General features: G+C 42.3%; 3 protein-coding genes and 1 pseudogene across 3 annotated transcripts; 2 read left to right on the top strand and 2 right to left on the bottom strand.

The window, feature by feature from the left end:
* Positions 1–2893: 2893 nt before the first annotated feature.
* LOC133925938 (pectate lyase-like) lies at positions 2894–4783 on the bottom strand. The gene is made up of 3 exons (XM_062371678.1): positions 4468–4783; positions 3372–4148; positions 2894–3256 (listed from the first exon to the last, which is right to left on the bottom strand). Exons 1-3 carry the CDS (start codon positions 4674–4676, stop codon positions 2896–2898), a joined length of 1347 nt encoding a protein of 448 aa, XP_062227662.1. The 5' UTR covers positions 4677–4783; the 3' UTR covers positions 2894–2895.
* A 2153-nt stretch (positions 4784–6936) lies between these two features.
* Positions 6937–8826, bottom strand: LOC133927713 (uncharacterized; annotated as a pseudogene).
* Positions 8827–23936: 15110 nt separating this feature from the next.
* Positions 23937–30334, top strand: LOC133926934 (histone deacetylase 1). Its single transcript, XM_062373113.1, has 7 exons — positions 23937–24602; positions 24688–25128; positions 26742–26972; positions 28463–28554; positions 28668–28731; positions 29492–29572; positions 29760–30334. Exons 1-7 carry the CDS (start codon positions 24063–24065, stop codon positions 29865–29867), a joined length of 1557 nt encoding a protein of 518 aa, XP_062229097.1. The 5' UTR covers positions 23937–24062; the 3' UTR covers positions 29868–30334.
* A 5051-nt stretch (positions 30335–35385) lies between these two features.
* LOC133927712 (glycine-rich cell wall structural protein 1.8-like) lies at positions 35386–35910 on the top strand. Its single transcript, XM_062374134.1, has one exon. The coding sequence runs from the start codon at positions 35386–35388 to the stop codon at positions 35908–35910; it is 525 nt and encodes a 174-aa protein (XP_062230118.1).
* Positions 35911–61323: the final 25413 nt, after the last annotated feature.

Raw genomic sequence — 61323 nt, 5'->3', positions numbered from 1 at the left:
CAGCCCCCTCCGGGGCACGAGGCTCCGAGGTGGTCCCGGAGGCTGTGCCTCGGAAACCTAGAGCCTTCTGAGCCTTCAAAAAGATCAACTAGGAGGGGGCTCACAGGTCGCCCCCCACGTGTAGTGAGGTGACTAGCATTTAATACTAGTGTAGTGGTGGCCGCCTAACAACATGGCGCAAGTGATGGTTGCCTGACCCCATGGCGCAAGTGGTGGCTGCCTGACACGCTGGTACAATGCGGCACCGAAATAGATGACCTGTCACTAGGACAACAGCCTTACCGGCCATATGAATAATTATTGGGCTAGTCCGCTCTCTGGTTGTATAGTATATACCTCTACCTACCTCATAGGGGCACATTTGTATATTCACATGCTATATATCAGTATAAATATAGACCATTGGCCATCAAGACAAAGGGGAAAAAAGATTGTCCAGGCAACTTTGGTGTCTCCTTATTCTCCGTCTATCCTTCAAGCTTGAGCATTTAGTTTGACTTAGCTCTCGTCGCACTTTGTTTGTGGAAGATAGTTTCTTTCACCAATAGTGGTGCCGTCCGTGGGGAGATAATAAGTGTAGAAACACTTGGAGATGTAGGATGCCACCAAAGAAGAAGGCTGCTGGGGTGATAGCCTTGGCGGCCGATTCCTTGGCCACACCCATGTAGAGGTCCACACGACCACCGCACCAAAACTCATGCTTCACCGACGCCAGCTCCTCCACTGGCCAAAATGAGAACCCCAGTGCCAGTGGCGGTTCAAATGTGACCCTAGCCATGATTAATACCAGGGACCTCGCTGGTCTAGGGGCCCCACGGTGGCAACAAGGTGCGAACCTCAGGGCATCCCGAGGGGCTACGGTTGAGGCAATGACCGCACAAGCCCTCGCACCTGACTAGCACTCACATGTAGCGACTCTCATGGCCCAACTAGAGGAGCTATAGGAGGCCCAACCACCTATCCGCACGGCCGTTCTAGCACCCATAGCAGCCAACGCTATGCCGGCACAGGCTCCAGGGGCCAACGAAGGCCTTGTTGTCATGATACATCACGGTGTCCACGGTCGATCAGCAGGCAATGGGGCTTTCGTCCATCGGCGTGAGGCCCTGCTCGTCTACTCTGACTCTCCCCTTTAGGCGGACCTACAGGCCATACCCTTCCCAGATGGTTTCCGAACCACCAAGCTGCCTAAATTCAAGGGTGATTTAGACCCGGAGGAGTTCATTCGCGCATACGCCCTCACCATCGAGGCCAATGGAGGTGGGCACACTACCATGGCCAAGTGTTTTCCTCTCGCTCTAGAGGGGGTAGCCCTCCAGTGGTTCTGAGTGCTTGAACCTAGGACCATCTATACCTAGGCCCAACTCAGAGACTTCTGCTACAACAGCTTCCAGGGTACCTTCGTCGAGCCGATGACCTCGGGGAATAACTATTTGCTTAAAAGACATTTGTTGAGGACACCTAGATCTTGAATTCTCAAGCCCCCTGATGAGGCCTAGTCTCCGAAGGGTCTCATCAGGCTATTTCATTGATCAAGAAATAGCCTGATGAGACCCTTCGACAATACTTCCGAAGGTTCGTCCAAACCAAGGCCCAGGAAAAGGGTATTTTAGAATCGTCAGTCATCGATGCCACAACTCAAGGCCTAGTCTCCGAACCTCTCTTCGATCGGCAACGTGGAGGCTTACATCGATGATATAGTCATGAAGAGCAAGCTTGAAACAGACCACATTGCATAGCTTCAAGAAACCTTCAATAGCCTCTGGGCCACCGGCATATGGATCAACCCGAAGAAATGCGTCTTCGGCGACAAAGCTGAAAGGTTACTGGGATACCTCGTTTCCAAGCGCAAAATCAAGGCTAATCCTAGCAAAATCAATACCATTACTAAAATGGCATCCTCACCCATCCGAAGGACGTCCAGTGCCTAGCCGGTCAGTCGCCTAGTAGCCCTCAGTCGTTTCCTCACCAAATTCATAGAGCACAACCTTCCGTTCTTTAAAATGTTTAGGGGTTCCAAGCCATTCATATGGATGACGGAGTGCCAGGAGTCCTTCGAGGCCCTCAAAGCTCACCTCTCTAACCTCTAGATGCTCGCCATACCCCTTGCGGGCGAAGGGCTCCTCTTGTATATATCCACCTCTATCTCCGCTGTGAGTGGCGTACTCGTACGAGAGGAGGAGATAGAAGGCCGCTCTATTCAATCCTCTTAAGTAGTATAGTAGACACACTAGATAAACTTAGAGCACATTTATATACAAATTGATGTAGGTTTATCTTGTGAAAGTTTTGTGAAGTCAATTTTGGTTTAGTTTCTAAGTGTCCTAATTCACCCCCATCTCTGAGAACGTCACCATTTCTCACAATTGGTATCAGAGCCTTGTGCTCTTCATAGGCTTAATATCATAGAGTTATGACGTCCAGGGTTAGGATGGATATGTGAGGAACCGTCCAAATAATATTCTAGTTCGTGCCCCCAACAGGCATGCATGGTGCTCAAGAACACCGTCTCACTACTACAAAACCGGCATTATCTACCAACCGAGCAAGCGTTTGATCCCAGAAAATAAGATTTGAATTATTTGAAATAACTTACATATGGACTTGAGAAAGGAATCACTACAAGACTGACCTGACCTACACACAAACATTTTCTCCATTGGTCTTTCATCGCCTCTTAATTTGCAATGCCTACATTCGTATCCCCTCTTTCTTACATGGCGATTGGCGAATGCATGTACAACCTATAGGGTCCTTAATTTGAATCAACCCACAGATTTCTTAACGATCCTAAGTACATATAATTTACGTGAAGAAATTCAAGCTTACAAAACTACTTGAAAAAATATGGACTCTGGCCGGCCGGCCGGCCATGTCTCAGTGCCGATCTAGGCTCTAGCAGGGCTTGCCGGGCCTGCAGGGGATGGAGCCGGCGAAGCGCGCGAGCCTGGTGACGTAGGACCCGGGCTTGGGCTTGATGAGGTCCTTCTTGTTGAACTGTCTGTTGATGTCGCCGCCGGTAACGGTGAAGTAGGCGCCATCCATGAAGAGGTCGTCCTGCGAGTGCCACACCCAGTTCTTCCACTCCGACTCCGGCGCGTCATGCTGCTTGGTGACCTGCTTCGCCGCGAGGTTCGGCGGGGCGATGTACCGGTTGCCCTGGCTGATGATGGTCGGGCTCTTGCTGCCGCCGATGGCGTACATGAGCCAGTGGGTGTAGTCGTTGTTCACCACGTGGAAGAATCCCCACCGGCATCTGCAGTCACAGAATTGGATCGATCGATCAGTTGCTGCGCATGCATGCATGGAGAATGAAGAGATCGAAATGGACATGCATGCATGCATTAATTGGATGCAAGATGATATACCACCTTGGCATTCTCTGCACGAGTCCTCTGCCGAAGTGGTTGAAGGCGACGGTGATCTGCATGATCTGGTCTTCGGGCCTGCTGTCGCTGGAGCCGAAGAGCATGACGTCGTTGTGGTTGGTCATGTGGCAGTTGGAGATGGTGACGCCGGTGGACTTGGCGATGACGTCGATGAGGCCGTCCTGGCAGTTGGAGAGGGAGATGTGGTCCAGCCACACGTTGGTGGATCCGAAGACGGTGATGCCGTCTCCGTCGGATACTGTGCGCCAACCGAAGTGGTCCGGCGAGTCCCGGATATAGCCACCGTTCTTGTTGGAGGAGACGATGTCATTGATGTGGATGTTGTGGATGATGACGTTGTTGGCGAACTGCACCGTCAGCTGCGCGCCGTTGGCGATGCGCACCTGCGCGCCGCGGCCGTCGATGGTCTTGTCGCTGCCGATGATGAGCTCCTCCTTGAGCGTTATGATCATAGTCTTAGCGAAGGTGATCCACAGCGGCTCCTTCTGGATCACGGCCCACCGGAGCGTGCCGGGGCGCGGGTTCACCACGTCGTCGTCGGTGCCGTCCGTCACCACGTAGAACTTGCCGGCCAGCCCGCCGGTGGTGTTCCGCCCGAACCCCTGCGCGCACCGCGCCAGCCGCTTCCGGTCCGTCGCCCAGTCCTTGCGGCACCGCCAGCACCGGTCGATCGGGTTCGTCGCCTTGCACGCCCCCCTGAACTTCTTCTTCTTCCCCAGCATCTCCCGCCTCGTACTGCTCTCCTCCTTCGCGGTCGATCTGCACCACAGCACAGACGCAAACTTCAACTCCAACTTCAACATGCCTGCAAGCACGTGCAAGGCTGCAACTACAACACATGAGTGACGTGCACCGGTACGGAAGCAAATTTTACAGAAAGATACTTACGAGATCTCATTCATATTATCTATTCTGTGATTTAATAACTGTATCGAAAAGAAAAGAAAATGAGTAAACACATGTTATAAAAAAAAGATCTTTTATAAAATCGAATCCTATAAAATTTAGTTTCTACGAGTACGTGCTCCTCGGCATGCAGTGCAAGTGGCTGACTTAATAAGGAACGGATCGAACGCGCCTGTGGACGGCGCGGTTGATGCGGTTGGTTTCCTCGATCGGGTCGGGCTTGTAGGTGGCCTGCGCGGCGGCGTCTGCCATGAGCTTGCGTTTCTGCCAGTGCTCGTCGAACTCGCCGATGTTGGCCTCCGACACGGCCGCCGCCGACAGGAAGAAGACGGCGAACAGGACGAAGGAGCCCGGCCTGCTCCATTGAAATCCCTCCTCCATGGTTAACTAAATTAACCTTCAAGGTCGTCTCCTCCCCAAATGATCAATACGAGCCACCACTGCGCCTCCTCCTACCTTTATCTTTTCGTGCAGCAACTGCTAGGTATATGAAGGTAGGACGGTGTCGGTGAGCGCCATTGCTCGGTCGTAGCGTCGAGGAACGGAGAGGATTTATAGTGGCTGCGAGGGCTCCTGGGGGATCGATCGAGGTGGTGGTATAGTTAGGGAGCGGTGAAGCGAGGAAGGGGGCGAGCCGCACGTACTTAATTTGGCTCTGTCTGGAGTGATCGAGCGAGGTAAACAGCAGGAGCTTGGCTGCTTGTGTCTCGGTGGTGTTCAGACTTGAGAGTCACTTGCTATTATCGGTCGCCATGCAGAGGCGCAATTGGTGGGTCGACTAGGTAAGAGACGACGACGACGACAACATTTGTCCCAAATAAGTTAAAGTAGATTAGAGATAAAATCCACAAAATCTAACTAAGAGGGTTGACTAGGTAAGAGAGAAAGGAGGAAATGATTTGTGAATCGAGATGAATTTTGAATTGATTTCCAATTTGCCTGTATCTTGAATTGTCTTTTGCAAGATAATTTTAGTTTATTAGATACTAGCTAAGTGTCCATATGTTGCAATGAAAATATAAATATTAGACATAGTAATATCAATCATAAATTCAATGCATGGAGATGTGTATGTGTCATGGAAGCACCACCGAACGAATACGTCAAGAGTGATATCATATTTTGACTTTAGATGGGATCCGAAAAATAGGAAGGAGGTTGTCCGCTAATTTTCTTTCTAATTTCTTTATTTATTTTTATTAGTAAAACGGGTCACATATTCGTAGCTAGTAACGAGATCGGGGAGGCTGAAGACGAGAGTAGATGGAAAAGGTGAGTAAATTATTCAAAATTTAGGGAATTTTATTATATGGGAGAAGAGTAGAAGAAGATGTGATATGAGAATCAACTCATGTTTTATACAGGAAAGATAAGTTGAATTCATATTTTAAGGTTATGTTCGACTTTGGGTGGATCATGGTAATTTTATTTAGTAGGACTGTTTGGCTAACTACTTTTATTTTAATCTAGGTTGCAAATAGATATATTAACATTCAAACTATGTGTAGAAATTTGAATGTTAATCATTTCTGGCTGCAGTACATTAAACTCAAAATTCAATTATGTTAAAGTCAAATTTAATAAATTTGAACTCGAGTTCAAATTTTCGGACTCGAAATCTAGAACTTAGAAAATGCAAGCACTTGAATTCAAAATTCAAAGGATTTTCACCCCCACAATTGAAGCACTCTCTACCCATTGGACCATGATAAAGTTGAACTAAAAACAAACCAGCAAATGAACTTTTACATGGTGTCCTAGGGTTTGGAGATAAGCACTCCAAGATCTTTGATTTATTTCCTGAGGATTATTTATAAGTGGTTGACTGTTTATTGCATTTCTTTAGAATTTTTTCAAATGGCCGAGAGTATTTCTAGTGTAAATTGGACTCTCGAGAAAAGTTAAAGATCTTGTAGTAAAGGGAGGACAGGGCCACGCGGCAAAGCAACAGAGGCATGTGGTTCATCGGGTGGCATCGGTAGGGATGAAAATAGATGGGAACGGTCAGAATAATCTGTCGAGGGTTTTTCCCTGATAATATATCCGTAAGAATAACAAGGTTGTCTTTGTGATACAGGAATCGAATAAGAGACGAGGCACACACGATGTATACAGGTTTAGGCCCCCGATTGTAGTAATACCCTATGTCCTGTGTGATTGATAATGTATATGTACTCACTCAAGTAAAAGCAATACGTCTAGATCTATTATAAGGAGTAGATGGGATCTAAATTAGGCTAATGACGAAGTCATCGAGTATCTCTTATGGCCTTAGTGTTTACATCGAGTTGCAAATAAGTTGTGTTCCTCTAGAAAAAGAGTCTCCCTTCGGGGGGTCTGGCCCCCCGCCTTATATATGGGTCTTGTATCGTCTTATATTTTGCCGTAGTCGATAGAGAGTCCTTCATCTTATCCACCAAGAAAGATCAGATAAATTCAGTTGGGATTCTAGTTCTTCTCGAGTTGGGTAATCAATCGAGACCTTCTTAGTATGCACCTTCTAGATCTCCAAAGTATCAGATACTATAGATTCAATTTCATAATATCCAGAGTTGTTAAGTATGCACACGGTATACTTTATCCCTATATGTTATACTATTTATACAAATATACCTCATAGTTAGATATTCAATAAAATCCCCTAACCCTTTTCAGTTTCACATTTTCTCAACTAAACATAAACAAAAATAGGAAAGACGGAAATGAAAACGAATATAGGATTGCTAGTTATATGAAAACGAACCAATCCAAATAAAAATATGTTAATACCAGATGGAAAACGATAATTAAAATCGGGAAGACCGAACCTTGGAATCACGAGTCCATGACTTAAAATATTGAAATAAAAATAAGGTAGTATGAATCCATACATGAACATGACATTGATATACACATGAGTACAGTTCAACACACTTACACGCTTGGTGGCCGGGTTGATGATGGGGAGACGGCGGCCGAGCGACGGCTCCCGCCACCCGCCGCTGAAGAGGCCTCGGCGTGGGATGGTAATATCCATTGTATCAAACTCCCAACTTCCAAACGCGACAAGTAAATCACGGTGGATTGATTCATAAATGCCTTGCTGCCTTGATTTATTCTGAAAAATGCAGTAGCAAATCAATGTTATGTCAATAAATCTTAAAAAGGCTTAGGTTATTTTTTATAACATTGCTTTAGGTCAACTTTGAATACAAATGATTCTTTTGATATTCTATCTTCCTGGAGTTTTCATGTGAATATATTGATTTATTATTGTCTCTACGGCATGAACACACATAGACAGCAAGTCCTTGTATTACATCACACACATAGACAGCAAGTCCTTGTATTACATCTTTAATTAACCTGCTCTATGAAGTAGTGTTTCATATGTGCAATCTTTCTTCTACATTGTATCTGAGGCTGTGATTTACCTCAATGGTTCTCTACATTGTATCAAGTTTGCTAAATATTTCAGCATGGTGCATGGCTGCTGCAGAAGACGGAAGCCATCTCTGGGTCATCCACAGGTACAGCAAGGAAGGTATATTGTGTGCAATCCAGAGGGTCCTCTGCTGTGGAACAATCAGTTTCTTGAAGGCTTGTCTGGATACTTCAGCCGGTAAAGAAGACTACCAGTAGTTGATAATTGGCACAAAGTGCAGCTCCTGTGAGCCTGCACACACAAGATATGTAGCTTTACATCTCTGAAGAGTTGCATATTTCATCAACATGTATGTGGCTGGAGTTTCTGTTTTTGCCTGTGAGGTATATACTGGAGGCATCCCCAAATTGAGTATCCTCCCATTGAGACCCCTAAGACCTAGAACTTCTGCTCAAGCTCCAGCTGGTCTCGGCAAGCTCTTCAATATCCGGTGCCTCGCTCTTGACATCCCGCCTGGGGTTCGGGTCACTTCCCCATACCCAGCTCTGTCAAAAGCAAGGAGGTAAATTCCCAATTCTTCCACAAGTTCCTGAAGTGTCAAAGAAAGAAACCAGTAAGCGTAATATGAAGAAATAAACCGATATTTCACTTCTAGTTGTGCTGTGTTGTATGCTTTACCTTACAGGCAAGGGGAAGTCCTTGGTGCTATCGAATACATGAACCGTGATGATCTTGTACTTGGCCTTGTCTCTTTGTACTCCGTTCTTCTCTGTATGAAGGTACCTTCCGTCACTGAGCTTGATCCTTGGGGATGTCAGAGGAGGCGCACGTGGCGGGACTGAGATCCTCTACTTTTACAGAGTAAAGTCACCGTGCTATAGTATTTTAAACAGTAAATGTGAGTGGTGATACAGTAATTTGCAGTGAATCACTGTAGCACAGGTGTTGTACGCCTGCAATAAATCCCGATCGTCCGTTCTAGATCCATCAGCTTGCGGAAGGGCTAAAGTCACGGATACTGTAGCGCGGTGACTTTGCTCCGTAAAAATAGAGGATCTCAGTCCCACCTGGTGAGCCACACAGTTTCGGAGGCGGTGGCTGGGGAATTGCCTAGAGTGTCCAGCCGGGGAGCACAATTGCCAGAACAAAGATTAACTTTGGAGCCATTTCTCCAAGATTTGATGCTTTCAGGTGAGAGAAGTTAGATGCGAAGATAGCTGGTGCCCGCATCTTCCGTTTTTCTCCAAGACCACCAGCGGATCTGCCATGGCTTCCACGGGATGAGACGGCGCTGTGGAGCGGACGAGCGTGTAGCATGGTTCACGTTACCGACCGGAGGTCGGTTACCGACCTCTGGCGGTAACCGAAAAACCGCGGTAACCGCGATTACCGGTCAAAAATTCAAAAAAATTCGGAGAAAATTCATTCGGCAAATTTTGAATTTTTGCGAAAAATCGTGTTTTTGCCCTCTCGGTAACCGCTCGGTTTTGGTCGGTTACCGAGCGGTTTGGGTCGGTTACCGAGCGATTTTCTCGCATTTTTGATTTGGTCGGTTACCGAGCGGTTTGGGTCGGTAACCGCTCGGTTTTCTCGATTTATTGAGCGGTTTTATCGAATTTCAGCGCAGTTCAACAAAAAACCTAAAAAAGGGTTCAATCTTGTAAAATCAATAACTAATTCATCTGAGCTTCAAATCAAGTGAAACAAATTTTGTTGGCTTCCTTGTAACATGATCTACATGATAAAAGTATTTATACTAATAAAAAAGTTCAAATTTTCTGTGAGAAATTTTATTTGTTAAACCAAGGTAAATGCATAGTTTACTCTTTGCTAATCCAAAAATCATGAAACTAATTTTGTTAGTCTTCTTACATGATCCTATATCTTTTAAAAAATATATGAACTCATGAATTAGTTATTGTAACATGCATGATTGTGTAAATGTGTTGCGACTAGATTAATTCATAACTGACTCATCACACCTCAAAAATTAGTGAAACCACTTTCATTAGCTTATTTATATTATGATTTACATAGAAAAAATAATAGTAGACATGAAAAAGTTAATTACAGTGCTGTTTCTTAACATATTCACTTTATGCTTGTGAACTTTGCAAAAATCATAGAGAATTTAATAAAACTCTAAATAAAGTGAAATCAATTTTAAAGATTCTCTTAAAATATGTTTTATACAAGAAAAATATGTGTTTGCATGTTACAATTTTCCTTAACGTGAGTTAATAATTGAGCCGCACGCTTCAATTTTTTTTATTTTTTTCAAACTTTCTCCCTATAGAATATGATGCAAACGACATTATTTTTGAATTTTTTTTTCACAGAAGGTCTTAGAATTGTGTCTAGTTTTTTAAATATTTTTTTGATTTTTTTTTGAATTTTTTTATTGTTTCGAATTTTTTAAATTCAAATTTCGGTTACCGTTCGGTTTTTGAAACCGGACCGGACCGGGAAGGTCGGTAACCGCGATTTTTGGGCGGTTACCGACGGTTTTTTTAACCCTAGCGTGTAGTCGCGCGGTGCTGGTGCTGTTGCTGCTGCCACCGCCGCCACTAGGTTGGCCTGGACAATTGCAAGATGCAGGCATGCAGCGTCACCGGCGTGTGTGGGCAGTGGGCTAGGGTTGGCAAGTTGTGGCCTGTACAAGTGCAAAACGGGCTAAAAACTGGATTCTTCAGGATAAAAATGGAATTCGATCTGAGAAAACGGACCAGATCAGGTATCAACCGTTTTCAGTTCTATTTTTAGATGTCATTATCCCATTTCCGTCTCATTCCCATGTAAAAACTGAAAAACTAAAAATGATCAGAAAACGAGAAATGGTCGTGAATCAAGATGAAATATTACGCACGTGCACATGATTAGCTGCAAGGTGACTATCCTCACTGATAGCATGGGCAGTGAGGCGATGCGGCGTGTCAGGAGGGAAGCAGCATAAAGGAGAAAGAGAAAAGCAACAAGAAGAAGAGTGGACAGCAGGCGCTTCATGGTGAGTGTGATGGATGATGGATCGGGTGCCTGTTGGAAAGTGTTCATCGAGCATACTTACATTAAAGTTTGCATAAAAATAAACACAACACAGATATAACAGCCACAGATTGATCCTAACTCATAGAAATTGCGCACTACAAGTAAAAATTGTTGTGTGGAAATTACACACTACTCAGTTCGAAATCGTGGTGTCGAGTAATGCAAATTTTGATACATTTTAATTGAGATTGTGATTGTAATTTTGTTTTTGTTTTTCTAGTTGTGAATTTCACCCATACTTACTTTTATTTTTTCTAGTTATTCATTGTAAAACCAGCTAAGCACCTTGGCTTCGAAGCTCGGTTTCAAAGAAACCCAGTTTCATTAGAGATTACAAAGTTAACTGGGAACTTGAAGCACCCGATTTTAGGCTCATCTTCTGTTGAGCCAGATCTCTGAGCCTAAAAACTAAATACAGATTCCAGAGCTTGGGCAAACACAATCCCTTAATGTTTTGGTTTATACAAAGGTTATAACATATTTATATTATTGTCATATGGAGTCACAAAGTCGAAGCTGAACGAAGATCCAAAGGCTGTATAGCTTTACAACTCATACATAGAACACTTTAGTTTGTTGGAAACTAGACCTTCTTATATAATGTTCAAGATCCAAAGCTGGAAACCTCTAAAATGAAAATCATAAAGATGGATGTATTAGATATTAGGGTAGCATATAGAAAGAATAACGTATCGAACCGGATAGTGAGCCACCAATTTATCATTCAATACCTCAAATGAACTATGCATGTTAATTCTTTTGTTGTTTGGCTAGCTAGAGTTCATCTTGTATCCAACACTTCGGTGGTGGAGGAGAAACATATAGCGGGGCTAATGATCCGAACTGGATAGTGAGCCACCAACGTATTCTTCAATTCACGCATTGAACAATGCATGCTAATTAATTCATTTGATGTTTGCTTCAGTGGAGTTCCATCTTATGTCCAACACTTATTAGTATCGATGAATGTAACGTAGTTATGAATAATTAATAAAAACTCTCTTTACCATTGGCGAAAAGATTACCTCAAATGAAAAAAAGAATACATTTCTACTTGTTTGATATCCAAAACACAAGCAGTGAACATTTTCTTTTTTGTTAGCCGAAAAGGCACAAACCCTGTTCGGGTCACCAAAGAACAAAATCGAAATAAAAATACACCTAAGCAGATCTAGTGATTATAAGTGTTTCCATATATTTCAAATGATGTCTAGACGTCTTATAGGATACCCTATGTAATCGCCACATGAGTAGACGACCATAACTACCATCATACGATGGATATTCATATGTTATTACCAATGTATTCACTTCTCCTACAATCGTCGTACAGGACATACTAGGCTCCTACCTCCCACTGGTTGAGCCATCGATATTTACCACCATAGGGATGCGTCCCTTACCTTCTTACCTTTTTCGTCGATTGCATCGATGCAATATGAGTAAAATGATAGAATAATAAATAACAAAACTAAATTGAAAGACATATTAATAGTCATAATACTCATACAATATAAAGGTACAACATACAAGTCTCATACATAGGGTATAATATAGCTAAACTTAATCGTCCAAAATTTCGTGAAAGAAACTACGCCCTATTACATAATTCTTAAATCCACCGACTTAAAACTTATTAAGAAAGAGATGAGTCAGAGATTATGTTTAAGCAGATTATCAACAAGCAAAGGTATGAAAAGCTCTAAGATAAGATGAGGAATAAAATAGAACAAACACTTAGGAACTAAAGATAAATTTTAGTGGGTTGTCTTAGTAAGGTTGACATGTTTTATTATCCCATTTGAAGCATTTTTAGGTTACTTTACTAAACTAAACTCTGATGCCACGTTGTGGGGAACCGTCCAAATAATATTCTAATTAATCATTAAGTCGATCATTTGTGTAATCACGACTACAATGATTAACCAGAATATCACCCGGTAGTTTCGGTATGTGTCTAGTGCACAAGATCGGAACACACAGCTTTACAACAAACACATCATCACAATACATAATAAAGAGAAAGCAATTAAATTAAGTTACAAGTCTTTAAGTAGATTAACTTTATCACAACAGTATAAATCGAACATTGTTAGAGTAATTACACACCCAAAAGAGTTACATAATGATAAAAGATGGGTAGCGTCATTGCCCTAAGGCGCCACCCAAAATAACAACACTTGAGTAGAACGACACTACTCCTACCCGTCGCCAACATCGACGGGTGTAAAATAGCCAAAGACTAAACCTTCATCACCTTAAAAGCAAATAAAGCATGTGAGTACGAAGGTACTCGTAAGATTTAATCTATAATGGGCACTTATAAATAGCCTGATTCCAAGGAGAATGTAATTTAAAAAATTAGCAAGGACTTGACCACAAAGTTAAGTGAATTTCATAAGAAAGAGCAATTTTAACTCAAGTGTAAACATCTACACCTAATCATAAACAACCTTCTATCCTGAGATCATTACTATGCCATAATTATAAATTGAACCATATCAAAACTTCAACAACATCACCATACATTTCCCACATACCATTACAACCATAACCGAAACTCTACAATTGATACAAATGAACAGAAATATGCTCATAACCGAGAGCGCTGCAATTCGAATTGTTTTATTTAAGGTTTGTATAAAAAAGATCTTAATTAAGCTAGCTATCGAGACTAAATGAGCTTCAATAATTTAAACAACACTTTCATACAAAGTATATTTTTCCTAGATAGCACTTATCATAATATGAATTGTCCAAGTGGTTCTATAATTTTAAGACATGGTATTAATTAACTGTGATTTAATTAAAAAATGCATTTAATTAATTAATTTATTATAAGAAAGTATTTTGGGAGTTCCAACATTTTTAACATATAGCTCATACTCATACAAAGCTAACACAACTGGTTTCATAATTTTTTAGTTTGTATGAATTAATTACGAAATATACAAGCTATCAGCAAAGTAAAAAAAAAGAAAATCATCTAATAAACAGTAACTTTAGAAGTTCCGATCCTCGGGTCGGAATATCTGATGTGGTCAGAACATCTGGTGTTTTACAAAAATGGTGTTCTCGGGTTGCAGCTCTATGCAATCGGAATTTCAGGTATAAAAGTTCCAGTATAAAAGTCGGAACTTCCAATCGGGTTAGATATTCCGGACTTATATGAAAATGAAGCTCTCGATTAGGTTAACTTGAGGTTAACTGGAAGTTGCGATCCAAAATTTGAAACTTCTGATGCTTCCAATTCGCCTAATTTCCTAAAGAAACCAAGGTCGATTCAGTTTACATGTCAAAACCTAACTCGCATAGGCATGTATAGGCACTAATGTAAGGGTTCTAGACCTAATTTACCCACTCCACTAATACAAATCACTAGCTCTTGCTTATTCAAACATCTCACACTAGCTCCATTCCAACACGAGCAAACAATGCTTCACAACTCACTTGCTCGAAGCTCAAAAACTCCAACTTAACCAAACCAAAACGTGCATTCGCACTAAGGAAAACCTAAGGGACTTACCCAAGGTACTTGTGGAGGATGGGGACTGTCGGTTGGAGGAGAAATCGGAGGGAAAAGCTCAGCGAAGAGGGGCCAAACTGTTGCTAAAAATTCGGAGAAGATGGGTGACTAAATTGATTTGGAACTCATCCAAATCTCCATGCATACGATTGAAACTTGGATGGTTGGAGAGCTAGGGATGAGGGGAAAACGATGCAACACATGCATACATCGATTCTTCTTCTTGAGGGTGGGATTTGGGGAAGGAATGGAGAGAGTTCTTGAGAGGAGAGAAGAGAGCAACATCTTCTGCTGCTGTCTTGGGCTGGGGGAGGGAGAGGAGAGTGAGTGAGGGAGAGAGAGGGAGGTGGGGCTGCTGGTGAGGAAAAAAGAAGGGGGTGGGCCAGCCCAAGGTGGGTCCCACTTGCAAATGAAGCAAGCCAAAAGCTGAAAAATATTTCCTCCTCTCTCATTTTTCTTCTCTCCTTTAATTAACCCAAAAGGGTACCCTAGTGCTCCAAAGTTTCTAAGAATTTTTTTGTGTCACAATTACAAAACGTGAGGAACCCATTTTAGAATGAGTTCACCCGCAAAGCCTATGCGAGACTTAAACTAACAAAAAATCTAATATCGAGTATTTTCCAACTACATAACAAATATAAAACCACCATTTGAATTAACAAGAAAAATCTAAAATGCTTAACAATTAAACATGATTCTTATGTTGCTTATGATGCATGATTATGCTTAATGACATGATTAAGGAATTAGGATATGACACCATGCCTTCTAAATCAGCCGGGTGAACTTCACGCAAATAGATCCCCTGAACATCATGGCGTAAGTGAATCTAGCAAAGTAGATGCCTTGGCTGGAGTACTTCCAAACTATGGAGTCGAGGACGCAAGACTGAAGGTTTACTTCGCATGTAACACTCCACAACCATATGGATTGAATGATGTGCTCTCACAAGACATGGCGGAGGGAGGCCATGCCAGCGATCTATGGCCTTTGAGTCATCACCTCTTGAAGAGAACATCACTTGGCTCTTGAAATCACGAGGAGCAGCGGTGCATGGTCCTTAGGCCTGAGTCCCCTCGCCTGGGGGGAGTGCCAAAATGATATTTTCTCATCACTCCCAATGGTAATTGAAGTAGCAGTCGCGAAGAGTAGTAGATCAGAGTTGTCACATGGTACCTGTGCACTAACCCAAGCCTTTTGCGTCGCGCCTCATTCTTGCCAAAGTCAATGTTGTCTAAGCGAACCGACCGAAGAAATCGAGGTCTAGGACCCCAAGGCCTCCAAGCGCTTTTGGCCTGCAAACTTTTTCCCAGTGACCTTGCATTTGCCACCCGTGATAGGATTGCACCCCGTCCAAAGGAATTGCCTCCTTGTTTGTCGATCTGGCGCAAGATAGAAGTTGGGGTTTTGATAGCCAACATGAAGTGAATGGGTTGGGAGGTCATCACAGCTTTTACAAGTTCAAGACGACCTGATAGTGTCATGTTCTTTCCTTTCCAAGAAGACAACCGGGGGTAGCACCTGATTCATGAACTAATTCTGGAGGATAGCTGTCACATCCTGAAATCCGTAATTACATAATTAAGCATAAATATGCTTCTGAAGCATTATGTTTAATTTTTCATGATTTTGCTTTGTCACTATAAAGCAATTCGTTTAAAATCATTTGGATAATAGGAAGAAATTTAGGAGAGAAAATAATAGAAATCGCATTGGAAATGCCCCTTTTCTCTTACACATGGGCCACACAAGTGGGCCAACCACCCCAACCGCTCAAACGGGCAGCACTACCTGCTCTCTCTCTCTCTCTCCCTCTCTCTCTCTCTCTCTCTCTCTCTCTCCTCCCTCACTCCCCACACCCTCACTTGAGCAGCACAGCTGATGCAGCTCACTCCCTCACTCCCCTCTCAAGCTCTCTCACTCTCCCTTCGATTTCTCTCTCTAGGAGCAAGATCAAGGTATGCATGTGGTATATATGCATTCTCTAGCTCATGATCTACTCATCTATCCAATTTATTTTTGTTTTCATGGAAGAATCGAGTAGTTCTTGAAGTTCTTGAGCTTTTTGGAGCAAAAATGGAGTTTTGGACAAATTTGAGCTATGGAGTTGTGTTGCTAGTTGATGAGTGAGTTCTAGGACCCTTGGACTATACCTAACATGTTCCCTTTAGGCTTGGAGAAGATCGCAACTTGAACAGACCAAAAATCCACTCTAGAACAACTTTTCTGGGCTGATCCGAATACTCCGGCCTCACCCGGATACTTCGGGTTCAGCAGAAATCGCTCGTCGAATTGTGTTCAAAATTTGTTAGGGTTTAGGGTGCAAGATGAGTTTAGAATCCTTTGGATAGGGCATATGCATATTTGTGTAGCACAGATTTGTAAAGTGAGTCGAATTGGCCGGGGAAAAAGTTGTGGAATAACCTAAGTCTGCCTCACCCAGATAATCAGGGTAAACCCAGAGACACCGGGTAGTTGCGTTAACGATTAACCAAGAGCCTCTCCCGGAGCCTCACCCGGAGTGCTCGGCATAGCCCGGATAATCCGGACCAGCCCGGAGGTTCCAGGTTAAGTTAGAATAGTGGCTATCCGAGCACTTGTTGGTGATGTGCCCTAGAGGCGATCGAGTTTGCGGATTGGATCTGCTAATGGGCTTTAATATTGATTAAAGGACCATTAGGGTTTAGAGTCATAATGGGCTTTAATGTTGATTAAAGGCACATTAGCGTGCTCTATATAAGAATAGGCAGGGGCAAAGGCGCATTGAGTTTTTCCAAGAAAACAGATCTTGCCACCAAAAACCCTGGCCGCCTCCTATTCCCGAACTCCCTTCAAAACCCTAGCCGGGCGCGCGGTGCTAGCACACCGGCGCACAACGATTCCATCCTTGTACGTGTGGATACCGTAGAGGCGCTGCTACTATTGCGGTGCTGATCTGCTCGGGAGTACTCGGGATGTACTCGCGAATACTCGGAAGGTGCTCGGGACGTGCTCGGGACGAGGTTGACGATCGACTACTTGACACGCACGACGTTGGATTGGTCTGCTCCAACTCTTCTTCCGCTGCACTGCTCGTCAAGTGGTAACGATTCATGATCCCCTACTCGCATGGCTTCCTGGTTGAATGCGGTAGAGAAAATTTATTTTGTGCTAGTGTAGCCTACCCGTTACCCAACAACACCTTCACCGGAGGATAGCCTGGAGGCTCCGGAACTCAGATATTCCGGATTCACCCAGATACTCCGGGTCAAACAAATAGAAAGGCAGTAACCGAGTGCCTCTTCCGAAGGTTCACCCGGAGGGTCCGAACCCGGATACTCCGGGTGGTTGTTATTTTCCAGATTTTATTTACATCGTTTAGTATGGCATTAATTCGCATGTCTTGTAATTCTAGCATGTTGTTAAGAATTGTGGCATACCTTGTTGCATTGACTCATGCTCATCATTGCATGCACTCTTCTTTAGTGAACAAGGAGCTGGAGCGGGAGACGACCGTGGTCGAAGACGACTCCAATCTTCTGGATTTCTATAAGTGTTGCGTGGGTATTTATAGGCAGCCACCTGAGTAGCAAGGCAAGCAACTAAGCATATTGCACCTTTGTTCAATTGAATGAAGTATAAAATTGATAAACTATGCTTATGTATGTTTGCACGTGTTGAGTCGAGATCAGGTACAAATGTGTAGATCCTATGTTGAATGCATTACTTCTACCTTGAATTGTTGTTCATCCTTTTCTTGTCACCTTGAGTATATTTTTGGTGTCTAGATTACAAGTTAAATCGAAATGCTTAGCAATCATTGGTCATTCGGTAGAAATCAAGCGGTGAATTGTTTCATCGTTCATGAGCATAGCCGTCATTTACTTATGTAATGATCACAATGTTGGATATGGGTTGATGATGGTTGTATGAGTGGTGAGTATGAGACGAGACGTGGGCGGTGCTAGGAGGTATTTATCCTACCCGGATGTGGAGTTCCCCTGGGTAGGTCGAAAGAGGAAACCGGACACCGTAGATCGCTTGCGTCGTTTAAGCACCAATCGTTGGTGTGGTCGGCTTTAGCATTTACCGTACTCACTACATGCCGATCTAATGGTAAGGCAAGCCAAATACCTTTGTAGCTATGGTCATTTGAGGCCTGAACATCGACGGTGTGAGCAGGCGGGCTTGTGGTGGTATTAGTTTACTTCGGGAGTAGTTCTAGTATCGCAGCACCGAGAGATGCATGTTTCAAATGATCGGAGCTTATTGGGAAAGGTTGACACGAGTACCCCCTTGTGTGCACTTTAGCGGTGGTACAAGCTGTATGGTCCTCGTGTCGTGTGGGTCCAGGAGTATCCCTCGCAGGGTGTAAAAATATTTTGAAATGCCGCGCTCTTAGTCATGAGCATGCTTCTGTCTATCTGCATCGGTCGTAGAGTTTTCGCTTGTGGTTGATGGTTGGATATGTGGGAGATGGTTGAGTTGGTCTTTGTTACATGTATGTTCATAATGATTTCAATTATTTATATTCAGTTGGTTATGGCAAGGTAGAGTTATGTTTCATTGGTTAAGTTAGTTGCTCACACCTATATGTCTAGGTTGCTTACCGCTTATATTTAACTTAGCCATGTGGTTTTTTCCTTGCTAATAGCTCAATGCATAATCCTTGGAGTTGAGCTATGTATATGTGCTCTATATGGTTTAAGTCTTATGTTGGAACAAGAGTTCATCTTGCTCCAGCAAATACGGTGAGAGTTTCTTCTAAAGAGGAGACTTAAGCTTGGAGACGAAGTTTGAGAGGAAGGAACACCACGAGTATATTGATGGTAGGAAAATGGATCGATCTGGGGGGGGGGGGGAGAATCACAGGTTTGCTGTGATGCTTGTTCTGTGTCGGTCTTTTCCCCGCGCGCCCTTCTCCCAGACGACCATGCCCCCCCATTTATAGGGTCATGTGTAGCTTGGCGTACAAGTTATTATAATGTACGAATATCTGGGATCTGATTGAATTACTGGACCTTATCCTGGATAACTACTTTCTATCCTATCAGGGACGTAAATATCCACCGTGGTAACTATCGTGGTGCCTGCCCCCTCTAGTGCAGTGAGCCGATCGCCAATTGCGGCCCGGCGCCGCACTGTCAGGGGTGTCAGGATAGCCTCCATTACGCCAAGGTGTCAGAGTGGCGCCCATCAACCTAGACCTTTAATGCCGGTCACTTCTTGACAGGCAAAGCACGATCGACACTCCCCTTTCGGTAGATTTTCTCAGGGACTGCCGAATCACCATGCTGTCTTCGGGAAGGTGGCTCGATCATCCCGAGGCGGGGGGCGGGGGGCCTCGGGAGGCATGGATCTGGGAGGTGAATGCTTCGGAAAGTAGGGCTTCGGAAGACTGGGGTTTCGGAGAGACCGAGCCTTCGGGAGGCTGAGCCTTCGGAAGACTGAGACTTCGGGGGACCGAGGCTTCGGGAGGCTGAGCCAGTTAAATCAAGGGAAGGCTTCGTAGGTACTATGAAGGGACCTGACGACCTTGGAGGTCGAGCCTTTAGCTGGGGATCTGTAGATCAAGGCTCCGGGGGGACTTGGATGGTACTCTTCAACCATTATCCTCAGGCTGGCTTATTTTCCCCCCAACATCTTGCGAGTACCTTCGTACTCATGTATGCGTTTTCAGGTGCTGCTGGTGAGGAAGAGTTGGTGTTTGGCTACTTCGTATCTGCCGATCAGGGTGACGGGCAAGAGTAGTGCATCCTACTCTCGGAGGTCGTGCTTTTGGGGTGGAGTCTAAGGGCATGTGGCTCCACTCTCTTTTGTTGTATAAGTTTATGTTTCCGTTGCGTAGATGTTGTTACCTTTTGATGTAAATTGTTGAAAATGGTTGCATGTTAAAGACTTGTAAAATAAATGTTAATTACTTCCTCTTTCTTAAGATATGTTGTGATAATAAATGTTGGAAGGCATGTGTTCCGATCTTGGGCACAAAATATGTCCCGGGATTATCGGGATGATATTCTGGTTAATCATCGAGGTTGTGATTATGAATAATGATTCTCCTGGTGATTAATTAGAATATTATTTGGACGATTCCTCACAATAGCAATCAAATTGGAGGTGGCAGTGCTCCACCATAACCATGTTCTTCATTCCCATGCCTCCGCTCATCCTCACCATCCTGTCGTCCACGGCCTTGGAGGCCACCACGCAACAGAAGCACCTTGGGAATGACATGTCGACGTGGAACCCAGACGAGGAGGTCATCAACGAATGAGTCCCCTAACCTGTACCAGTCCTTCGCCCCCATGGCCGCCCAGCCGTCCACTATGTGATGTGTAGCACCACAGGTCGAGCACTAGGGCACCATGAGCTCTAATCCACAACCCATGTACAACGATGACCCAACTCGCATGCAAATAGAAGAAAATTATCCGTATTGCCCCTCATGGCTTGTTTGGCAAACAATGAGAAGGGCCATGGGAATCAGAGATGAGAGTTGACACAGGAATTAGCATGGGAATTTTTTTTTTAGTCTTAATCCCTTTTTTGGTGAGTGGGTTTGAGAGTGAGAAACTATAGAGAATTGATTTAGTTCACATGATGTATTAAAGTAAGTTGCGATGAACGATGGGGATGTATTCATCTTTTACTAAAATGCAATTCTCACCCTACAACCAGCCCTCCCCTCCCTAACTCCCACTCACAAAAAAGAGATCTTTTAGCCCTACCTCTGAACTCGTTTACCCTCCCACCAATTGCTACCAACAAAACACACCCTCAAAAACCAGTCCATGTATCAACCATTGCCACGTCGGAATGAAACCACATTTGTATGGGACCAGGGGTCAATTTCATGGTATTGATAGTTGAGGGAGCACTCTTATCTAGTTTTTGGGTAATTTTTTTAGAGAATTTGGTTCACAAGTTGTGGGGAAAAAATCAAATTCCGTCAATAGTTGAAGGAGAGAGAATAGACTTTTTCCAATACCTTATGCCTGCATGGAAATAACAGCTATAGAGCCATCAAAACCCAATTTCCATTGCATCTCCTTACACTTTTGGGCTACCATGTAGCTACCGTGTCATGTCGCTAGTGGCTTTTCTGGAACCCAAGCTTCGGAGCACTAGCATTTGGCCATCTAGCAGTGGCTTCGGTAATGGATTGAGACAGTGTTTTACCTACCCAAATAAGCTTTAGGAAAATAGTACTAATTTGGGTTTTCTTTCTCTTTTCCTATGTGATATCTTATCTCCTTTATAGGTAGAACAAAACTTTCATTTGTCGAATTTGAAACTATATAGATCCCTTTGTTACTTTTGAGTTTAAATAGGTTCCCCAAGAATATTCCCTGGCTGTTGTACAATAGATTAGATGGGTTAGGAGTGTTTGCAAGCATCCATAGACTTCAACTAGATTCAATTATGTAACATTTGGTTGCTCAAACGAAGTTGAACGTGTATTGGATGGTTCACCTAGATGAGATGAACATAGATGGAATAGTACCTATATAGTGTTTAGTTGTCTCTACAGGATGATCGTGGATGGGATGGTACATGTAGAATGTTTAGTTGTTTGTATAGGATGAAGCCCCACCAATTCCGCCATCAGTGCCCCTTCCGTTCCCTGCAACCAGTCTACAAAATCAGGAATCAAGAATCGACGATGCATCACAAATCAAGAACATCGAAAATGTGGCATATTTCCCCCTAATAATCAGAGAAGAAGAAACCCAAAACTCATATCAATAAACCAAGGATCGGAACATACTTGCAACCACGGTTGATTATGGGATTGATTAGATGAGAGGGATGTGAGGAAGAGACCAGGTGGGGTGTTGGCCATACCTCGTGCCATGTAAGTGCTTTAGCGGTGGCGTCTCCTGGGGCGGCGGCGCCGTGCTTCTCCGGTGGGCGGTGGTGTCCTTCCGAGTACCGGTGACTTCCTTTTGGTGGCGATGGTGTCGTGCGAGGCAAGCGGCGACATAGCAATGAGGGTGGCATTAAAGGGAGGGTGTGGTGAGAGTGACGTGCAGGGGTGCAACCTGTGGTGACCGCTTGGTTTGACCAAATTTTCCGCACCACCTCATACAACATCTATTTAGCATATTCTTGGAATTTGGACGACCACATCCTGCACAGGATGGTCCAATCCAACCAACCAAACAACAGGAGGGGCTCCAATCCAAGACCAACTGGTACATGTACACCTCCATACAAATAACTAGACACTACCTTAGCCACCCTCCTAACCCACCATTGTTAGTTGGTTTAAAAGCTAGTCCATCTCTTAATCTAAACCAAACACACCCTTATCAAGTAAGCATAAGAACTTATGGGTTCGAGAACAAGCAAAAGTATTTTTTTCTTGTCATAACCAACAGAATGTTTCAAATAAATTATGATCAGTCCAAATGACATGTACTTTTGAATTCGGAAACACTTTTTCTAGAGTGCTAACATTGCGTGGGTGTTCTCGCTAAACATTTCATGAGTGATCCAAGTCTATTTGTTAAATTGAAACTTTTCCTATTTTCTACGGAAGTCGAAGTGTTCCATGTGAAATTTTTGCGATCCAAATGTTTATATAGAATGTTTCTATAGATGTATCTTATAACACAAGAATCTTTAGGTGTCGGTGAAAAATCTTCTCACAAAATAGGAATGTGTATATATTAGTTGACTCTTTATCCACATCAATTCAATTTTGGAACCATATGACAAAGATCAAATGTCTATACCCTTATTCTTTCTCTCAATAACAATCTGTCCCTTCTTCCCCTAATCCTAATTGATACAGCTACATTGTGAATCATCTATTGTGTCTCCACATTATCGTTATCATTGTTACCATTTATCCTCCATTGTCTCTCCCACATGAACACTATCTTTGTCCCCAATGACAAAGGGGCACCACTTTCTGTGTCAGAATAATTTCAAAAAACCTTAATAAATTTATATCGAAATGATGACAAAGAGAGTGTGGTGGTATCCAGCAAAAGATGAAAAGAATATTGAAGCATATCTAGAAAAAAAAAAGCACAGAGAGTCACAAGAAGCGGTGAAAACGGCTCGGATTCAGAAGGATAATTCTCTTACCATATCCACATCTATTTTTTGTCAAATTTGAAGTCAAAGCATATATTGCCCATATATGGATTTGAATACAATTTGTTTTGGAGTCAGAAACATAACAGAGTCAAACTAGAAATTTATTAAAAATAGTTGGATATTACATACACACACGATTATGTAAGCAACCTATAGAGTGATAGCAATAATGCTTACTAGTGTTAGGACTATATGGATATCATCTTATCCTGAAGTCATACACATCTTTAATGGGTGAACTTTCATGAGTAAACAAAATCACATGTATAGCTAAAAATCTCTCTCAAAGTATTGTCAACGGCCACCACTGTTTTTTAAAGCAAGGTCTAAACGAGTCCAAACAGATCTAAGCAAGTAGATATAAAATAAGATATGCAGATCACATGTGTTTGGTTAAGGAAAAAACCAATAAATATTTCTATTACTTTCCTGTAAGCAATAGGCCTAATAAAATACAGATAAACCAAATAAAAGGCCTCGATAATCCGATATAAAAATTGGATAATCCATATCCGTAAGAGTTTTGCAATACAACATTTGTATCCGTATTCGAATTCACGTCCACATATACGTGGATAGCTAAAAAAACCTAAATCCGTATTCCTATACGCATAGATCGGATCCGAATCGATCCGCTCCGCTTTCACCTCCCAAAAATCCCACCCGCCCCTCGTCGGTCCAACTCCCACAACTCAAACGCCGCCGCCGAGCGCCGGCGAGAAGAAACCGCGGCGCCACCGCGGCGATGGACGCCTCGGCCGGCGGCGGCGGCAACTCCCTGCCGACCACCGGCGCGGACGGGTCGAAGCGGCGCGTCTGCTACTTCTATGACGCGGAGGTGGGAAACTACTACTACGGGCAGGGCCACCCGATGAAGCCGCACCGCATCCGCATGACCCACGCGCTGCTCGCCCACTACGGCCTCCTCGACCAGATGCAGGTGCTCCGCCCACACCCCGCCCGCGACCGCGACCTCTGCCGTTTCCACGCCGACGACTACATCGCCTTCCTCCGCTCCGTCACCCCCGAGACGCAGCAGGACCAGATCCGCGCGCTCAAGCGCTTCAACGTCGGCGAGGACTGCCCCGTCTTCGACGGCCTCTACAACTTCTGCCAGACCTACGCGGGGGGCTCCGTCGGCGGCGCCGTCAAGCTCAACCACGGGCATGACATCGCCATCAACTGGGCCGGCGGCCTCCACCATGCCAAGAAGTGCGAGGCATCCGGATTCTGCTATGTCAACGACATCGTCCTGGCCATCCTCGAGCTCCTCAAGTACCACAACGTATACAAAACCCTCTCGAATTTGTGACTTTTTTCTTTCAAAATCAATAGGATGGAATTGCCAATATTTTTTAATTGCATTGCAGCGCGTTCTTTATGTGGATATTGATATCCACCACGGGGACGGCGTGGAGGAGGCTTTTTACACCACGGACCGGGTGATGACGGTCTCATTCCACAAGTTTGGGGATTATTTCCCGGGCACAGGGGACATTCAAGACGTTGGGCACAACAAGGGGAAGTATTACTCCCTGAATGTCCCGTTGGATGATGGCATTGATGACGAGAGCTACCAGTCGTTGTTCAAGCCCATCATGGCCAAGGTGATGGAGGTCTTCCGCCCTGGCGCGGTGGTGCTCCAGTGTGGTGCGGATTCTTTGTCGGGCGACAGGTTGGGCTGTTTCAACCTATCTATTAAGGGACATGCGGAATGCGTGAGATTCATGAGGTCCTTCAATGTCCCGCTGCTGCTGCTTGGTGGCGGTGGGTATACCATCAGAAATGTTGCACGATGTTGGTGCTATGAGGTATGTAACAGGGGAGTTTCTTTCATGGAAAAAGAAGCACATTTTCTAAGGCCTTTTCACTTGTTCTGTTGTTCGTTATTCTACTTATCCCAATAACCTTTTCTTAATTCATTATATGAACAGTGAACTAATAACTTTATTCTAGTATTCGGTGTAGCATTAACACTCTGCTTAAAATGTGCTGTATGATTGGCGCAGTGGTTGACAGTTATGAATACTCACTTAAAAGTAATACGTTATGTACACTTTCCTTTCCGTCTAGATGCTCTATTTATTTCTCACACATACGGATAGTCTTCTAAGTCATGTTATGTATGTGTTAATAAATGCCTTATGCTCCATTTTTTCCTATAAAGTTTTCTTCAAGCGCGAATGTCTTGTTGGTTTGTAATGTATGTAGCTAAGTTGCTTACGTTCACTTTTTCCCGAAACACTATGAACTTAATGACTTACATCTTCGCTGAAAACCCTTATGGTTAAAGCATTGATTGTGCACGGGAATGGCATATGAACATCAGTGCTTTTTATTACCATTTACTCCTTTTGTGTTTTGGCATGAACTTTCCTATGAACCCAATAAAGCCCCTTGGCTTCACAATTGTACCTTCTTCCTGTAAACGTAAAACACATTCTTTGACTATGACCTGTGTTTCAAATGCCGTCATAAGTCATATTTGTTATTGGGTATTTCCAAGCGATATTTGAAATATCAGAATAAAACATTATTAAACTAAACTGTAGAGTACGATAGTTAATGCGATGACCTTTTTGTTTGTGTTGGCATGAACAGTCGTGCTTTAAAACATTGATTTGTATCAAGTCGTTATCCAGCTTTGTACTTGCCAATCGTTGACTACTGACTAATGTGGTTTTCCTAATTTTGGAAATAGTTTGTATGGTGTGTTTGAGTTTATTATGGCCACTCACAATTTGCAAGAAAAGCTGTGGTTCAGTAGGGTAGAGAAGGATGGGGCTTCAACGCTTGCCATTGCAGCAACTGAAGCCAGGAAAAGTATTTCTATCAAAGCAACTACATGCACCAATGCAAGACAATAGAAAACAATTTCCGTCGAGTCATTGCATTGGGAAGGAGAGAAAAAAATAGGAGAGGGAAGAGATAGGGAGGGGGAGTGAGATGCACGGGCAGTTAAATTTTTATTCCAAATAATAAATGTGTGGGTCCCAGTAACATGAGAGATAGTGATGCTACACAGTGCAAGTTAGAAAGTGAAGCTTGCATCGGTGGTGAAGATGCTCTAAGATGCCACAGGAATTTAATTTTCGCTATACACTGCAGTAAATTATAGGCTCTCCATATTTTTAGTTATACGTAAATAACTTACGTATGAACCAAGTACTTTTTCTTCTTCAAAGATTAGCTTTTCCAAGTTCCAATTCATTGAACCATTGTCCTAGGAAAGAAAATTGTACTTTTGCACGGTCGATTATACTCTGATCTCTGATACCGGATAAGACTACCTATTATTTTGTTGACCGATTGGGGCTACTACTGCTTTTCAAAATATGCTATTTGATCTCACCAATTCAAATAGTCACCTCTTCATCTTTTCTATTGATTCTTCTTTCCTTACTTTTTCATATTTTTTGAGCAGACAGGGGTTGCACTTGGTCATGAGCTCACCGACAAGATGCCTCCTAATGAGTATTATGAGTATTTTGGTCCAGATTATACGCTACATGTTGCTCCAAGTAACATGGAGAATAAAAACGCATGGCATCAATTGGATGATATAAGATCAAAACTTCTCGATAATCTTTCAAAACTCCGACATGCTCCTAGTGTCCAATTTCAAGAGCGACCTCCAGAGGCTGAGTTACCTGAGGTAAGAATTCTGTTACAAGCAAGAAATTAGTTGCATGCTGTTGTTTTATCCTTTAAAATACACCAGGTACAAATATAAAGCCATCTTTAATAGAGTTGCTGTGAACAATACAACATAAGTGCATAGACATTTCCATAAAGGTAAATACAGGCTCTAATTAACAAAATATAGATGTAAGGAAATCTGGATGGGTAATGGAAATTCAGATAGTTTTTTTGGGATAACTCGGAAAGCAACTCCCTAGTGCATAGACTATTGAAGACTTTATGTAGCACTACAGTGTTTATATTATTTGGAGAATAACATTGCCTGCTACTCTTTTCTTTTTGGGTGAATGACCAAAATACCCTGTTCATGCAATCCTGGTCCTTCTCATTGGGTGTAGTTTGGCATCTTATCCTTGCCTTTTCTGCTACTTTCTTTCCTATTGTTGTATAGTTCTGTTGGTATGTCTGGGACATTTTTAGAAACTTGACTGAACTGCCAGTTGAACCACAAAAACTGGAATGAAATGAGAAAAAGGGGCAGTGTAAAGAACATGGCTTCAGCCTAGCATACCCGCAATGCACACAAAGGAGGGACTGAGGAAGTTTAGTGCCCTCTCTTTCTGCCTCTCGTATTATCTCTTATACTCTCTAATTGTATTGGTTCTCTCTTAATCCTGTCCGCCTCTTGCCATTGCTGCTCTCCAGTTGGAGGCACAATCACACATGCCAACATTGCCATCCACTGAGATCCAAATGCCATGGCCCTCATCCTGCTGTTTGGGTAGCATTTGCGCTACAAGATGTGTGGTGACAGCTTCTTCGTGCTGAGAGTTTAGCACTGGCATTTTAGGATCAGTCAGTTGGCATTTTGAATTGCATGTAGGTTTTGATTAGATGGCGATTGGAGTTTGTTTTTTTGGATTATATGAGTCTAGGCTTTTATTTTTAAACACGTCTAGGTACAATCATTTGTAATTTTGAGAGTTACAGACAGTTTCCCCTATTCCAAAAAAGTGCAACTAACTAAGAATTGAACTCCACCAAAGAACAACAATACCTTTTAATCCCAAGCAGTTGGGGTAGGCAAATAATTGAACTCCGTAAAACAGAAAAAAATGCAACTCTTGGGAAAAAATGCAGCCACCCTAAAAAGTGCAAACCCTGCTGGAAAATGCAATAATATGGAGAAACTACACAACACCTTGAAATGGAAAAGTTGCAACACTCCGAATAAAAAACAGACCCCTTAACATGAAAAGTGCAACACACCAACTCCCAAAGAAAATCTAACTTGCCGTAAAATGTAAAATGCAATCGCAAAAATGCAACACCCAAAAGTTGAATAATGCAACCCAATAAACACATAAAGTGCAATCCAACATACAAAAACTTCATCCCATCTCCATGGCTGCCACTATGGTGGGAGATGCAACCTAAGGAACATTCTGCCAATCACAAATAATGATTCAACATATTTTAGCTAATTTGATTTCATGTTTACAGAAAGATGAAGATATGGAGAATCCTGATGAAAGACATGATGCTGGTTCTGATATGGAAATGAACGATGCCAAGCCTCTGGAGGACTCCGGAAGGTATTTTGTTACTCTTGTTATTATATGTTTTTTCAATCATTCATGCAATTATAACAGTAACCATTTCAGATGGTTATATTATTTGTTCTACTATGTTTCATTTTCTACCATAGGAGGAGCAGTATACAGAGTGTAAGAATGAAGAAAGAATCTGCTGAGGCAGAGGCAACAGATCAGGTACCTTCTATTTTTATTTTAACTTATGTTAATTTAATGATGTATGCATGAAGTTTCGATTTTTTTTGTATGCAATGTATACTTGAACTGGAAGGTGTATAAGGCTATAAGCATTTTGACTAGATGATATGTTGGTGTAACATATGCCAATGCCTACATGTTGGACAGTTGGAATCAGCTACCTCGAAGATTATGCAGTGTACTCCCTAAATAAAAAACAAGATTATGCAGTGAACAATGTGTTCATGTGATATGGCTAGATACAAAACCCAATTTGAGAGGAATTATATGTTATGTCGGGACCATATAGGATTGGACTCAGCTCCTTTGAAAATGACATTGTTATGTTGGGGCACTGCTATGCGACTACACAAGTAGCTGGCGAAACCTTGCCTTGCCTTGGCCATTTTAGCCCATTTAGCTGATCTCCAAGACTGGAGATAGCCATCAGTGAAAGAAAGAAATTTCATTAAATCCCTTATTCGATTAGGGAGAGGTTATAAGCCACTGCTCTTCGGAATCACGAGGTAAACAAAACAAATTAGATATTAGTAAAGAGGATGAAATTATTACCTGCAACCCCCTCCCTCTCGTGTTTATTAGTGTATGAGCAACTTGGACTTAATGCTAATTAAGCTTGTGAGATTTGTACGGCTATGGTGGGACCAGTAATCTTTCTTGTAGCAAGAACATGATTCATCGATCAACTTTTCTTCCTCCATTACTGATGTTCTTGTTTTCTCGTTTTTGTGCTGCGCAGGATGTTAATAGAGTAGCTGCAGAACATTCAAAAGGCACTGGACTGGTGGCTGATGGAGTTGGTTCCTCAAAACAAACCATCGTAAGTGTTATTTTATCTATGTTAACATTGAATCTATCAATAACTCAGGGAACATGCACACGGTACTCACGCAGAACAGACTCAGTCTCTAACCACAGCTGCCTTTTTCAATCCATTTATAGTTGGTTCTGTACCCTAAGTTGCTTACTACAGCTGACTTTCTTTGTCCCATTATTGTTGCTCGCAGCCAAATGATCCAAGTTCAATGGCCATAGACGAACCAGGTGCTTTGAAAGTTCAACCAGAGAGCTCAAACAAATTGCAGGACCAACCAACAACGTACCAGAAACCATGATCGGACACCTTAACTTAGTAACTGATGTCATCTGTAGCCTGTTGATTCTTTTGTGCAAGTTCAATGCCCGGAGATGTTTTGCGCACTGCATTTGTGATTCCGGCATATGCAGATGATGGTCGATTCTCCATGGCAATTTTATCCTAAACCCCCAGCTGCTGTAGAGGAATTGATGTTGCGATTCAATATATTCTGGACCCCATCAAACAGTCTTGACGTAGATGACAGGTGCAGGCGACTTTGTAATGTGTAGCTAGGTGAAAGCTCTGTTGGTGGGAGCTGTTCTCTTCCCCATCCCTGGTACATGAGGATTTCTAGCAACCTAGGATTAGAGCTCTGTGGTAGCCTATTTATTTTAAAATGTTGTTTCCACAAATGCTAGTTTATTTATGGATCGTGGCTAACAGCAGTTTTCTTATTTTGCCCTCTATTACATCCTAAAAGATGAATTTGTGACTTATCTGTATGATGGATGCAGTCGTGCCTTCCTTTCTACGTTCATTGGTGGTCAAAGTTGTAAGTTTGTAGCAACTATAAAGGTTGTGTCGTAGTGACAATGGTTCTGAAGTTTATCTACTTCAAATGCAAAGATAATTTTTCTTTTGAAAGGGTTTTATTCAGATACCGGCGATCGGCCCACATATCACATATGGTTATTGACTGGATACCATTGTGGAGCTTTTTTTATTTTTATTTTTTTTATTAAAAAATTAAATAAATAGATTTCTGATGAAATAAATTGCAAAATTAGATTCCTGCTGCCCTCTAAGTGGACGGTAAGAGTCTTACTGCTCGAGAGTATTCCCAAAGCCTCTTATCGCCCTTTCAGCTTTCAGGGAGCGGGTAGGCTTACCCCTCTGAAGCTGCGGTAAGAGCAGGACATGGACAGTAATTCGCGATGAACAGAGCTGTGAAATTCAATTTCCCCTTTTATCTTCTCTATTCAAAACAATGACATTTTGTTGCTCCAAAAATTCTAAAATTTTTTGTACGTGTTCCATAATTCATGTGCAACCCATTTTAATTGAATTCACCAAAAAATCCTGTGTAGAATTTAAACTAAAATTCTCCAAAAAAGGCTACTTTTATAACTTCTAGCAATTGTTAGAGCTCAAATAAAATTTTAAAAATATGGTAAAATTCACCAATATTCTTCTTGGATGATTTGATAATTTATAAAATTGTTTTCAGCCCTATATTATATGGTAAAAAAGTGGATTCCTTTCTAATGCACCATTTATATGTATTTTTATAATTTCATGTGATATTCTTCTTTTAACTTAATTTGAATTAAAACATATATAAACTTACTACTAAAAATAATTTTAGAAATTATCTCGTCACATAAGAAGAATATTAGTGAATTTTACCAGATTTTTAAAAATTTATTTGAGCTCTAACAATTGCTAGAAGTTATAAAAGTAGCCTTTTTTGAAGAATTTTAGTTTAAATTATACACAGGATTTTTTGGTAAATTCAATTAAAATGGGTTGCACATGAATTATGGAACACGTACAAAATATTTTAGAATTTTTGGAGCAACAGAACATCATCGTTTTGAATAGAGAAGATAGGAGGGGAAATTGAATTTCACAGTACTCTTCATCGCGAATTACTGTCCATGTGCTGTTGATTGTTGAAGACCGTTTTCATTGGACTATTTTCCATTATACAGGCCTACCAAACAAATAAACAGTGAAAGCCTGACAACCTCTTCGGCCCAAACCGCCGTAACCACTCCTTCTTAGATTGGGCTGGGCTTTCGTCAAAACTGGTTCGCAGTTACTTGGGAGCCCACACTGGTCACTGACGTGGCATAACACCATTGACCGGCGGGATTAGGCCTGGCAACGGGTCGGGTCGGGGTCGGGTGCAACCAGAACGAACCCGACCCGAAACCCGAATTAAAAAACCCGACCCGAACCCGAACCACTTTGCGGGTGCAAAATTGAACCCGACCCCGAACCCCGCGGGGACCCGAAACCCGACGGGGACCCGTGGGGACCCGAACCCCGACGGGGACCCGTGGGGACCCGAACCCCGACGGGGACCCGTGGGCACCCGCGGGGACCCGTGGGCACCCGCGGGGACCCGAACATGCAATAGTAGCAGATGCACCAAATAATGAAATCAACCATGAACCATGCATTCACACATGTACAAAAGTATAGAACTTAGAAACAACTAAACAACAAACATACAAAAGTACAAAACATAGTTTTATCAGCATCCTTACATAATAGCAAACCATCTCATGGTTTTATCCTCACATATCCACACATTGAAGACAATTCATAAATACCACTTTCACACTTGACACTTGACAGTAAGCAAGTAGCCAAAGCAACAAGCTACACAAGCCAACAACAAAATAAATAGTACATTACTAGTTATTACAACACGTCTTGCTCAGTGATCAAATAAAAGTTAACAATAATAGATGAAGATAAGTATGGAGCCACAACAAATTGTAGAGCTTCAATTCTTCCTCTAATTCTTCGTTCAATCAATAATAGCTGAATCAAGTTCCTCCTAAATATAGAGAGCATCATTAGCACAATCATATGTTAAATGATAGATAAGGATAACAATTTAAAAAAAATGATAGAATGATATTACCATTTCTTCCTCTTCATCCTCAAGACAAGTCCTCAATGCGCTTGAAAAAGTGGATTGATACCCTAATAACACAATGTTCACAAGTTAGTGCATACACATGTTAGTTACACATAAGTATTGAAATATAGAAATGCATAAGTATTGTTACCTAACATATCAGCTCTAGACCAAGCTTGCATACACATAAGTGCTTCTACCATTTGTGGAGCAAGACTACTTCGAGATGGACTAATTATCCTCCCACCGGTACTAAATAGTGACTCGGATGCTACTGTTGTCACGGGAATTGCCATAACATCTCGAGCAATCTTTCGCAAAGTAGGATATTTGAGCCCTGCATATTGCCACTAGTGTATGATATCCAAATCTTGTGTTCTAGGTAGCAGTGGCTCCTCCAAGTACAAATCCAGTTCTGTACGCACATAAGAAGACGTCGCAGCTGGTTGCTTTGCTATGTATTCATCGAATGTGTCAATCCAGTCATCATCATCTTTGGTCTGAGCAACAACACTAGCTCTAGTATCGGAACCATCTGTTGTTGCAATACCCTCCATGGTATCTTGGTATTGCAACACCAAGCTGTACAACAAGTCTCTAACCTTTTCAACGTGTTCCTTAGCTGCACTTTCTGTCCCATTAATTTTGAGAAAAAGAGCATTCAACAATTGCAGTTTGTACCTAGGATCTAGGACAGCAGCAACAGCCATCAAACCATGAACATCTGACCAATATTTATTAAATTTCTCTTTCATCAACTTTGCCATTTCTTCTACCTTAGAGTTGCTGCTAGCTTGCCATTTCCTAATAGCCAAATAAATATTGCATATTTTGGGAAAGAAAAGATTTGCCGTTACATATCTGGTGCCTGACAATAACTCAGTAACATCATAGAACATCTTCAATCTATCACAAAGTTCTTTAGCAAAATTCCAATCATCTTTAGTTGGAGAACAAGGAGTAAACAATTTATCACATTGAGCAAGGCGTTCAAAGACCTCTTGGTACCCTATTGCAGTGCTAAGCATTAGATAAGTTGAATTCCATCTAGTTTTACAATCAAGAGCAATTCTTTTTTCATATGTAATGTTCATTTGGGAAGTCATTTTTTGAAACCTCTCATGCCTTTTAGGTGTGGCTGTCCAAAATCCAACACTATCTCGAACCCTTTCAATCCCCTTCTCCAAGACAGACATTCCATCTTTCACAATTAGATTTAATATGTGTGCAGCACAACGCATATGTATCAATTTACCCTGCAACATACAAGTGGAAAGTGGTAACTTATCTGTCATTCTCTCTATGAGATTATCGTTGGTGCTGCAATTATCAAGGGTTATAGTGGACAGTTTCCTCTCAATGTTCCAATCCATAATAACTTCATGAAGAACATCAGTTATTACTTCGGCAGTATGAGGGGCTGGAACATAAATGAACCTACACATTACAACATAGGAAACTTTAGTAGTGAATGAGGGGCTGTAACATAAAATTGAACCAATATAGAGAAGAAAGAACAAAATCAATATTACCTCACAATGAAACTTTTCAACCTCCACTCATCATCAAGGTGATGTGCTGTCACTGCCATGTAGCCTTTCCTTTGATGATTTGCTGTCCACATGTCCGTGGTGATGGCAACACGAGATTGACATTGATGAAAGTACTTGACCATAGAATGCTTTTGCACTTCATACATATCCAGTATGTCCTTCCTAATTGTGTTTCTAGACACCACTTTGAATGCAGGTTGCAATGAACCACAAAACTTTCTAAAGCCAACATGGTCCACAATAGATAGAGGGTACTCATGGATACATATCATAAGTGCAAGTTCTTTCCTAGCCACATCTTGATCAAACACATGTTTCTCTAAGGTAATTGTCCCGTCTTGTGGGTTTGTTGTTAACTTAAGACTAGACTGTTTTAAGCCCTTTCTAACTGCTCGATCTGGACAAATCTCAAGGTGCCCATGCAAGTGTTTGGTACCATTTCTTGTCTCTCCTCCTAGAAGTTTCTTACACCATGTGCATTTAGCTTTCCATGCATTATTTATTTTAATTCTATCAAACTCTTGCCAGACAGAAGATTTTAGTTTCCTCTTACTACCAACAGTAACATCATCCTCTACCTCAAACACATCATCAGTACGAGTACCTTGAGATTCCAATTGTGCTGCTGAGCTAGATGGTTGTGCAACAGCATGACCACCAGTTGCCCCACCAGCACAAGATCCACTAGTACTAGGATTTGACATGTTCTGCATACCTGGAAAAAATATATAAGCTGATCAAAGACCATGACAACTAACAGGTCACTGAGAACCAACGTACGCAATATGAATAGTAATGAATTATCATATTTACTCTTTCCATCATCAATCAAATATTATCTTTCAAGCACAAGTGTAACCTAGAGATAAGATATCGGAATGTACTGGTACATGCTACAGAACTAAGATGACATCCATTCATCCCCAATTTTGCAAATACCTGAACAATAAATTACAGCATAACAGCACTATTACAATTTGTACAACTTCTATCAATGCACAAGGAGGTAACAGATCACTGGATTATACAATTTATGACTTTATGTGCAAGAAATTTCAGGATATCAATTGTTGTATAGTCATCTATAACATCTAGTCATCTACATCGCTACACAACATGTAACCATATACAAAATAATATTGCTACACAACATGTAACCATATACAAAATAATATCTTTCTCAGATCAGACCGTCGGTTTCTATTTGAAATTCTCGCTTTGTAGCCTTAGTCCTCTCTCTCACTGGCACTGCAAGAAGATAAAAAGGCAACTGGAACTGGTATGGCGAACTTGAGAGAAGTCGAACCTCACTACCTCAGTCAGGCGAAGGCACTCGGGAACTTGAGAGAATGCAGAGGCAAGCAGGCCGCAAGCACTCGGGTGGTGAGGGCAGAGGAGGCGACGAACGGACGAAGAGGCCAGGACGCGGTCACGCGGGAGGGAGAGGAAAAGGACGCTGCACGGGCGGCCGCCGTCTCCCAGCTATTGGATCCGAACCAGCCCGAGGCAGGCAGCACACCACCACCGCTAGCCCGCTGCAGGTTGACTGGTCGAGCTCCGGCGGCCGGCGGGATCCTGGTGGCTGGCGGCAGCTAGCGCGGACGGGCGGACGGCTCGGCGGGACGGGCTACGGGCAGGGGCAGGCGCAGCCGGGCAGGAGTCAGGACGGCATGGAGGTGCGGGCGCCTGGGGGCTGCGGCGCCGGCGGGCGGCGGTCTGGACTCTGGCGGTGGCGGGCTGGCGGCTGGGGATTGCGGATTGGGGAATTGCTGGCTTGCTGCTGTGCTGCAACTGCAATGCGGACGGATGGCCGGATGGGGTCACGGGCGGACGGGCCGGCTAGGGTTACGAGTGGTGCCTTCGTGGGCTACTGAGCTGAGCGTTTGAGCGCTGCGGGAGTGCGGGCTGCGGCCTGCGGGCTGCCTGGCGGTTGCGGGGTGCGGGCCCCCGTGAATACCCCACGGGTGAACTTGTCTCCCCGAACCCGACCCGACCCGCTGCGGGGACCCGACCCGCGACCCCCGCGGGTACACTTTCGCACCCGCCCCCGCACCCACCGGGTCTAAAACCCGTGGGGCCCCGACCCGACCCGACCCGTTGCCAGGCCTAGGCGGGATGGGATGCACCAGTCACCAACCTTGCACAACGCTATTGGTTGGCGGGATGGGATTAGGGATGAAAATGTCGAAAATGGTCGGAAAATATTCTAAATCATTTTTACTTTTACATTTGTTTTTGAAATTGAAATCCAAAACTATAATTTTGGAAACGATTACGATATCAGAGATATCGGAAACTTAAAAAATGAAGCCATCGAAAAGGAAACATGTCGATTAGGATCATAATAGTTTAGATTGAAAACAGAGCCCCATAGAGCGTGACTTAAAACGATAAGTGTCCATACAACCGTCGAGATACATTTAAGTCTTAACTCGATCATATAATGATATAACTCATAACTGTCCATACAACGACACTAGTCTTAACTTGGGTACTCGAATAAGTCTTAACTCGATCATATAAGATAGAATATATTCACACTAGATAATTTATAATCCATTCAATATATTGATACCACAATGCAAAACTATTCCATAAGTACCACACAATATATTGCAACATAAAAATTACAAAGAATTCATCTATTATATAAAAAAATTATAAAATAACTAGGGTGCAACGGATCATCTTACTATTTTAAGGCTTCTTGCCTGATATGGAATCGATGCTTATAAAAATTAGAACGGTTTGGGTCTTAAAAAAAAAATATTCAAAGTTTACTCCGAAATTTTAAGTGAAATATGGTATTTTGAAAATACATAAAAAATCAGGCTAGATTGTTTTTTATTTTGTTTTCGTATTCGTCGGTTCAAAATTGGTCCTGTTTTATATAAGTTCTAGAGAAATCGAAAACGATCGAGAAAAACCAAAAAACAATATCGGCCGGTTTGGATTTTACTATTTCATTATCGTCCCTAGATGGGATGATGGTCGTCTTTTGGGTGGTTTTAAAACTTTAAATGCATTTTCCTCTCAAACAAATGTTCGTTTTTAAAACCGTTTGAACCATGACATTGTTCACAATAAATACAACAAAATAAGATGGATCATGAATATATTTTGATTTGTTTTAAAAAATCCAACAATTTGAATGCACTATTTTAACAATTTGAGTACACTAGTTCAACAAATCACATACAAAATGTTGACATGTTATCAAAATTGTTGAAATAAGTCACACAAGATATTGAACATGCTATAAAAAAATGTTAAAACATGTACACAAAATGTTGAGCATGTTATCACAAATTGTTGAATTTTTTTTCCAAAATGTTGAATGCATATGAAAAACAAAATGTAAATGAAAAACACAAAAAAATAAAAGGAAAGTTGAAAAAAAAGGAAGAATAAACACACTTAGCTAGCTTTGTTGGTGGTTCGAAACTGGGCTGACTATCTCACTGTTCTGATCAGTCAACCTCGATTTTTTATATTTTTTTATTCTGAAAATTATAAATGTGTGTCTATTTTGAAATTTCGTAGATCTATATACCTGTTGCTCATTGAATGAATGATACGGACCTGTCGTCCATCCAACAGATGATATGTTTAAATATTAAAAAAATGTTTGAATGCCCTCAAAATTTAAAACAATATCAAAATAGTCATGAAAAATTCTGAAATAATTTTATGGTGTAGAGAATGCTATAATATAGTTCTCCAAAATATTACAACTCAAACAATTATTTGTACAATGAGAAACAAGAAAGACAACTTTCAGGGCTGCATGTTGTCTTTTTTTTTCTTCTCATCTTACTAGTCATATTTTTATCTGATTTTTTTAGAAAGCTAGATGATAGCATCCTTTACAGTACAATTTATTTAATAAATTTCATGACTATTTCAATAATGTTTTGAATTTTGAGAGCATTATAACACAGTAGTTTTTCTTAATTTTTAAACTATTGCCCGTCGGGTGGGTGACAGGTCCTTGTCACCTATCCAAGTATCGACAAGCATATAGATCTACAAAATTTAAAAGGAACACATATATTTATAATTTTTATAAAAAGTTCGGTCAACCTCCATAGGAGGTCTCCTGTCCGCTTGGAGATTCACCGGAGCCAGCGGACCCACCAGCCCATGGTAGATAGATTACCAAGTTCATAATGTGTAGGTAGGGATTTAAATTGGTGAATCTATCTGCGGAGCATTTTTAGTTCAATTAATAACACTATTTTTTCTTAAATTGAGTATATTTTTTGCAAACTAGTATAATAATTAATTAAAAAAGAGAGTCGGTACGTATCTTTAGGTTAATCAATTTTCACGAATCTGGCCAACACCAGACTAACACTTGGGCGCTTCAAGTGAACCTTGCAGTCCTGCGAAATTGGTTCTAGGCTTCCTCAGCCACCACAGTTCTCGTCTATGCTTGTTGAACAAATAGAGACCTGCAAGAATTCAGGTGTCCACTAAGCTATGATTAAGGGCATACTTCGCTAATTGTTGAGCTACTTATGATACTAAACGAGTATAATCCTCATCGGTTTGGATTTTGGGTCATGAGTCCACGGTGTCGTGTAATTGCACCTTATTTGCTATATTGCTCACCCTTATTAGTCAGCTTAAATTATCCACGCTTTCACCTAGGGTTTGTTAGGCAACAGAGAGAAACTATACACGTGAAATCTAATACACGTTTGGGTTGGGTTAGTTCACTCCATCAACCCAATCCAAGTTGGGTTTTAGAACCAAGCCAAAGTTAATCCCGTCGGTCATTTGGTAGTTTAGCTGCTCAGGACGAACCACGTCCATTCAAAAGAATTTGAGTAAGAAAAGAACGTAGAAGGTCCAGAAAATTCACAAAACACCTCACCACAATTTTTGTCAGTACAAACTCAAAATAATTCAGAAAGGAAACGATGAACTTTGTACAATTACCAACATAGTGACACATTTGGTCGAACACCACGTGTCCAGGAGGTGGCGCCTCAAACTCAGACCTCAGAAGCAACCAGATTGGCGAGCTGCGAGCCTGCGACTACGCGCTGCGCGACACCGCCGCCGGCGAGTAGCTCGCGTTACATATGGCTGCTCCCGTGGGGCTCCGCAGCGTCGAGCTCCTTCACAATATCGTCGGAATGGGGCCTGCTGCCCGCTGAGGATGATGAGAAATAGAAATCACACTCGATGGCAACGAAGGATTAGCCACCTCTGTAGTTTGATTGTTTGGGGAGGCTCGAGCTTGATGGTAGTACTTGCAGTAGGCGGCACACGGGCCCGGCGGCATGCTGCAGGCGGCGCACACGGGCCTGACGATCGACAGCGAGCAAAGCACAGCGGTGGCGCGTGGGTGCGTGCTCAAGCTTGGCGACGAGGAGGTTAATAGGAGGGCACGGATAGTGCGAGAAGAACCAGCCTCTTGGGAGGACAATCGCCGGAGTCGAGGGAGCCGCCGGAGCCGTCTCGGAGGTGAGTAGCTAGGGTGAGGGCTTGCGGGGAAGACCGGTGGTGGGGATGCGATGAACGGTGATAATATAATAGGTGAATTACTATAGTTAGAAATTTAAAATAAATTGGTTTTAAAATTTTTTATAAGATAAATTTATTTTAAATTCTATTTAAATGTGTTTTAGGATTATCTAATATATCTACTCTACCGTTCAATAGAATTGTAACTTACTTTAGCAAAGTAAATTATAAAAAAATAAATGAGGAAACGTAAATAAGGTATAGGGACAAACTCGATACGAGAGATCTTTATCCCGTAGTATGGATGGCATGAATTTCACTTATAATCCACGTTAGAGTTTCATAAAGGATATACTCCCGATCATTAAGTCTCTTCCAGTCACAACTCTTGAGCTACCAAGTCACTAAGATAAGGTTTCAAATACGATAAGCCACTAGGCCACCAAGGCAATGTCTCAATACTGGCATCTCTTTCGGTCATTTATCGCCGTGATCATTTCAGAACTTGAGCTACCAAGGAAAAGGTCTTTGTATCCCTGTACACGTGTCTTACTGCCGCTCTACACTAAGTCGAAGGGTCAACAAGCTTGAGCCACCAAGGTCCAAGATGCCGGCCAGTCACTAAGTCTTTAAGGTGCCGGTGTACCACTCAGTACAAGCTAGGATCACTCTTTGATCCTTTCTTCAAGCTGCAACATCTAGCTATAACTCACTCTAGTCCTATAAGCACTAAACACTCTTTAATCTTGTATTTAATTACCTTGGATGATCATTTTATGCACTTTGGTGGTTTAGATATATTCTCAAGTGTATATGAGCTTCCTCTAGACTCTAGCAGCATGCCACAACTTCAAATGACTGAGTAGAGGGGTATTTATAGCCTCAAATCCGTCAATAGCCGTTTTCCTAATGACTCAGAAAAGTTATTAACATTGGATGATCCGGTGATAATAGTAGTACTAACACCGGATCCGGTGAGTATAAATTCAAAAACTAGTCGTGGGAACTCCACTCAACACCTCTGTGAACACCGAACACTCTGGTGTGCCTTCAAATCCATCACCGGACCTTCCGGTGAGTTATCTTGAGCCAGACCGCGCTATTTTTTCTCTGTGTAAAATACTTCGGTGCATTGATTTCAGAGTACCGGATCTTCCGGTGGGTTCTTCTTTATTCTTCAGCATTTGCAGTGCCTCTACAAGAAATGCTCTGACTTTGATATCTCTGAGGACATTGGTAGTCAAAGTGTCCCTCTGGTCCACAGTGGAAACAAGGTTTTACTTTGGTGGAGACTTGAGTGTTTATGCTAGTGTTGTTGTTTCTTTAAGGGGTTTGACTTAAAGTGTGAGGCGCTTGAAAGTTAGAGCGCTGGTACTATCCCGCATTTCTGGAGGAGCTTTGGTTTGTAGACTGGGTCGTGGGATGACTGTATTGCTAACCAGAACAATTCATAGATCTAGATTGAGAAGAGCCATAAGTGGGCGTAGTGTTGCTGCCAAACTGACTTGGGCTGTCCATTTTGTGCTTACACTCAATCTTATTTCTCTTATGCTCCAAGATAAGTGCACAATCGACAAGGGCTTGGAAGTTCTTGAAGTCACGAGAAGCCAGAGAATACTACAGTCCATCGTTTAGTCCTTCTAAGACATAGTCTTGCTTCTTCTCATCGGTATCCACATCTTCTGGTGCATATTGGGACAACTGAATGAATCTAGCGACATACTCACTCACAATCATTCCTCCTTTCTTGAGTGCTAGGAATTCCTTTCTCTTGATCTTGATAGCTCCTTTGGGTACATGTGGAGCACGGAAGGCATTCTTAAACTCCTGCTAGTTGATGCTGTCAGGTTTTTCATGAGCAGCGACATAAGCATCCCACCAGTCTGTGACAAGTCCCATCAGCTGGTGTGAAGCCAAAAAAACTCTCCCTGATGTTGCATTGACTGAAAGCTTCTTCTCGATAACTTGAGATAATCATTGGTGTCCATAGGTTCAACAACAAAAGAGAAGGTAGCCGGCTTAGTCATTTGGAATTATCCGAGCTTGTCATGGGGTTGCTGTGGTGGTGTAGGGGCAGCAGCGAGGGGATTCTGTTGCATTTGGGCCATTGAATGGGCTACTCCTTGTAGAATCTGTGTTTGCACTGCCAGAACCTGCTCAAGGGAAGGCTGCGGTGGTGGAGGCGGATTGCCATTGCCTTGTCCATCCAAGCATTTCCATTACCATTGGAGCAGTTTCTTAGGTTCACCATCTGACATAGAGATGAGAAGATGAGGAGAAGGGGAAGAAGGTAGAACAACAACAGTAAGAACAGGCAAAGATAAATATAGATAGATATACAAACTAACTCATATATTACTATTATAATTATAAAGATGCATTCATGAAGAAACTCTTCACAATACATCACACACTCAAAAAAAGATTCAAATAATTACATAGCACACCACCAAACTCATCCAGCTCACTAACTAGCACACGATTCTAACAACTCATCACATCTAAAAGGGTAACCTCCTAAACGAACACATAATTCCGTAGAAGCCTCAGGGTGCTGGTGCTGGGAAATGACGGGCTTAGAGGCGGGGCGGAGAACGCGGAGTTTTCTCCTCAGACTCAGAGTCAGAAGAAGAAGATTCCCAACAGTCAGGGTGGTGACTCTTCTTGTTGCGTAGCTCACTCTGTGCCTAAGCTAGCTTGCCTATGACATACTGCAACTCCTCGACGGTATGGTTCAGATGATGACTCAACTCCAATGCTAGGGCAGACTGCTCTCCAAGCTTGGTAGTTCCTTTTGCGATGACGAGATGGGCGATGATGTCGGTGAAGCCAATAATGCGATGAGGGTAGTGGATGAACTGAGTGAAGATCATGTCATCGCTGTAGCAGTAGCAAAGGACCATAAGGGCTTGGCGTGCGGCGTCACGGATTCTAGCCCCAAAGGTAGCTCTTGGTGATATGGCATGGCGGATGCTCTTTACCTCGTAGGCTCCACGCTCTGGTAGTGAAACATAGATCACTACTTCGACTTTCCACTTAGGAGGAGCATTGGCGTACTCAGTTCTTACTCTTGCGTACTCTGGTGCCTTCTCGGATCCCAAACTATGAAGTATCTCCCAAAGCTTGATAGAGAACCATCTTGCGTTGCCTCCATCAGAGTGGTAGACGCGGCTCGAATGCTGAACATGGGGTGGTTACGGTCTTGCAAAAGGCATAGCACGGGTCAGGGATAATGATGGAGTAGGGCAACGACTACCAATGCTCTTGCATGCAGTCTGACGGGTACGAGCCATCTAGAAATTTTTGAAAGGGAAAGAAGAAGTCAGTAATAGGGTTTAAACATAATAAGCCAAGAAAATTACAGAAAATACAAGACAAAGTTCTCAAAAATAGTTTTCTTTATCAAATTAGTCCTTAAGACTCGACTATTCTAGCTAGCCTTGTGTCTTACGATCAACACGGCTCTGATACCACATATGTCACACTCGATTTTATAAAGGGACAAAACAAGATGTAAACCACATGTATGCCAGGATCAAGTTTCATACACACAGCGACTTCATTAGTGTATTACACACAGTACTATTATTACAATGTTTAACTTAAACAATATAGAAAGACCCCAAAGTCTTTAACTAAAGCACACTAGTAAAACATAGCGAAGCTTCCATCTTCCATAGGCAATTGGTAAAGGGTCCACCAGCCTAGCAATCTTCATTGATGCAGTAGTCTGATTCTTCTTCATTGTCCGAGTAGCGTTTGATGTACATTTGGATGGAAATAGCAAGTGTAAGTATATATCGTACTCCGTAAGTGTGGAAAATAAATGACATACAAGCTTAAATAAAAGAACATGCTATACAGGTTAAATTTGCATAAATACCAACTATGCTATCGTAGAGTTATAAAAGCAACCTACTTAGCTATATGATTCATCACTAGACTTCCATCTCCTAGAAATATCTCCATATGTTTCTCAACTATCTGAAAACCACATCGGGTTCTCAAATCAACCTACTTGATACCTATCATAGGTAACATCCACCAACCTACAAACTGAACCAAACCAACTAATCATGTGAGGATCCAAGTCTCTCATAACCGTGAGAATGACTGATATATCAGATTTTACATTATGCAGAGGTTTTTTAGCTTTCCCCATGAGTCGTGATTTCCATGTTGATGAGTTTGCAAGACATCTAATACACGCCTATAGTGAGTCACCTAAAAAATCATTACAAGGTTGTTACAAAGCATCCTCCTAACAAGAATAAGTCCACTAAGGTTTCACCGCCGTAAAAGTGGCATCACACCACCCAGAAGCCCCCTCTTGCGCCTTATAGCTCTAGAAAGTTTCATTCTTCCCTTCCATGACACCACCAGTGGCTAATTCTATACTAAGAATCCGCTAATTAATAGGCCAGACTTGTCAAATACCAGGCCTCATGGTTGGTACGATACTTTTTGGGTTGTTGCTCCACGAACCGATCCTTACTTTGATCACTTGAGCAAATGCCAAACCAACAACATAATTATAACCATAATCACCAACACATCTTTGCTCAAAGCCTAAGATTCCCTGTTGCTATACCATTACCATAACTTCCCAACTTATAGTTGCATAATTCATTAGTCATGTTTAACAAACAACCCATCCATACTCTTGTTCCAGGCTAAGCGTAAGCGACCCATCATAACCATTACTGATAACTAGGCTATAAGGATTATATGGAACAGGGTGCTATAAGTAAATAGGATTTAACATTAACAGCACACATGTTTAAAATAAAGAACACATTTGAAAAACTAGGATTAAAACGTTCAAGGACACTTGCCTCTTCTAACTTGTTGCTCAGACTCTTCAAAAACTTGGTCCTAGAGATTCTCAAACTGCTCCTCGTTTGCTCTTAAAACACACTGAAAATACACATAACAAAACTAACTAAGAATAGTACACCAAATAATAGCTATCATCTATGAAAAAGGTACTAAAAGATAGCATATGCTGCTACGAATGTGAGAGCGCGATAATGGTCTAAATCAGAGCTAGAACGAGAAAGTTACGCTAAAAACAAGTTTAGAATTAAACCTAAAAAGGAAAAAGTCATATTTTAAATAAAACAGAAAGGGTAGGGCCTTTTTGTAGAAATAGAGAGAAATTATTTTAAATATGAAAAAGTTTAGGGACTAGACTGTAAAAAGATAGGAGCTTTTAGTAAATATAGAAAAGTTTAGGGGCTTAAGTGCAAAGCTGTCAATATTAAAATAAATAGAAATTGACTAGGTAAAAAGCTGCTAATGTGCTGCTGACTAAGCTTGACACGTCAACACACTGACTGACGTTGTGATGATGTGGCACGATGACATGGCGAAGCTGACTAGGATTAATGAAGGCACGTGACAACACAACATTGGATCGGCGAATGGGTATTCCAGATCTAATCTGGACTGAACAATTTAGATCCAATGGCTAGGGAAGAAAAGGGCGGCCAGGGAGGGGTGACTGGCGGCGGGGAGGCTCAGTCATGGCAGCGGAAGGGGATCAGCGGCAGCGGACTCTTTAGAGAGAGGTGAAAACCTTGTTTCCATGCACGAAAGATGACGGCGAGTGGCATAAAACCATGGTGAGGCTACGATGAACACGTTTGATGGCATACCTTAGGCGGCACGGCGCGGGAGGGAGGTCGGCAGTGGGAGGGATGACAACAGCACACGAGTTCTCGACGGGGAAGATGCTCCGATGACTGGAACGCGAAGATGAGCACACCAAAACACTGAGCAGACGTTGATGAAGCTCACAGGTGGCTCAGGCAGGGCAAAGGGCGGCAGGAATGACCGACAGCGAGTTCAGCCAAAAGCAATGGCAATGGGCGGCGGTAGCTTGGTGTGGGGGTGAAACAGATCGAAAGGAGGGGGCATGTACTTATATATGTGGGAGGGGGTATCACATGAGGGAGTTGGTATAAGGCCAGGTTGGTTGGGATTTTAGGCTTGGGGAGGCGGTGGCGTTCGGGTTTAGCTCGGACTCGACGCGACACATCGTAAGGAAGGAGAAGGCCACGAGATGTGCAACGGACGGGCGAAGACGGCTTTCACCGGGGGCACCAACCGGGAGGCGGGAGATACCTGGCTGCTGGGCCTGGCCTTCGTCCGGCCCAGGCGGGAGGGGGCATGGGAATGGGCCAGAGAACGGCCCAGGCGAGGAAGAGAAGGTGGAGGGGAGGACAGGCTGGCCTGAGAGATAAAAAGGATGGGCCGCTTGGAAAAGGAAGAAAAAGAAAAGAAGAAAGAAACCAACCCATGAAGGAAAAATGAATTTTCTTTTATAGAAACATTTTTTCAAACATCTCCGAAACTCAAACGGCACCCCTTGATGTTTTCAAAATTTATTTTTCACACAATAAAACCCTAATGCCTAGTTTCAGCAAGAATGCAAGACAAGATATACCCTATGGGCCAAAATAAATTTATTTTAGAAAATAGTTTTTTAACCTATTCTATTTATTTAAACCCTATTTAATTCTAGGAAAATTTTAGGATATTATAAAACCCACGGTGTTACACATATAAACATATATAGCTAATGCTCGACATGTGAATACCTCATTGTCTATGGATGGGTTGTAGCTTGAGCTAGGGTTGGTGGACGGCTGCTACCTCGGAGCTATCCCCTCCCCGATATATATATATAGTTCTCACCACGGTCCTCATTTCTTCCTGTCATATTTACTCTATCAAACTTAGTTAAAAAGATATTGATTGTAGGAAGAGATGGATTAGGTTTGAGAGAAGAAGAGTGGTTAAGTTGAATTGTGTAGTTATGGCACGGTAAATTCGGCTAGACAAGTGAAAACCGTGTGGGGAATTATAGTTTCAAGATCCGGCTCATCAATATAGTTCTGACCATGGTTTTCATTTGATCCAGCTATATTTACCATGTTTGAACTTAGGGTTATCAATAGCATTTAGGTTATTTTAGTTAGTATGGAGACAAGAGAATAGACATTTATTTGAAATTGATTATACTTTACATTTTTCTATTATTTAATTAGTTTTAAATTCACTTATAATGATTTTTCTTTCATTTCCTTTTCCTTTACGTCAAGATATTGTCATTGCCTCAACATTCAGATGATGTAGGGATCGGTGACGTCCTAAGAGAGGGTGGGGTGAATTAGGACATCTTAGAACTATTTCGGCTCCAAAAACAACACAAGATAAACCTATATCAATTTCTATCTAATTGTGCTATAGATTTACTAGTGTGTCTACTCTACCGATCAAAGCGTTTGCAACTTATCTAAGAAGATAAATTGTAAGTAAGTAAATACAGAAACATAAATAAGGTAGAGAGAACAAACTTGGCATAAGGATTTTTTCCCGTGGTATCGATAGCATGAATGCCCCCTAGTCCACGTTGGAGCTCCACAAAGGATATGCTCCCGGTCGGTACCCGGTCAGAGCTCTTGAGCCACCAAGTCACAAAGACAAGGCCTCCACTCGGATGAGCCACCAAGATAAGGTCTCGCTACTAGCCTCTCTTCCGGTTCCTCGCCACTGTGATCACTTCAGAGCTTGAGCCAGCAAGGCAAGGTTCTCTGCGTCCCTGTACACGCTTCTCGTCACCGCTCCACACCAAGTCGGAGGGTCAACAATCTTGAGCAACTCCGGCTCAAGTTACCGGTGAGTCACCAAGACTTCAAGGCGTCGTCGTACCAAGAGGTACAAGCTTGGATCGCTCCTTGATCCACTCTCTAGGCAGCAATCACCTAGCATTATATTCTCTAGGCCTATAAGCACTAATCACTCTCTAATCTTATGCTTAATTACCTTGGATGATCACTTTAAACACTTTGGTGGCTTGGATGTCTTCTCAGGTATATATGAATTTCTCTAGACTCTAGCTGCACGCCACACCTTCAAATGACTAAGTGGAGGGGTATGAGTATTTATAGCCTCAAACCCGTGCACTAGCTGTTAACCCAATGACTCTGAAAAGCTGTTAACATCGGATGATCCGGTGACTCAAGCCTCTGTGAACACCGGACACTTTGGTGAAAACTTCTTCATCACCGGACTTTACGATGAGTTATCTGTGCCATTCGAGCCTCTGCATCTCCTCTGCACAAATTTCTCCAGTGAAGCCTCCGGTGTGCACATCTTCGTCACCGGATTATCTGGTAGTTGTCTTCGGCCATCCGACCTAGTGTAACACTTTCTAGAAATATTACTCCAGTGAGATGATCTTCAAAGCACTAGACCTTCCAGTGAGGTCACTACCTCCCATTTTTCAACAATACTCTAGCGCTTGCCTCCGGTGTGTTCAAATCAATCACCAGACTATCCGGTGGGGTCTTTTGCTTCTTCTTCCTCTTTGCAATATTTATTGTCCGGTGTGTGCACTTCCATAGCTTCGGACCATCAAACGTAGCACTTGTGTCCATTTTGCACGTGTGTCACTAAGAAATACTTTGGTGTTTAGCAAACACTTGGCACCAGACCTTCCGGTGAGATCAAATGCCTCTAGACACAATGCTCCAGTGTTTTCATCTATGTGAACACCGGACAATCTGGTGAGTTCATGTCTCCTGAGACTTTTTCTAATTTAACCAAACTTTGTCCCGGCTTCGGTAGCTTCTTCATGTATTGCATCCATGATACCTACTAACATATATTCTTGACAAACATATTAATCTCATTGATTATGTTATCATTAATCACCAAAATAACAAACATGGCCTAATAGGGCCATTTTCCCTACAATATCTTGTATACTTGATTTCTTTACGTAAACTTTTACTTCATCTTGTGAGCCAAGTCTTTAAATCCCCATAGCCGCTTCGGGGCTTCAAGTCTTCTTTGAAACCCAAACCGATCGGGACCTTTTCATGTTGGTGATGACTTACGTAGGCACCCAAATGGGTTGGTTCTACCTCCGATCCTTCTTCCCAATCATGTATGCAACCACCTTGCCATTTTCGTTCTTCTTGAGCTTGTAGTGGTTGCTCTTTATCTTGTTCTTATAATTGGGTTTGGTGTAGATGTTGGAGGTCTTGTTAGAGAGGTTTGGCATCTTCTTGTTCTCCTTGGTCTCCTTCTTCACTTGCTTGCATTGGAAAGACTTGTGGCCTTCTTGATGGTATTTGAAGCATGTCACGGTTGACCGCTCAGCAAGCTTCTTCACCTTGAAAGCACGGTTATCTTGAGGAGGTTGGACATGTCTTTTGCCCTTCAATCTCGCTAAGTCCTCCTTAAGCTTATCTACTTCTTGCTTGAGCTCATCATTCTCTTGTGCGATGAGTTCATTAGATTATTCTACAACAACATTCTCAACATAAATCTCATTGCAAAGAGGTGGGCTAGATAAAGCATAAAAATCATCACGAGAAGTGGAAGCATCTACCTTAGGATTGTAATTTAAAAGAAAGGTAGATTTCTTCAAATGGACCTTAGTTTGAGATTTAATGAACTCAAATTTAGCTTTAAGCTCTTCGTGCTCCTTGTTTAGCAAATTAAATTTGCTCAATAATTATTTATAATTAGAAACAACGATAGCATGTATGCCATTAAGTGCATTAAATTTCTTAAGCTCTTTTGATTGTTTCTTAAGGGTCCATTGTTTCTTATTGATCAAATGAAGGAGTTTATCATAGAAGGGAGAATACTCATTAGATTCATCATCACTTATATCACTATCCATACATTTGGCCATAAGGCACTTGTGAAATAGCTTACGAGCTTAAATCTTCATCATCACTCACCCATCTCCATATACTTGCGAGTCCTTTGGCTCTTCTCTTTGTCTCTCTCTTGTTTTTGGTCTTCTTTTTTTCCTTCTTGATATGATCAATTGTTTTGATCAATTCCTTCATGGAGATTGGGTGATCAATCTGAACTTGATGACTTCGGGATTCATCTCTTCATTGCTTGAGGTTCTGTGCTCATCTTTTTCATAGCTCTCTTCATCTTCATCTTTATCATCTTCACTTAAGCTTGACTCTTACTCTTGTCTCCTCATCCTTGCATTCATGTATTGATACTGAGCTTGCTTGCTTGTGAGAGCAAGATTCTTGGTGTCAGATGAGAAAGAAGCTTCCACCTACATGTTCATTGTTATCTCATGGGCGGTGATCTTACCGAGCACTTAGCTTGGAGTCATCTTCTTGATATCGCTGTTGTCGTATATGATGGAGACGACCAACTTGTACTTTGGAAGAAGAGCCTGAAGTATTCTTCTCACCACTTAATAATCTTCTCACAAGAATATTCAAATGAGAATACATATCATTTGCACTTTCATGGGGTAGTTGCTTGATGCCATTGAGCTTAGTAACAAGTATATGATATTTCTTATTGCGTACATCTTTTATACCTTCATGTATTTTAATGAGACTATTCGAAATATCATGTGCATTGGTGAGAGAATAAACACGATTAAATGTATCAACGCATATAGATGATAAAAGGATACTCTTTGCCAATGCATCTAATAGCATCTCATTGTTGGTGATGCGAGGTTTCATCCCTTCCTCGGTGACTCTCCAAACAACTAAGCCTCTAGCTTGCAAAAATATTAGAATTTTTCAACACGAAAAATTTGTGCAATCGAAAAGTGGAGCACTATGGGATCCATCCCAAACCCTGGATTTCACAACTCACTAGGTGGTGAAGCCTAACCGATCACAATGAGACTAAGGCTCAAATGACACTTGAATTGGCGAATCCTTGTGTAAGGTGTAAAGCTCTAGCACAAATTGAAGAGCTAGATGTGAAACCTGGCTCTGATACCACTTATAGGGATTGATGATGTCCAAAGAGGGAGTGAATTAGAACATCATAGAACTATTTTGGCTCCAAAAATAGCACAAGATAAATCTATATTAATTTCTATCTAAATGTACTCTAGGTTTATCTAGTGTGTCTACTTTACCGATCAAAGCGTTTGCAACCTACCTAAGAAGGTAAATTGAAAGTAAATAAATGCGGAAACGTAAATAAGGTAGAGAACAAACTTGGCACAAGGATTTATCCCGTGGTATCGATGGCATGAATGCTACCCCTAGTCTACATTGAAGCTCCACAAAGGATATGCTCCCGGTCGGCACACGATCACGACTCTTGAGCTACCAAGTCACAAAGACAAGACCTCCACCCGGATGAGCTATCAAGCCACCAAGGTAAGATCTCACCACTAGCCTCTCTTCCGGTTCCTCGCTGCCATGATCACTTCAAAACTTGAGCCACCAAGGCAAGGGTCTCTGTGTCCCCATATACGCTTCTCGTTGCTGCTCCACACCAAGTCGGAGGGTCAACAAGCTTGAGCAACTTTGGCTCAAGTTGTCGGTGAGTCACAAAGACTTCAAGACGCCGACGTACCAAAAGGTACAAGATTGGATCACTCCTTGATCCACTCTCTAGGTAGCAATCACCTAGCTACACACTCTTTAGGCCTATAAGCACTAATCACTATCTAATATTGTGCCTAATTGTCTTGGATGATCACTTTAAGCACTTTGGTGCCTTGGATGTCTTCTTAGGTGTATATGAACTTCTCTAGACTCTAACTGCACGCCACACCTTCAAATGACTGAGTGGAGGTATTTATAGCCTCAAACCCGCACACTAGCCATTAACCCAACGACTCTGAAAAGCTATTAACACTGGATGATCAGGTGAGAACAGTAGTACTAACACCGAATGATCCGGTGAGAACAGTAGTACTAACACCGGATCATCCGGTGAGTACACTCTCACAAACTAGACGTTGGAACCCCAATCAAGCCTCTGCGAACACCGGACACTCCGATGAAAATTTCTTCTTCTTCACCAGACTTTACAGTGAGTTATCTAAGCCATCTAAGTCTCTGCATCTCCTCTGCACAAATTGCTCTGGTGAAGCCTCTGCTGTGCACATCTTCATCATCGGACTATTCGGTGGGTTGCCTTTCGCCCAACCGACCTAGTGCAACACTCTTTGGAAATATTAATCCGGTGAGATGAGCATCGGACCTTCCGGTAAGGTCACTGCATTCTCCCCATTTTTCAACAATGCTCCGGTGTGTTCAAATCAATCACTGGACTATCCGGTGGGGTCTTCTACCTCTTCTTCCTCTTTGCACTATTCATTGTCCAGTGTGTGCACTTCCATAGCATCGAACCATCCAGTGTAGCACTTGTGTTCATTTTGCACATGTATCACTAAGAAATACTCCGGTGTTTAGCAAACACTTGGCACTGGACCTTCCGGCGAGGTCAAATACCTCTGGACACAATGCTCCGGTGTGTTCATCTATGTGAACACCAGACCATCCGGTGAGTTCATTTCTCCTGAGACTTTTTTCAATTTAACCAAACTTAGTCCCGGTTTTGGTGACTTGTTTATGTATTGCATCCATGAGACCTACTAACATATATTCTTGACAAACACATTAGTCCCATTGACTATGTTGTTATTAATCACTAAAATCACAAATATGGTCTAATAGGACCATTTTTTCTACAGTTGATGAACCCAAACCTAGGACTACTAGAAAATGAAAGCCGCGGCAGGGTGGGGGTGGGGGTGGAGGTAGAAACAAGAACCATGATGGCCAATGGGCCATTACAGAGGTCAATGAGAAAGGGGTCTTTGTTCAACCTATAGAGGCCACAATGGCATACTATAGTCCGTGTGGAGTACTTGCTAAGGAGCATGTCTGCATCACCATAGTTGATTGGAGGAAAGTGGACCAGCTGGACCCCAGAATTAAAGATATGTTGTGGAGTTTGCTTTAAGAAAAATTTGAGTTCCTTGAGGGAACCCATGCAGCCATCCACCGACATGCTTTGATGGCAATGGGCAAGTCATGGATCAACTTCAAATGCGAGCTTCATTGTGACTACATGAAGTAGAACTTTGGGCCCTGTAATGCGTGTGGCTCGCTGCGACTGGTATGCTTGAGACAATATCCGAATGTTTGTAATATGATGTTGCTACTTATTTCAGAGGGCATGGTTAGCAATTTCTAAGGTTAGCCCAAAATTGAAAATTTTGTTATGCCTATTGTACAAATTACCGTCAGTTTTCTGCTTGAAACGACTATGAAAATGAACCAAAGAACAATCAATTCAAGTAGAAACCCAATTGTGATAATACTATTATCACAGTTGCTTGTTCGTTAGAATTGATTGTAATAATACAGTAATCACAGTTGGTTCGTGCTTACAACTGATTAGGATAATAGTTATTGTAGTCGGTTCTATACCCCGACTATAATAATTTTTGATTATCATAGTCTCTTGAGTGCAGTCGGTTCGAAAACCAACTGTGATAGCGGTTCCGAACTGACTGCACATTGCCTCCCTGTAGTAGTGTCTACAATTAACTATATTCTAACTCCCTTTTACAGAAATTTTTAACTTTTGATTGGGAGATCACAGAAGCAAGCTATCATAAGTAACTACTCTCTTCACTTGCTTATGTTCATCATAAGGTCAACATAACAGCATCTGTATTGCACTTGTTGTTCTTTGTCCAACCAACTTGATCGATCAGTTACATAGCTTTCACAAGAAAAAGAAACAAGCACACTTATCAAACTTCTGAAACTTAAGCCTTAAGCTCTTGTGGCACAAAAAGCTACTCCTTCTCGACTCTTCTAATGCTGATAAAAGCAATTCCAGGAGATCATCTTGTTGTGCGTGCATTGGATGCCACTAACAATCGTAGCTCGGTTGGCTGCCTCTCCCAAGAGCAGCCTTTATGTTTGTTTATTCCAAAGGAACTTGCTGTTTACATTTAGGACAAAGCTATCACTAGTTCATCCTTTCTCTGTCCTTAACTACCAAAGTAGAAACCCTACTTCATAAAGTTGTAACGTTATCTTGGGCATTTGTATGAGATGCAAGGATCGACAAATTAGTGCGATTTGGACTAGCGATCCAAATGATTTGTTGCAATATTGCAGCACTTGATGGTGCCTACGGTCTGATGCAGATGCAATTAATCTGAGCTATTTTCTTTGATCGATTGCTTGGAGCTTTGCAACTTTTCTACTACAGGACAGTTCCCTACAAGTTAAAAGATGGCAATAAATAAAGTGACTTGATGAGTGGAGGAAAAAAAAAGTATGCACCATATATTCTCGTAACTCGTGCGGGATTATATACTTGCGGACAGAAAAGAGAGAGGTGATCTGAACACAGTTGCAAAATGAGGCACAGCAGATAAGATTCTATTCAATGACATAAATTAGATTCCAGCCCGATCAAATATTCTTCCGTTGCAATCCAAAAGATCCTGTTTACTACGTAATTGCTGGCCTTTATATTTTGACACGGAGTAAAAAATGAAAAATACTCAACAGATTTCTAATGTCCGAAGCTCATATTCGTACAACAAAAATTTATTTCAAATATAGCATTGACAAAAAATGTTTGAGTTCCGCAAAAAAAGAAAAAGTATTTGCATGCTGCATTCAAATTTTCATAGTATTTCAGGGGTCATGATCAAGTGGCTAAGAGCCAACATGAATAGTAGATAATTATATTAATTATTTACGCGAAAGACCTGGGTGTCCAGGTTGGTTTATAATATCGCTTATACCCTACCAAGAATATTGTCGTGCAGGGATACGATCGGCAGAAAGAAAGTCTACCAGGAGAGGCCTCTACCTTGCAGGAGTAGCCATTTCTATATGGGATGGCAATCCTCAAAAGAGTATGTGGGAGTAGAACCTATGGTCATATTCGTTCCATTTACAGGATCCCCGAAAGTAGATTATATTCCTCCCATTGTCGTATGGACAATGGGGAACGAGATCGATTTTTTTAATAATATTATTTTTTTAAAAAATTGAAAAAATAATAGTTAGAAAAATAAAATTATAAGAATAGCTATATGTTGGCATGCGGAGACCTGTCGGTACTCCGCATGCCAGCAGGCTACGTGGCACTGGGTCTGGGGGCTTATCGGTATGCGGAATGTGTAAAAAAGGTCTGTCGGTATTCCGCGTGTTGACACGTAATCAAGTAGACACCGATATGGGTGTGGGTCCAGTTGACAGTTGACATGCATGTCGGCACATGAAATATCGATAGGCCTGTTGGAAATTAGAATACTGACAAACCTGTCGGTATTTTACATGCCGACATGTTACGTTTGTTTTTTGAGTTTTAATAAAAAAATTTAGGAAATATCAATGAGGTATAGTCATAACTCAGTGTACATCATATAGAAGAAGTCACACTCGTTAGAAAATAGCAATTATAGCTATACGGAGGCTGAGACAATGAGGCGTGCGGATGTTTTGTAATAATGTTGAGCTAACGACATCTCGGAATGGTTCATTTTTTTTCCTAATTTTGGTTCGATGTGATTTTTTCAATATTTATTTATTTAGTTGATCTAAATTTATGTGAGTAATTTTTTAGTGAAGTAACATTTGGAGGATATAAAATCTAATTTTGCGAACAATAAGTTTTGAAACACAATTATAATAGAACACGACATGGAGGTAACATACGCTGATAACCATAAACAGATAACGATAATAAATATTGATATGTACGGTACACCTAAAGACTAACCTAATAGTGTGCTGGTACTAATCCTAACATGTCTTAGAGAATGAAAGTATGCCGGGTTATAATAGATGCTCTCTATTAAGTGCAGTTAGGATAATTTTCCCTTTCTCAAGGCATTGGGGCACTACGCTTTAGCGTGACGAGCCCTTTCCCGCTTTCTTTCCCTCTCTGTTTTGCGTGCTTCAGTCACAACGCGCTCCTTTGCGGCCGTTCTGATGCGCTCCTCTACTTGCCGCTTCATCCGTTGTTCCTCCTAATGTTGCTCATACTCACGACATTCATAAGCTTCCCTCCTCCACCTCATCTCCATGTCAACCCACTACTTCTAGTGCTCATTTTGCTCCATATCCAACCATTCTATGAAGTCACAGTAGGTGGAGGTGACTGGACAAATGAAATAAGAGGGGAGAATAGTAAGATAGTGTATGAGATCGTATGGAAAAGTGTCATATAAGTGATCTATGTCGCTATACTGGTGGGTACTTGTATGGTCTATGTCAAGACGAGTCGTACTGGTAGTTGGCCCACATGAAGAAGCGTAGATCATAGGTGTAGGATATGTCTTAAGACTCATAGAGCCCACAAGAGTCACCACAAAAGCACATCACGGTTCAACCCCCTGAGGGTTGAAAATCTTCTAATGTTTCTTGGGTAGGCTTGGCAGAGCTGATGAAGACATTGCAGTTGAGAGAGCTGAGGAAGGAGTGGTGTATCAATGGATGAGGGTGGGGTTATTTATAGTGGTTGGGGCTGGGGCATGGACTGAGTGCATGGCCTTGCATGGGGGCTGGAGCATAGGATTCACTGTGAAAGCTGAAAAAGTTATGACATCGATGTTTGACATAGATTCCTTGTAAAGTGGTTGCTTGATGTGGTTATTTCATTCTGCAAAAGTTCAACAAGGAGTTATTGTTGCCTCTGCATGGAAGGCAGGGAATCCTATAAAAGCATTAGACATAGAAATCTGACCATTTCATTGAAGAAAGTAAAGTACATCACAAATAAGGGTCATCGTAAGCATTCATTGCCTGTATATGGGTATAATATATGAGGCAATATGCACTGACTCGTATATATTCTATGACAAGTTACAATGGTATATAGTACTCCATCGCTAAATGAAACATACCTTATGGAAAGATAGATTATCGGGTGCAAGAAAATATTTACTATGTAGGTAGAAAAGATAAAGGCTTCTCATCCAGATATACCCAACGGATCTCTTAGAAGTTGCATCTATGGGGATAGGGCTTGCTGCACATGTACCCATGTGCCATTCCATTTGCCACAGGACCCAGTACAGTCGGTACACCACACACGTATTGTGGAGGAACTTGTATGTTACCGTATGTAGTGAGGTACTTATTCCACCACTCTTCATTGAGCTCCTATAGCCTCATCTTTGGCAGTTCAACATCCGCGCGCCTCATTGCCTCAGCCTCATCCTAGCCATAGTTGATGTTCGCATACTCTTCTTCATACACGTACCATTCGTACTTGCACCTGACCTTATCATACTATTAGAGGGAAGCAGGTGAATTAGATGAAATTCATAGCATGGTAGGATGTCAAGCACACTTACCCCACAACAGAACTAAGCAACCATGGATAGCGGGAATGGTTTCAGGCTTGCTATTATACCACAGTCGCACCATGGCATGCGTGTCTTGTGCTCTTCTATCTCTCACTGCATCTCCCTCTTCTTCTGCTCTTGGTCTTCATTTCTCTTTCGCTCTTCGTCCTCACGCTTGCATCTATCAACGATGTCACGCCATAACTCATAAGGGCCCATCTTGCCGTTACCCTTGTCAGACCCGAAGCCAGACCCGAAAGCCATGGAAGGGATTATGTTGGACTGTGTTGGAGAAGAAGTAGCCACGGATGGGTTACCCTTATATACATAAGGGGGGTATACTACCAGGAACTATTGAGTGCATTGGAGGGAGAGTTATTACAATGTCAGGGTGATTCTCAGGGATTCCTTTCGCATGGATGTTGGAAGCGTCTGCCGACAGAGAGAGAAAGATGTGCGGCACTATAGAAGAAGGGATAAGGTCACGAGCGAGTGTTTCCTCATCATTTTACTACATGTAGTCAGGATATATCCAAGCTATAGGATAGGATATTTAAAGCACTATCGTGTAGTCACTTCATGTGTAAAGCCTGAGTCATGATAGAGGTTTTGTCATTTCATGGTTAAAGATGAGTCGTGGGGTCACTCCGTGTCAAAAGTGCAAGGCATGACAAAGATGTTGTGCTACAACAAGGTGTTGTCATTTCATGCTAAAAGCTGAGGTGTGCCAATGAAAGTAAATTACTACTTTGTACTCTCTACAATTAGTATCATTTATTATACGCCACTTTCTTTGGTTGTCTTGCCATCAATCACAAAAAAGGAGATTGTAGTGAAAATGGCCCTATTAGGACATGATTATGATTTTTGTGATTAATGATAACATAGTCATTGAGACCAACATGTTTGTCAAGAATATATATGCTAGTAGGTCTCATAGATACAATACATGAAGAAGCCACCGTAGCCGGGACAAAATTTGGTTGAATCGGAGAAGTACCAGGAGATTTGTTCTCACTGGATGGTCTGGTGTACTGAAGGCAGTACTCTTCGGAGCATAATCAGCAAAGGAGAAAAACCTCACTGGGTAGTCCGGTGTTGAGGCTTGGGCACTCACTGGAGTGTTTCTGCTCAGAAAGCAAAATGAAACAACTCATCGGATGGTCCGGTGATCTAAGGAGGATACACACGGAGCATTTCTATCAAAGAAGGTTGCAGCCATTAAAGATTAAAGATCAACTCACCGGATAGTCTGGTGATCACAGAGATGGTTGCACCGGAGTATTTCTAGGAAAAAGAATAGAAGGTTCAACACACCAGATGGTCCGATGCGGATGGGATGCACACCGGATGCTTACACTGGAGCATTTTACACAAAGAGGCTGCAAAGGTATGGATTGGTTAAGGATAACTCATCGGATAGTCTGGTGATGGAGATGAAGTATACAACAGAGTGTCTGGTGTTCACTGTGACTTTGAGTGGGAGTCCAATGGTTAGTTTCTACAGATATACACATCGGATAGTCCGGTGCTTGTACCACTGGTGTCACCAGATCATCTGGTGTTAACAGTAAAGTTGAGTCATTGGGGTAGTAGCTAGTTAGTGGGTTTGAGGCTATAAATACGTCTCCACTCGGTCATTTGAAGGTCCTGGAGTCCTGAGAAATACAGATATACTTGAGAAGACATCCAAGCCACCAAAGTTCTTAAAGTGATCATCCAAGACAATTAAGAACAAGGTTAATGAGTGATTAGTGCTTATAGGCCTAGAGAGAGTGTTGCTAGGTGATTGCTGCCTAGAGAGTGAATCAAAGAGTGATCCTTGCTTGTACCAAGTGATACGCCAGGGCCTTGAAGTCTTGGTAATTCACCAACAACTTGAGCCGGAATTGCTCAAGCTTGTTGACCCTCTGACTTGGTGTGGAGCGGTGGCAAGATGCTTGTACGAGGACGTGGACACCATTGCCTTGGTGGCTTAAGCTTTGCAGTGAAGACAATGACAAGTGATCGGGAGATAGGCTAGTGGTAAGACCTTTCCTTTGTGGCTTGATGGCTCATTCAGGTTGAGACCTTGTCTTTGTGACATGGTGGCTCAAAAACCGTGACCGGAAGAGTTTTGGCGACTGAGAACATATCCTTGGTGGAGCTCCAACATAGACTAGGGGTGTCATTCATGTCATCGATACCACGGGATAAAAATCCTTATATCGAGTTTACTCTCTCTACTTTATTTACATTTCCGCATTTACATACCTGCAATTTACCTTCTTAGATAGGTTGCAAACACTTTTGATCGATAGAGTAGACACACTAGATAAACCTAAAGTGCATTTAGATAAAAATTGATATAGATTTATCTTGTGTAGTTTTTGAAGTAGATTAGTTCTAAGTGTCATAATTCACCCCCTACCCCTCTTAGGAAGTCACCGATCCTTACACCATGTTGACATGGAGATGATGATGTAATCCAAGTTTATGAGTATTTTGGTGATGCAGGCCATCGATTCTTCCGTTGTCCACATTTCAGGGTACGAACAAATAACACTAACTTTCTTTCATATTTTGTCAAAACCATTTACTTACCTCCTGTATAACTTTTTTTCAGATGAATGATTGTGGGTTCCAAGAATGGATTGACCCGCAGATAGAACTACACATTCAAAAATACATCTGTCACCACCATGTTGTTATCGAGGAACTGCAGGAACAATTGTGCCAAGAGAGATCTAGTAACGTCAGAAGGAACTATATCCCACCTCGCATTGCAGGTGGGAGGAACAATTGGGAGTAATATGGATGTGTTCATTTCTTAGTCAGTATGACTAGAAGCAATGTATCCCGATATACTGTCTTAGCCTTATGTACTATTTCAATGTACCGTGTTATTTGTAATGTTGGATTTTGTTCCGTGTCATATAACGTTGGATTTTATTTGCACACGTAATTGTAGTAGGGTTAGTAATGTGCATGGTTTTGATTTCAAAAGTTGCAAGTCAACGATTTATTGCATGACAGGACAGCACACAGATATGTTCGAAAGCAGATAAGATTGCATGATACTACGCTTTAGGATGGAAGGAAAACACAAGTAATAAAACCATAGCTGATAATATAGTACCAACATAAACATCCTACATGACATGACAATCACATAATAGAAATAACATAAATATGTACAAATACTATATAATGATGTAGTCAAGGGGCGTCGCAATGGCCACAGGCGCGCTTACTGGGCATGCACGTCGGCCTTCGCTGGCCTGCTACTCTGTGACGTACATGGTCGGTGGAGTATGTAAAGGGGTCAAGCGGAGGGTGCCGAGGGAGTGCAACGTCTGTAGAGTGGCAGGGTCAGGCTGTGTCGCCTGCGTCGGTAGAGGTGCTCCCACTATCTGTGACATGCCCTCCTCGTCGTCCGGCAACAACAACCAGTTGTAAGTCATGGTGTGTGACGAGCCGGACACTGCATCAAAGGGGGTTGTAACTGTTGCATGGTACAACTATCTCAAATGTCATGCATCACAGTATAGTTAAATTGGAAGATACAATCCCGAGTGATACCATTGATAGTGACGAACCTGGAACCAAAGCACCTGAGCGGAAACTAGGAGTTGGCATGTACCGCACTGGTGGTGGCCGAGACATTGAGGCTGGTTCCGTGTGGAAGTGTGGTGACATAGCCCAAGCGCATGATAGCGACCTCGTCTCTGTGGTAGGCTCGATGACATCTGGTACCAGCTGGCACGAAGCACATCGAAACCCATCAAAGAAATGCCATGCCAGCTGACGCAAACCGACCATTAGCACGCTCGGGTCAACTCGCTGTGGGACTGACTCCCAGCGGTCCACGAAGTCTAGTAGCTCTGTGCCGACGTCCCTGCACGTGTCCACCTACAATGCCCAATAGAACACATTTAATAATAAGAATGAAAGTCAGTACAATGAAACACTCTCATGTAGCATTGCATGGTCCGCCGCCGCCGATTCCGTAGTGAACGTGTTGGTGACCTTTGGCTCATCCTGCGGTGGCTCTGAAGGCAATGGGATGCACCTAACCTATGTCACCTCATGGAACCAGCGCAAGTACGTGTCCTCCGTCCTATGGTCATAAGGCCCGCTGGGGACGTGGACATGTGCAGCCACGTCCGCCCACTCATCCACCCATGCCTGCAACTTAGCTCTCCAAGTTGCATCGTACGTGATGCCCTGACCCTTCCTCATCATCCTCCAAGATGAAGTTATGTTTACAGAACTGAAAACATGAATAGTAAAGAACCTATAACAACAAATACTTACAAGTGAGTGCTTTCTGTCGGTCGTCGCAACAGGGGGAAGTGCTGGTGATACCTGAACTGCCTGAGCACTCTGTTCGGGTAGTAGGGCTCGACCGTGACGTCGAACACAAGCTGTCACTGTGTAAGCCAAAGAGCCTAGTCCGTGTGGCACAAGTCGGAGAGTCCAAGAGGCGGTCATGTCGTGGCTGCCTCATGGCCGTACGGTGTCTAGCGCACCCTATCTGTCTGTAGCTGGTCGAATGCGGCAACGAACTGAGGGTACGAAGAGCATGTCATCGCTATCTCCCACCACGACTATATGAAAAAGAAAAGTGTCAGGCATATAAGCATCATGAAAGAACAATACTGAAAGAAATGTGTTAACTTGTATTCCTTACATC

The sequence above is a fragment of the Phragmites australis genome, chromosome 8 (genome assembly GCF_958298935.1).
Source record: "Phragmites australis chromosome 8, lpPhrAust1.1, whole genome shotgun sequence".
NCBI classification, from domain to species: domain Eukaryota; kingdom Viridiplantae; phylum Streptophyta; class Magnoliopsida; order Poales; family Poaceae; genus Phragmites; species Phragmites australis.
This window is presented reverse-complemented; position numbering and strand designations above follow the sequence as displayed.

Bases quoted from the DNA above. Each gene is read 5' to 3' on its own strand.
- LOC133925938 (XM_062371678.1), bottom strand. From the start codon at position 4,676: ATGGAGGAGGGATTTCAATGGAGCAGGCCGGGCTCCTTCGTCCTGTTC. The intron at 4,149-4,467 runs GCGCGTTCGATC...GCTGTGGTGCAG, and splicing joins ATCAACCGCGCCGTCCACAG to ATCGACCGCGAAGGAGGAGA. The intron at 3,257-3,371 runs GTGGTATATCAT...CTGTGACTGCAG, and splicing joins CTCGTGCAGAGAATGCCAAG to ATGCCGGTGGGGATTCTTCC.
- LOC133926934 (XM_062373113.1), top strand. From the start codon at position 24,063: ATGGACGCCTCGGCCGGCGGCGGCGGCAACTCCCTGCCGACCACCGGC. The intron at 24,603-24,687 runs GTATACAAAACC...ATTGCATTGCAG, and splicing joins AGCTCCTCAAGTACCACAAC to CGCGTTCTTTATGTGGATAT. The intron at 28,732-29,491 runs GTACCTTCTATT...TGTGCTGCGCAG, and splicing joins AGGCAGAGGCAACAGATCAG to GATGTTAATAGAGTAGCTGC.
- LOC133927712 (XM_062374134.1), top strand. From the start codon at position 35,386: ATGCAGAGGCAAGCAGGCCGCAAGCACTCGGGTGGTGAGGGCAGAGGA.